This window comes from Magnolia sinica, chromosome 18 (genome assembly GCF_029962835.1).
Source record: "Magnolia sinica isolate HGM2019 chromosome 18, MsV1, whole genome shotgun sequence".
NCBI lineage: Eukaryota > Viridiplantae > Streptophyta > Magnoliopsida > Magnoliales > Magnoliaceae > Magnolia > Magnolia sinica.
The window spans coordinates 5,653,592-5,704,121 of record NC_080590.1 but is presented as its reverse complement, the minus strand read 5'-3'; the positions used below and the strand labels follow the sequence as shown (position 1 = coordinate 5,704,121).

Sequence of the window (50,530 nt, the reverse complement as noted above, 5' to 3'; positions counted from 1 at the left end):
CTTGCTGGGAAATAGTTCAATCTGAACCCTTGTTTTACGCTCCGAGAGTGTCCTACCACCGTCTATCACTTGATCACGCACTGCTGCTGATGACCCGAGAATGTGGTAGTGATGGCCATGTGCTGATCTGAGCAGTCATCACCTTGTGTTTTCCGCCGGTAGGGTGGCAAGGAGTTATTATACGGTGCTCGGGCCAAGGACTGTACAGTATGTATACGCGGGGGTTTTAAGTTGGTACAAGTGGGTCCATGGTTCAGTGATCCAAAACGTTGATAGTGTGGGGCTCACCATGTTCTTTCTTAACCGTATGTTTGTCGGGTGTTTCTTGAAAAATGGGCCCCACCTGGTGTGGACCAAAACATCAACAGTTTGGATAATTGAACAATGGGCCCCACCTGTACAACTTGGAGACACAACAATGCGGTTCAATCTATTAAATGCAAATGGGCTGGGCTGGGCTGGTCTTGGTTGTGCAAAATCAAGCTTTTGAAAGACCAGGTCAAACCATGGTTTTAAGACTCGACTGGTCCAGTACAACTTGTCTGAATCTTCTCGGATTCGGTAACGCCCAATCCGGCCCTGACTCGGGAAAGGCAGCCCAATTCAGCCCCTCGCTCGCCTAAAAATAAACCCGAGGACACAGCGCAGTCCAGGATAGAGGCTGCAGTGAAACAGGGGCTATAAAGTTCGAAGGCATCAGAACTCAGAAAGTGCCCCAATCGCACCATTCCGTACAACTGGGACCCCATACTTTAATGATACAAACTAAATATCCGGGACATCTATAATCTCTGTCCCTTATTTTTCTTTCCATCGTCTATTTGCATACCATTCATCAAAAAGTTAGATACCTCTTAACCTGGTGAGAGAATTTTTGGGGAATTCTTCATCCTTGGTAGGACTCACCAATAGAATAATAGACGGTATGGATTACAAAACCATGGGCCACATTTGTATTGTAGAAACTGTTGTGTCGTGATCCACAAACGTTCTGATGCATCACAACCCTATAATCCCGAGACTTTTAAAAAAAAAACTCAGGATTAGGCAGCAACCCCTCAGTTCAGTACTGGTCGGCGCTTTGGGCTCCACACAGTGATGTATGCTTTCATTTTGCCAGCTCAATTTAAGGCATAAGCCCAAAAATGAGATACACTAAATATTAGGTGGATGGCATCACAGGAAACAATGGTGATTGAATTGAATGCCTATTATTAAAAGCTTCTTGGGAGCCACAAGGGATCTGTATCAAGCTGATATTCATGTTTTCCCTTCAATCCAGGTCCGTGTGACCTAATCAACAGGTTGAAAGGCAAATCAACATTAGTGGGCCTTAGGAAGTTTTTAATGGTGGGCATTACGAGCTCCCCGTGTGACCTAATCAACAGGTTCTGCCACAATTTCTAGCTCATGCCTAAAATTAGCTAGAAAATGGATGGATAGCAAGGATAAAACACATACATCATGGTGGGGCCCACAACACCAACCGGTATTGAGGGTGAGGTAGTGGAGGGGTCAACTACCAAATCCAAGTCCGCTTTATGATTGGGCCCACCATGTTCAAGAGGAAGCCAGGATCCTAAAAAAATTTCAAAATTATTTACTTTTCATTAAAAAAAGAAAAATTTCCACCAAAAAGGCCTTTGAATAGTGTTATGAAGAAAATTGAACGTCTCATAAGCCATCTAACTAAAAAAGATGTGCCTTCAAGTTAGGATAGCCAAAGGTCCAGGCAGAAGGACCATCAGTGGGTCTCCGAGCCAAGCTGTTAGAGCATAGGGATCAGAGATAGGGAGATAGGACGAGTAGTAGTTGAGACGAGTTACAAATCCGAACCATTTGAGGAAAAAGCTCAGTGGGAGAGGACTCGCCTTACCTAAAATGTTTAAAAAATGAGTAAAAAACCCATGATGAAAGGAGCTCCAGACTTAACACCATGGGCTAACCTGATTGACCACCGCTAGAGCAGTACGAGTAACTTGGAAGGGATTACACCCCACATCCGGAAGAGGAAGGTTTGACTTGAACTCGGCCGAAGATTACACCGACTGAGGCCGGCTTGACGGTATTTTCAAGAGCAGATTCTCATTAGAATAGAGACTCTTCAACGTATCTCATTAAGACACGACGGTTCCAAAATTGCCCAAGTTCCTTGTAAATTCAACTGCCTTAAACGAATAGAGGTAAGCTCTAAAACCTAAACTCTAGCCTTTGATTAGAATTTACTAGCCTAACTTAAGCATCTGAGAGCCACTGGCACCCTCCATTGTCCACATCTCCATTGTGCTTTCGAGGTTTATCAATGGGCATACTTCCACGATTAATTGCATCTGTTAGCCAAAATCCAACGACAACAAACAACATACTCCGTTATCAGTTCTGACAAGGGCCATGGCTCATAATCCAAAGGGTTTATTTTGTCCAAACCATGCCCTAAAATTCTGCAAAATGATAAATCCTAGCAACCAACCTTCGGCCTTTTCTCAGTTAAATGTGGACCGGGTATTTCTCTTTCCAATTATCCACTTCTGTCGGATTTCCCTATCCAGGATCTCTCTCGAGTATAATCCATCCATTGTGGGGCACGGCAACATTGGTCTGAATTGCAGAACCTTGGCCCGACTTTTCTCTTTTTAGTATGAAAAACACCATATCATAGACAATGTAATTTCTCCGCATTCAATTCTAGCTCCCCACTTAGTTGGGAAAAGGCTTAGATGATAATGATGATGATTCAATTCTATCTTAAAATTCACAATGAGGTAGATTAGCCCAAGAAACAGGCCAATCTGCACATTAGGTGGGCCGCATATGTATTTTGACCACTGTTCCTCATTCATCCGTTCATCACCACCGCGGTGAAGGGTTGGTATAGGTTCATTGTTTCTGAGCCCATGTTGGATGCAACAGCATGGCAAGAACTACTACCTCGTTTAGCATCCCTGTCTGTTTGAGAAGCAAAATCAAGGATTTCAGTTGCAGCAGATCAAGATGGAGATTGAGCAGTGTCCAAGTGAGTACAAAGTTGACATTTATTCTCTTATGGTATTAGACCTTTGCACCGATGAATGTGGAAGTCCGAGAAGTCCGACCTAGCTAGTCAAAGAGAAAAAGATAAAAGGTGCAGAACCCCTGGCTCGGGTTTAGTGGTCCATCCATGCACATATTCATAAAGAATGAGTTGGGGATTCATAGACCACATTGGATGGGGGCATTGTAGGCCAATCATATGAAGCTCAAGTTGAGACCGCCGGTGAAGCATATGCTGTAGGAGCAGCCACCCTATGTAGCAAACAACCATCCTGGCAAGCATTTTTGCCAGCTCCGACGCTAGCGTTCCTTCCTTTTTGAGATCCCATCCATTACCTAGTATTAGTTTTCACTCCTGTTTGAGATGCTCTGGGGACAAATTAACCTCCATAGCCCATAACTTCTCTTGGTCCCATATACAGATCTATAGCGTGTTAAATCAAGACAAGAACACTTAAAACCTTTGATAAATACCTTTAATAAAGAAGGTTGAACCTCTCTGTAGCCACTGATAAATCGAGTTGGAGAAAGGGTGATGGACACAGAAATAGAGAAAGCATACAACAGATTGAAAAACGAATGCTAATTCCCGATGCTCCAACTTCAGGCACCAAACATAAACACATGACATTGCCCAACGCAATGAATGTGTGAATTATCTGAGTCATTCATTGGGTAGTCCTCATATCCTAAAAACCAGGCAGGTTTAATCATCAGGCAAGAAAACCCATGCATATTGAATGGAGACTGCTGGCTGGTTGTTCATTCTGCTAACCCACCATTTCTTCATAGACATGTAGACGACCTGATGAATGGATCCACCAGATTTCTTGCTAAGAAACATTAATCTGGGGATGACCCTATGAACATCCTGGATTTGGCACGTGCAGTGCATTCGCATGTAGCACTTGAAGATGGGATTGTAATGAGCATTCCTCTTGTGGAAGATACCAATGTCACTCTCAGTAGGGAGTGTAAAATGTGGAGATTAGGCTAGGGTTCTATAAATTGATAGGCTGAGATTAGCATTGTTTCTCAAAAACCCTTACAACGTATGGGCCTTTGCCTTGGTAGATATAGATAAGTAAGATAACAAAAACATCATACCAAAGATGTTCCAAGATCCAAAAGAAAGGCATTCCTGGAAAAAAAAAAAAAAACCATATCTGTCTGTGATGGGTACCTCCTATAACCAAATTACATTCTCTTCGACTGGACATCAGTACTGGTATGTAACTGACATGAAATGTCAAAAATGGGTAAGATGCAGTGATATAAGAGGACACAAAGCACTTGTAGTTCTGCATGGTGAGAAACTCCAGATGGGACATGTTAGATGACGTCTAATAAAAAGAAATATTATAATTCCATTTCATGAATGACAGAATTGATGGGTATTTTTGTAAGGTTTCAGTAGACTCCACAAAAAATATTATGATGTCCAAATGGATTCCTGATTGCCCTCTTCTAAGTAGTTTTGGAAGGAATTGAAAAGGGACTTGTTGGACTTCATTTCAAATTCTACGTAATAGGAATGCTATCCAAAGAAAAATGGAGATTTTTTTCATTGTACTCATCCCTAAGAAAGATGGTACAGAAAGTGCCTGAGAGATTTTAGAACTATTAGCTCAATCAGAAGCCTGTATAAAATTTTGGCCAAAAACCTAGTTGGAGAGTGCTTGGAAGGATAATATCGAAATGACGCATTTCCTTTTAAAAGATGAATTATTGATGGAGCTCTTATAGTGCATGAATGCATCAATTCCAGATACAAAGGGCAAACCAAGCCTAATATGCAAGTGGAAAAGCTAATGACATTGTGAATTGTGACTTTCAATACATGTTACATGAGTAGTGTTTTGGGGCAAGAAAGTTGATATCTGATTGTGTTTGTTCAGCTCAGTATTTGATCCTAATTAATAGAGTCCAAAAGGCTTCTTTTGTTGGACAAGAGGCATTTGGCAGGGGATCCACTCTTTCTATTTTTGTTTCTAGTGATGGCAAAGCAATTGAAAAGGCCTTGAAGGAAGGCTTGATCACTGGCTATAAGGTGAGTGGAAACATTTTTTCGAGTAAAAGATTTTCAGTTTGCAGACGATCCACTGCTGTTGTGCAACCCGACGCTTGGTTAGATGGCTAATTTGATGAGGGTTGTTCAAGAAGCTCCTGACCAAAACATAAATGAACCCCCCCCAAAAAAAAGAAGCAAAATGTTGAGTGTTCGGATGGGAGAGCAGGGGTGCAGCCCCGGCTAAGGAATCTAGCAGTAAGATGGACTAATTTCCTTTGTCATATCTCTGGCTGCCTTTAAGCATGGACGATCCAACTAAAAGCACATAGGATACAGTGGTATGGAGATAAACTTACTGACCCGGAAAAATAGATAGTCTCTGAAAGGCCAAATCACATTAACAAGTAGTCATTTTACATATGTTCATCTTTATCATGTCTCTCTTTCGATGTCCAATTACTGCTGTACATCGTATGTGAAGGTTATAGAGAGACTTTCTATGAAAAGGAATGAAAGAGAAAACACAAGTTCCATGAGTTTGAGATTTAATGGGAAGCTGGTCTAGTTTTGAGGATGATAACCTCTAGAAGCAACTGACATCTAGTAAATATGTTGGGAGAGAGTGAAGATGGTGGATCCTTTGATCTTCTCAGTATAAGGCATTGGGAATTTGGAAGTAAGTCAAGGTTTTTGGAAAAAAAAATAAGGTTGCCGTACTAAATGGAGATGGTACCTAATCAGGTTTTACTAGGTCATATTAGGTAGAAAGATAAATAATACTAAAATAATATGACTAATGGATGCAGTCTGTGAATCATCTCCTTATGATCACCATGATTTTGCGTTTGAGACTTGGAGGAAGATCTTACATCTCTTCAACATGAAATGGATTAATGCTGGGATCCATTGAAATTTTAGTCCAAGCAACAAAAGAAGGCTCTGTGGCATTTGTCCTTGGCTTTTTTGTATGGTCTTTGTGGAAAGAACATAACCACAGATAAGCATGAACGCTCACGGAACATGCGATGAGGATGTGTTCGCCCCAAGAATGGAATTTGCACGTTGTCCTAGGGCTCATCAGTGGGCCCCACATGTTGAGTTGTGCTTGAAGATTTTTAATTGGATCTTTTGTGTGGTTTTACCTTGATTTTTTGAGATCTTTATTTGATAAAGATGTTAAAGGACCTTTTAATGGATATCAAGTCATTAGTGGTTAGTGGTTATAAAAAAACATTAATATCTTAGGGAGAGGAGGAAGGATCTCCACAGTCTATACTGGTTTAGAAAAAACATACAACAAAGTTCTTAAGAAGTTAATCTGGTGGATGCTGAGAAAGGAGTTTCAAGAGGATAGATTAACATGATTAAGGAAATGCATGAACAGAGATGATAAAAATGAAGACTTCTAGTAGAAATAAAAGGGGAATTTTATGTGCTGGCTGTAGACAACTCCCATCCAGGCGAATTTTCAAGATATTCATTTGTTTTGATATGGCCCATCTGAGATGTGAAATGACTTGGTTTTTATGTCAGAAGATCAAAACAGTGCAGCTCACATGTGAGACATTGTGACACATTAGCCTGCGTGTGGATGTGTATGGGCTCTCAGGTTGTCTATGATAATCAGACATCTTCTTCCTAAAGAGTAAAATGACACCAACAACTAGGGCTGTCAACGGGCTGGATCTGAGGTTGGCTTCCGCCTAGATTTTGAACTGATCGAGCCCGGCATACTCAAAAGTGATTTTGCCCAGACCGAGCCCAGCCAACTGTTAGACCCAACGACGTGGTGTGTTACGCCTGCAATGGGCCCGGCCCAGCTTGGATGTTGAACTGGTGGGGCTGGGTCTTCAGACTGGCCCTATTCAAAATTTTGATTTTGCTGGGTCTAGACCTAGACCATTGACAGCCTTATGAGGAGTGCAACATACATGGATTTGGACCATCCTCTTATCATTTCCTTCTTAATAATAGTGAGAGTTGTATGATGAGATATGATGACGTTTTTGTTGGGGATTAACATAGGTGTATCTACCTCGGTCAACACAGGGATGGCAAAGGCGAGCCCAGGCGGGGTTAATGATTAATGGCTCAGCCCAGCTTGGCCTCGCCCGTTGCCCTGATCCAATCATCAAGTGGACTATAAGGCTAGGGCAGATCCACACAAATAATTTCAAACAACTTATCATTTCACTCTTTTTCATGTCTAGCTAGTGCTATAGGACCAGGGCCACCGCCAAGGCCTTTCCAGCACTATAAGACTAGGGCAATGGCTTAAGGAATTTCACTGATCCCCCCACCTGGGTTTTCACTCTTTCAATTAATGTGAGGCTCAGGCACCTGCCTTTCTATCAATCTGTTTGTGGGTAACAGTGGGGACAAAATCATCTAGATCATCCACCTGTATGATCAGATGAACGGTCCCAATCAAAAGGGTGGCCCATTGTGCGCCTCCTGCGAGCTACAATTTTGGGTACTCCATGGAGTTATATTCTGTTGTAGCATAACTGGCAAGTGTGTTATATTGGCACGTGTGCGTGAATAGATTTCTCATTCCTACTTTTAAATGCTGCGTATTTATACCACAGTAATCGTGGGGTCCTGATGCATTCGGACGTGACCCATTTCAGTTCTTTTTTTTTAAATTTATTTTAAAGCCATGTAAGTTGGAAGCATGTTTCAATGTTGACCAACATGGGACCCAATGCAAATGAAAATAGCTATTCCTCTTCAAGATTGGAAGATCCTAGCCATTAATCTTTGGCCTTCTTTTGGACTGTTGCTTTAGCCACTGACCAATGGTATTTTAAGTAATCCCACATCCGCACTAAGGACCACAAGATCAAAGGTCTGGATGACCTAAACGTGGCACCCTTTTGTATATAAAGGGCCATCTCGACATTAATCACATTTTAATGCATAAGGACACCGTTCAGTGTTCAGACCCGAAAACATGACAATTTGCCTAGATTCTGAGTTTGTAGGTGGGCCATATTTCAATAATCCAAACAATAGATATGATTACCCGCAACGCGGATGACCTGCCTAAGGATTAATCCTAACACATTAGTTGAGGACAAAAACAAAGTTAGCAACGGTCCTGATATAGAACATGTCAAAGATATATTGCTATCATGGTTGGACCAAAAAGGTGGAATTTGAACTGATCATAACTTTTGATCTAGGTATTGCTATGATGCATCAGACTGAGTATTAGGAACCGCATCAACATAAGAAGTTGATGATGAGTTCTTTTGAAGTGAATAGGACTTAGGTAGAGTGGATCGCAGACACTTTCAAGTACAAGACGGACCAGAGAAGACCCAATCGGAGGTGGAAGTCATCAAGACCATTAGAACTTTAAAACAAACATATCTCGCAAACTGAAATAAGTTACTGGACGTACCATATATGATTTTGGGATAGGATGAGGTACTTTAGCCCATGCCGAATTTGCGAGATTTCATCATACAAATGGTCGAATTTCATATTTATTTCCGTTTTTACTAGTTTTACTAAATTTTAGTTTGATTATAACTCTTCGGACTTTAAGAGTTTTGTCCAATGTGAAAAGTGCTTAGAATAGTCAAGAGAATAACGTGGTCAAGTCATAGAGGACACTTACTATAAAAAGTAAATTTAATATTTATAGTAAGTTAACAAATTTTAGAGAGTATTAGTTGTTATTTAATTCCGAAATTTCTTCCAATGCTTGTTATCCATATTTAAAGGATTGTAGGCTCATTGATTTCATCAATCAATCAAATTATGAATTTTATAGAATTTATTTCTATTTTTGCTTAGTTTTTTTCTCGTGGATTTGAGAAGTCTATGTGAGGAGTTCGGAGAAGCTCCGTGGATTCGGAATAGTTATTCTTGAGAAAGACAGTGATCGACCTCATCACGATCATCCCTGTGTCAGGTCCACATTCAAACAAGAAAGACCAAAGATTCCACGGCTACGGTCTTCCAATCCGGTATTTTTTGTGTCCAGTGGACGGTTTGGGACCATCATTTCAATGGTTTGGATCACTGAACCCTGGAACCCACTTTCATAAACTAAAAACCTGTGAAAATTCTACACTTTCCCTGGTGGAGCAACACCACTAAACGAGTACTGATGTACTGGGCTGAGTGGATGAGATCCTTCCCGTGCACATGGTTGCATCTGGAGGCATTGGCATCCAAATCAGCTATCTGGACCGTTCACTAGCTCCAGTCTACTAATCATAAGCTTCGTTGAAAAAATCATACTAATCACATGATCTAAACTATCCGGTCAGGTGCATGCCAAAACGGACGGACAAGATAGTTCATAGAAGGTAGGTCCAGCCATCTATGTTTAGGACCGTCCAATTGCTGAGATGTTTTGCATCTGAGCGGAAGAAGTGCGGGGTGACCTAATGGATGGTCCAGATAAGTGATGTGAATGCTAGGCAAACAAATCGCTTGTTTGGTGTCGCCCATTCATCACTCCCATTCTTTCCCTTTCAATCTATAAATCATCATTCTCTTATCTCCTATCTCCAGACATACATTTCTCTCCATCTCTTATCCCTTTAGCCAAAGAGACATGGCCTCCACACGTGTCACTCTTGCTCTAAGCGTGTGTATCTCTCTCATGGCAACATGCACGGCACAGGCGCCGGGCTCAGCGCCCACTTCCATCGCAATGCCACCCACAACCGCAAAAAACCCGCCGACCACCATGTCACCTCCTCCGACGGCTTCTCCTCCTGTTGCAACTCCCCCAGTATCCATGACCCCGCCAATGGTCTCACCGTCGCCTTCCATAGCCTCACCGCCTTCCCCAACTACTGCGTCCGTGCCTATGCCTTCTACTTCAATATCGACGCCTCCGGCGACACCACCATCTGACAACACGGCTTCGCCGACGACCATGACAATGTCACCCTCTGGTTCGCCGCCGATGGTGTCCACACCCGGCAACAACGGTTCAGGTGCGTTAATGACGGGAGCTTATGTGGCATTGCTAACATTGTTTGGAGGGGTTGCAGTACTTGCACTCATGTGAAACAATGGACATTTATGCATTCATTTCATTTCGATCTTTCTTCTGGTGTTTGGAGCGTTATTTTGTGGGTTGGATATTGGACGGATAGGATGTTACTGCTCCATTGTAACATTTTGACTTTGACCAATAAAAATTCACTATTTTTGTTTGTGGTGTACCCTTTTGTTTTCTAATTGCTTTGATGATCAAGTTATTTTGTAACGGCAACGGTGGTCATAGTAGCCACCATTATAGCCACTATTGTTATCTATATGATGTGGCCGGCTGTTCCTCTATTTTTCTTTCTTTTCCTTCTATCGGAAAAAATTCAAAAAACTTATATTGCCCATAATATGGGCTATTATGACCTTTACTAAGGATGTAATAGGCCATTACAGGAGCTGTAACGGGCCGTTACAGGGCTGTAACCATTCTAGAACGGCCGTTATAACCTTTAAGACTCATAACACATAACAATTGTCCCCATCATTTTTACATAATGGCCTTTACGCCCTGTAACAGCCTTGATGGTACACCATGTTACTGATAGAAGCCGTTTCTCCTGCAACGCTTCTAGAAGAAGCTTATACCAAAACGGGGGCACTGTAATGTAAGGCCCATATCCAATCCGTCGATAAGGTGTGCTAATTAAAACGGGGGCCACCGTAATGTAAGGCCCATACTCAGTCCGTCGATAAGGTGCGCTATTCAATTTCTTAATTTATAATTTATGCGTTAAAACCTTTTAGATACTGTATCCACTGTAGCTTTTTTCTAGTTCATCCAATCTATTCATAAGATGTGCCCCACTGGGATGAATAGAAAATACAAAAATCATGGAATCCAAAAACTCAGGTGTGACACACCATGCTATTTTAGTAGTTTTAGGCATGAATTCACATGGTGTCGTTCACCTGAGTCTTAGACCGGCTTGATTTTGTGTAAGACTGAATACACGAATGTTCTCTCGCATGATGGACGGATTGGATGACATGAAAACATTATAAAGAACCTCACACACAGCATGTAGAGTCAACTTATCGAGCTTCAAGGGAACCGACCTACGGTTGTAACTTGGGGAGTGGATTAGCCGCGGCCTCGGCCTCACCGAAGACGGTGAGAACTTTACCGTGGGGGCCCACCTTGATGTATGTATTCTATATCCACGCCGCGCCATCCATTTTTCTAGATCATTAAGGGCATGAGCCCTAAGATGACGCAAATCCAATATCAGGTGGACCATGCCATAGGAAAAAGTGGTGATGGTTGCAGATGTGGATCATGTGGCACATAGCTCTAGTTAGAGGTGGGCATCGGTCCGGATCGGAACGGATTGGGTTTAACCTGATCAGATCCGAAATGACAATGGTTTGACCCGAACTCGATCAGATCCGGAATCAAATCCGGGTCACCTGAACCGAACAAATCCGATACATGATTCGCCTTATCCGAACCGGGTCCGACTCGGTTAGAGAAACCGAGTAGGATCGATTTGAGTACGATTCAGATATGTGTAAATTTAATTTAACTTTTCATATAACGTGGTCCACTTCAACCTTTAATATATGCTATTTTTTTAATCAAGGCCTAAATTGATATGTTAAAATGGATGAACGACTTAGATAAAACATATACATCAAGATGGGCCCCACATGGTTCTGAAAGAGCTTTTCACCTTCATACTCGTGTTTTTACTGGACATTAATTACTTTACCGGCAAGGAAGTTCAAGACTTGCTTTTCAAGTACATGCATAGTTTTGATTTTGTATATATATTAGTGAGTTGTGTGGTTTTAATCATGGGGTATGTGTTATATCCAAACCGTCCATTCATTTGGTGACCTCGTATTAAGGCTTGAGACAAAAAATAAGACAGATCTAACCACACGAATTGTTTAAGGGCGAAAATCATTCTATGCTGCTATTTGTGGTGTGGTCAAGATGATCTTTTGATATTATTCATTTTTTTAGATAATGTCCTTTAACGATCTCTAAAAGTATATGAACAGTATAGATATAATAAATACATCACTGTGGGGCCATGTAACTTTGACATCCTTTGAACTGTTCATACGACTGGGAGCTTGAGGAGCGTCAGGCCGCCAGTACTCGTCAGTCGTCTCCTCACGGAAATTAGATTGCTTACTGAGTTACTCAGTATGCTCTTATCGTACTGAGTAAACTCAGTTAGGCCCACCCCGAATGTATGTGGTTCATTCACGCCGTCCATTCGTTTTTACATATCATTTTATGGGTTCAACCCAAAATTGATTCATATATAAACCATAAGTGGACCATACCACCGGAAAAAGTGGAAGTATTGATTTCAACAGTTGAAAACTTTCTAAGGCCCCTAGTGATGTTTATTTGTCATCCAACCTGTTCATAATATCAGAAAGACATGGATGAAGGGAAAACACAAATATCAGCTTGATCTAAAACTTCTGTTGTCCCCAAAAATATTTCAACGGCAAATGTTCAATTCACATTGTTTCCAGTGGTGTGGTCCATTTGAGGTTTGTATATACTCCATTTTTGGGATGAAGCCTTAAAATTATGTTTTAAAAGAGATGGACGAAGTGGATATAATGCATGAATGACACTGGGGCCCACGGAGTTTACTCAGTACGCTTACCGTACTGAGTTACTCGGTACGCAATCCGCTTCCTTTCTCACGACACGTAACTACAGCAGCTCAGACATCAATGTATTATGTATACCTGACGTCGTTTCGGGTCGGGTCTGTTCGGGTCGGGTCGGACCCATTTGGTCTGGGTTATCGGACAGGATCTGTCCGGATACAGTGTTATCTGAACCTGACTCGAAATAATATTGGATCTAAATGTCAGAATCGATTAGGCCCAATCAAACCGTCGGTTCTGTTCGGAATGGTACCGAGTCGGGTCTGGTCGGGTCGGATCCACCGAATTGGGCCCAAGTTGCCCACCTGTAGCTCTAGTATCTGTGTAGGTTAGAAACTGAGGGAAGCGGATTGGCTGATGTACCTCACACCAGTTATATAGCTGCTGTATTGATGTCAACAAATTTTATGGGTTTGATCATGAGATTTGTGTTATATCCAAACCGTTCATCCATTTGACGAGCTCGTCTTAAGCCTTGAGATGAAAAATAAGATAGATATAACTATCAAGTGGACCACACTTCAAAAAGCAGTGGGGGATTGAACGTCTACCATTGAAACCTTTTATGAAATTTGTTTTTCCTCTTCATTCAGGTCTCTGTGACCTTATGAACAGATTGGATGGAAACTAAACGTTATAGTGGGCCCTACAAATTTTTTAACCGTGAAAGTCATTATCTCTGCAGCTATTTGTGGTGTGGTCCAGGTGATTTTTGGATATGATTCATTTTTTGGATAATGCTCTAAAATGATCTCTAAAAATAGATGAACGGTATAGATATAATAAGTACATCACTGTGGGGCCATGTAATTTTGGTCTCCTTTGAACCGTTCGTACAACTCGGAGCTCGAGGAGCGTCAGTGCTCGTCCTCGCACGACGCGTACCTACAGCAGCTATATAGCTGGTGTGGGGTACACCAGCCAATCCGCTTACGAAACTGAGAATGAAGGGACGAGGGAAGGTTAGGTGCTAGCTGGAAGTTGGAATCACGTGGAAGAAGCTAGAAAGGATTTCTGGCGGATGGTGCGGTTTTGCTTTTGGAAATGTCAGGGTGGCTTTTGGTTTTCGTATGTGGGAAAAGCTAAAAGAGTAGAATAGTTTAGTGGGGGGTGAAGCATATGGACAGCATGATTGATCGTAGGTGGGCCACCTCAGATATCAAAGAGGCACGCGTGACTATGAAAGCGAAAGCTCATGGTTCCGCCATACAGCTATACGACACAATAAAAACAGGGGAGCCATTTTATACCGGTTTTGCATGGCACTCGATATGCGGACACTCAGAAATTGCTGATGTGGCATGCATTAGTTCCAATTAAACAAGCTAAATAGTGGAACCCAATGTAAATAATTCAAGATTCCTGGAATCAGATTGGTCGGACAATCCTAACCTCTTATTTCGGATGCTTGTTGAAATAAGAACAGCAGATATTTTACATTTTAACTGTCCATTAAATGTTTACAAATTCAATGGTCAGAATCAAACATGCTCAATCTTTGGTTCATGAAACATTTAAACAAGATTTATAATTTAGACAGTTTAATTTAAATTAATGTGTCATGTATGTAATTTTTAAGGAATTGTTTGGTTATTAATTTTTTTTAATAAAAAAAAATAAAATTGGACAGCCTTATTCAGGTTCATGATTTGTTAGCAACCAAATCAAACGCATCATTGTCTGAAACAGTGTATCATGTAATGATTAGACAATTCAAATGCAAAACTAAGTTTATCCCATATTTTCCATCAAGGGAAAGATACTACGAGGTTACCTCAGCTTTCCATGAGGTCGGGCTATGTGGGCCCATTGTGACTCGTGATGAACATTCATCCTTTCAACCAGATGTGCACTTCCCTGGTGAGCTATGGGCTTAAAAATAGGTCAATTCATGACATAGGTAGGCCACACCACAAGCAACAATTGAGAGTGGACTCTCTCCTATTGAAACCTTTCTAATTGTATATAGAGGCTGTAAAATATGGTTTAGACATCCAACTCATCTATTGCATGTCCCACTTTCAAAACTTATGTGAGCTTTGCTAAGTGCTTTTAGATGCTTTACCCATGATTTTTCATGGTTTCAAATGATATGACTTACTTAAGTTTCTAATAGAGCTGATTTTTTTGCGCGGCTCATAATCTAGAGGGGCCCTACTAAATGCACGGCGTGGATGCCTATTACACATGATGGTAGATTCTGCAGAGCTCTCATGAAGTTGACCTCACATATATACCATTTCCCTTCCATAAAATATATAAAAGAGTAGTGACTGCTGATGCAAAAATCTGGTTCGCCCTCGCTAAGTTGCCGGACCTTTAGACATCTACACAAAGAGAGGATAAATGAGACCCTGGCTAGAGCAGGGACCCCCTGATGCCAAAGTTAGGCCAAGAATTTGGGTCTAGTAGTAGAGTTTTTGGGTGGGAGATTCTGCTTACCTTTTCATATAGATGGACCTCCTATTTATAGTGTAGGTAGACGAGAGTTGGTTCTTAATCTTACGTGTGACCTTCGCATAATTTTCTCAACCATCACGCGAGATTTATGCAAGTGATAAGGGCTGACGCAGTTGGCCTTGAAATTACGCAGTGAATGGTCGAGGCCGACCTAGGCTAGATCCTTTAATCGATCAGGATGAGGTCGAGCTGAGCTGAATCCTTGATTGATCGAGCATATAAGCTTGGTCGGAGCTTGAACAAATAAGCTTGGTTGAAGCTTGGATAGATGAGCTTGGTCAGAGCTTGAACAAATAAACTTGATTGGAGTTTGGACAGATGAGCTTGGTCGGATCTTGAACAGATAAGCTTAGTCGAAGTTCCGGAAGTGTGTGGCATACTAAGAGGTACAAAATGTTTACCCTTCATCAAAAAGATTTGTTGGTGATTGTTCATGAATTCTTCGGCCCAGAAGCACATGCTTGTAAGTCCGAGCTGACCTCATGAGTGGTCAAGCCATTTTTACCCACAGCAGTGCCCGTGAGCCACACATGCATAGGTGCATATTCAATTGCCTCATGCCCACATTCAACTTTCAAATGCACCACATATAGCACATGTGCCAATGTTAATATGTACATGCACCATATGTACCATATCTGACACCATGCATGTTCAGGGTCTAACATTAATCTACAAGTGCACCATATCCACCCATGGCAGTGTGCATGATGTGCCAGACATGCATGATCATGTACAAAGTTATTTCTAAAATATATAGAATCTTTGCTCCCATGGAATTGCTGCCTCTACCATTGTAGATAGATGCCACGTATCAGGGACATCTTCAAGATGTAGGGCTACCATGTGTTGTATTTTATTTCAAAATAAACATTAAAATTTGATTTTTAAAATTTTCGATTTCCTTCCATATTTGAAAATTTGTTGCTTTTAGATTGTGGGTTTTGTTTCACATCGGATTTACCAAAGGAAAACATCTTGTATATAATACAAACTTTTTATCTTGGGGCTTGAGCCTCATTAAGGGGGCATGTGAATTTGGTCCCGAGGCCAATAGCTCTAATATATGCCATTGACCACACATGCGCGCGCCTAGCCGAGTCTGAGTCTATGTGTGAGTGCGCGACGGGCTGGGCTGGGCTAGGCATGGGTGCTGGTGCGAGTGTACTCACGTGGGTGTGTGTGTATGGGTACTCGCATGACTTTATTTGCGAGAGTGTATTCGTACTTGCGCCTTTTCGTTTTCAAACAAAGAGATATATTCGTTCCGGTTGGTCGCACCTGTTGGGTTTCAACCCAACGGACCTAATCCTTTTAAAAGGATGCTTATACACCACTTCGGAGTCTATATATAGACTTCTGATTTTTATTTGAACATACAAAAAATCTTTTCTCCTCTCCTCTTATAAAATTCTCTCTATTTTGGTTTAAGAATTTTGCTAAGTTTGTTGCCGAGTCAACTCAGTACTTTCGGATTAAACTGCAAGTGGTTCGAGCCCACGTACAATGAGTGCACCATCGGGACCGGGTCATAGTCGTTGTATCCTGAGGGCAATTGCTCTGGAAGCCTGTTGCACTTGGGACCCTGTCTAAGGGGAGCAAATTCAATTTCAAGCCAAGTGACTCATGTCACGCCTCAACTCAATTTAATAAGTCATCTTTCTTAAGTTTTATTTTCTGTTTTGGTTCTCGATTTTAATAGTCTATTTAATTTAACCAAATATTCTAACACTATAAACATGCCCTTACCCAAAAATGATGTTTCACTCGTCCCAAAAATGCCCTTGCCACATATGTATGTTGGATATAGACCACCCGTCAACCTCTTCTATTGTCAATATCTTTTTTATTTTGGAACATGTGATCCGACTGATCAGCAGACCATTAAGAACATTGAGCCAAGGAATCCATACAGCCTAAACACCTGACAAGTGGCTTGGATCTATCTCATTTGGGCCCTGCTGTCAAAATCTCCTGCTCAATTTCAATTAGCATTAGTCTTAAACTGCAATTTACATTTATTGTCGTGGAATGATCTGGTTTGTAAATGCACGTCAAAAGGTCAGGGTTCATGAATCTTGTAACTGTAATGCGATACTGTATTAAAATATGACAGAATCAGATCAATAATATACTTGAAGGCATGTGGCATATTTGATATCTTTAAGACATAAGCTAAATATAGGAAGAACATATCACATTTTTAAAAGAATCTTGTAATTTAAGATATCTTAAGATAAAAGACGAGTAAATATTAAGGTCATGTCAATATTATAGCATGTTCTGAGTGTTCAACAAAAACAAAACCATGATTAAAAAGAAGAACGTATGCATACACTATATATTCAGTGCATAATAGGACGATCCAATGGCCCACCAGCGACATAGACGGTGGGGCCCACTTTGACTATCAAACATCTCTATAGTATATAGGCTGGTGGACTTAATTATCTTATTTTAATAACTCCACATACAGACAGACAGACAGAAGGTCCCCTCTTTTTTTATCAAGCAGCATCAGCATCGTCCATTGTTTTTGTTCTGCACCATTTTCAGCGTCTCAATGTATCTCCTTCCCTTCATCACATCATTGGCGGACAGGAATTTCAAGAAATCACCGAAGCTACTCTCAGTGTAAGCCGTTGGGTGTTGTTTATCCACGAGCTCCGCTGCTGGGCCCACCTTCTTATATATGGCCAGGCTATGAAGGCTGGCTATGGAGAGCCTCCTCTTCTCCGAATTCACAACAGCCCTACGTATCACACTCTTGTATCTCCCATTGCTCGTGACCTCCAAGTGGTCGCCCACATGGACTAACAGCGCACCGTTGATCGCCGGGACCGGCATCCATTTCTCTTCCTTGTCCATCACCTCTAGCGCCTGGCAATTCTGCAGTAAGATGGTTAGGCAACCGTAATCCGAGTGTGGTGGCATGCCGAGCGTGAGCTCTGGCTCTGGACATGCAGGGTAGCAATTCACAGCCATCACTTGCATGCTTTCTTCCATCTCTTCTTTTAAGTACGCGGGCTTTAATCCTAGGCTCTCAAAAATCGCTTCCATTAGCTCAATTGCTAGATTTTGCACTGCTTCGGCGTATGCTCCCATCTTCTCCCTACAAAAAAAAAAAAAAAACCAATCTTTTATTAGTATAATGAGTAGTCATCCATCCTAAAAGGGTGCTGCCATCACTAAGAGTGAATGTAGATATCTGACCCTTTGGCAGAGACGACCGCAGATAATAAAAAATTACAAGATGAATGGTAGGAATTACTTGTATTGGGGCGGATTGGAGGGCCATGAATGGATCCATTTGGAGAGTGGGTGGGAGTAGTGCTTGAGGAAGTCCCTCCAACAATGGATTTCTTCTCTCACGTAGTTGAGACTCGTGCCGTACCTCACCGGCTCGGTGACATCGTCTGACACTAGCTGCATCTTTTCGTGGATCGGCAAGTTGAAGAAATTGGATGCGGAATCCAAGGCACCTTCCATTACCAAAGGAGAAATTCCATGATTGATGACCTGCATTACAGCGGCAATGAAACTTCTCTTAACTCGAGAAAATTGCAATTAGAGAGCCCTAATAAGTTTCAATTACATGAATCGTGGATTTCTTTTTTCCTGCGCTACAACATTTATGGGTCACATGATAGGGTTGTGTGTGCTCAAAATATGTATTTTTAATATTACCCGCTTTCCACTTTTATGATACCGTGTCGTAAAGAAAGGGATCCGGGGAAATTGTTAAATTGGGGAGTCATGGCTTGCTTACCCAAAAATGAGGCAGATCCAAATCTCAGGTGGACCACACTATAGGAAAACATTGGTAATTGAACACCACCATTAAAAACCTCCTAGGCCTCACTGTAATATTTATTTGCCGTCCAACTCATTGACAAGGTCACACGGACCTAAATGAAGGAAAAGTAAAACTATAAATATCAGCTTGATCCAAAACTTTTGTGCCTCTAGAAGTTTTTAATGGTGGCATTCAATCACCAATGTTTTCTTGTTGTGTGATCCACCTGAAATTTGGACCTGCCTCATTTTAGGGCTCATGCCCTAATGGATGGATGACATGGATAAAACACATACATCATGGTGGGGTCCAAAGAGCAGCAACCAGTAGGAAGCTGGGTGATGTGAGGGTGAGGTCAGTATGCCATCTGCGTCCCTAGTAGAAAAGATGCACATGTCTCCACGGATAAATCAACAAAAGCAATAAAGTTCACATTAAAAGAAGTGTAACTCTGAGGTGCATGTTAGCATATTGGGTGGTACCCAAAAATGGCCCACTTATTACCTCTCCACAAAATGATTACCTGGAAGAAGCCCATCTTCCTACAAGCGGCACGTATCTCATCGATGACTTTGGGCCTTTGAGACTTGTGGTGTAAAGAGGCCAAATCTACAATGGGCAGGGTGTTGGTGAGGTGTAGGTTAAGGTTAGGAGTGGAGCGTTGTGATTGGGGAACAATGTAACAAGTTGGGATATGTGACATGCCGGTGTCTTTGAGACTCATGGGACTAATGAAAGAGGCCGAGTGACCATTCTCTCCTTCCATTCTTCAAGTGTTTGGATGCTTTTCCAAGTGTTTGGATATGTTGGGTTTGGGCAAAGTAGGCTATTTATAATGTAGGGAAATGAGCCACCTGTACTTCTCTTCCTTTTGGCATATTAATTGTAAGATAGTTACAATGTATGGGCTTGATATGAAGGAATACAAGGGTTTTATTTAGGAACTTTGGTATTTGAGAATTTGTAGGAATTAATGGGGAAGCATGTCATATGTGACCTAAGAATATTGGGTTCTAGACTTTAATTGTTCACCACCGTTTTTGCACCTCCATGTTGTCTCTGCATGAGGGGAATGTATGGATGAGATTGAAACCTGTACCAAAACAAAAATGTTTGGATAATCCCGTTTTTTAATTGATGGGATACAAATGAAAACAAATAGCAAAAATAAAATAAAATAATAATAATAATTTTTGGTCATGGGTCGAGGTAGGCAGGAGTTCTCAAGATGGATGGATTGTTAGGATCATCATACACATGTGCCACGTGTATAGTACACTACCTCCGGGCATGGAAGTTTGATGTGGATGGAGGCAATGGGATTTGGAGTTGAATTTGGACCATAGACTACAACACTTTTAACCGTTGATTTGGAGCCAATGGGATGGTTGTATCAGTGTACTAATTTGAGCTATTCTCCGTCCACTATAATTTCGATGGGTTGGGCAGCCGTACATGTGGGATTCACCACCAAATAGAAAATGGGGGTGAACTTCCACAAGTGTAGTTGTCCCAGATTAGTTAACTAGTTACACCGAATATGGATGAAAAAAGGGAGGACTTTTGTAGACGATTGACATCTGGTGTTTTGGGGGTGTATTTTGGATACAAGGTGGTGAAGGGGGATGATATGTGTAAAGCTGCTGACGAAGAGTTGAAACTGTTTTCCTTGTTTTTTTGAAGTCCGTCATCTGCTTTAAAATGTCTCCCTTTGTAAATGTCGTTTCAGCTTCAAATTGTGGGCTGGTTTTGATAGAATCCGGGACTGGTTTTCATAAAATGCGAGCCTTGCCTCGTAGCTACCATTTGCGCTTTATTCCAACCGTTGGATGGCACATGTGCCTCTGATTTTGACCATTCATTAGGGGTAGCGCGTACTCGGAACATGTCCACTGACGGGATGGTGATTGTAAACTGACACTAATCCGTGAACTCCACCATGATATATGTGTTTTTATGCATGCTGTCCATCCATTATTCCAACTTATTTTAGTGCATGAGCCCAAAAATAAGGAGCATCCAAAACTCAGGTGGACCACACCACAGGAAACAGTGGTGATTGAATGCCTACCATTAAAAACGTCTTGAGGACCACAGAAGTTTTGGATCAGGCTGATATTTGTATTTTCCTCTTCATCCAAGTCTATGTGGCCTAATCAATAGGTTGGATGGAAAATAAACATTACAGTGAGCCCTAAGAAGTTTTTAGTGGTGGTCGTTTAATTTCCACTGTTATCACGTGGCGTGGTTCCTCTAAGATTTGGATCTACTTCATTACTAGGCCCATGTCCTAAAACAATGACTTAAAATGGATGGAGGGAATGGATAAGGCACATGCATCATGGTGGGACCTACAGAGAACCATTGGGTAGCAAACTCTCTGCTCGCAGTGACTGCATGCAAATTAAATGTCTCGGGTGATATGAACTATTCTGAGACTATGGAATGTTCAAAGTATAGACCATTACAAGGGAACAGCCAGATTGATCACACGTGCCATCCAATGGCCGAAAAATAGATGGGCCCTCAGATCCATATAAAGCTTTGTATTAACATTTTTAAGCTTAAATGTACACCTCTAAAGTGCATAATCACGACATATTCTTCTAGGGATTCGAACACGGTACCTTGTGAAATAACCACTCTATGTAGTTAAAGCTGTTAAAAAGGTATATGGAAAAGATGTATTGCATTAGATGGAATTATTACCATTATTATATGATGATTACATGTCTGCAAATATCATGGTATTTTAACCAACCGATCCCATATTTGGCATTGATTTCTTCTTTAAAAAAAATAAAAATTGTATTCCATGAATCCAATGTTTCTGGAACATGGGATTAGGGGGGATGGAATTGCATTTGGTCCCAAGTTTGAAAATGACAGGAAAGGTTGAATTAATCCATCTATGGTATCATCCCGTTCCAAAAGTAGACATTATGGGATTTATAGTGGATTTCAAAATCCACTAGCCCCACATTGAAGCATGTGTTTTATCCATGCCACACACACACACACACTCACACCATATGGTGGGATTTCACCACAATTAGTGCTATCAAAGAGCCAAGCATGGGTAGGCCCCAGCCCAAATTTTGAACTGTTTTAGCATACATTTTCTGATTTTGTTTGGCCCGAGCTCACCTGTTGACACTAACCACAATGGATACTCTTGACCTCATGTTGAAAATCTTGTGAGTCTACCATTGAGGCATGAGTGCTGGTGTATAACACCAATTATGAAATCAGGTCCATTGATTGCAAATCCATGGTTCATTAAACACAAGTTTCACTTCATATCATGTTTTTCTTTAAGGAAGAATTTGATCCCTAACGTAGGATTGGATGATCAAAATGCCTTGATATTTTCAAACATGCAATCATTGTGCAATGATAGTTGTTAATTCCAACTATTGCAATTTTATACAATTTAAACTCGCGTTCTAAACAAGCCCTAAAATTGTAATTAATGGGCTGGATTTCACAGCTATGCCCGTCACTTATATTCAAATTAATGTATCTCAATTATCACATGTAAAAGGTACATATGAATAGACAGTGTAGATAAAACACATGCATCAATGTGGCGCCCTCATAATAATGAATGTTGAAATCTATTGGAAATTCTGCAGCATCTCCTAATGGGATTGGAATGTCAAATGCCTAAATTAAACCAATCATTCCCCTTGATTCGAAGCACCGGATGGAATTAACATCCCAACAAATGAAATTCAATACTACCTGTTATGGAATAAAATGGATCGACATATGTTAAAAGGTTAGGTTGAAACCTTACACGTCGACAGAACAAGTGACGGCAAGAAGCTCAATCCCCATGAAGGCCCGCTCTCTACTCAGTTCGTGATCAAGGAGCGTTCCTGCAAGAGCACCTCCTTCAATGATTCTAAGATCTCCAGAGTTCCTCAGAACTCTTGTTCCCTTGTTCAATTAAGGAAGCAGGTTGGCACGTCCTAAGTCGGTATGACTCAAAGTGAGTAGGTTGACACGCTCTGGGTCGGCATAGCTCAAAGTGGCACACCACTCTTAGGTCAGGTTGACCAAGGCCACCTTGGCCTCCCACTGCATATTTCCGACAGTTCCGGGTAATCAAGCCTCATCCAAGGGAAATCCGCTCGAGGTCTTCTCCGAAGATCTCGGAGGATACCCACGACACGCTCGGGATCCCAGGATTTTTGCCTAGAATTTAGGAACAGCCTCCTACTAATCCAAGGTCTGAATCCTACTACAATTCATCCCTACAAACTAGGAATATTTCTCTTACGCCACTGCCTCTCCTTACTTATAAATAATAACACCCCTAAGGATAGAAGGTACGTACAATCTTTAGCTTTAAAACTTCAATACTCAAGCTCTAAAACTTCAATACTTAATTAGACTCGGATCTCTTTCCTGACTTAGTCATCGGAAGGTTCCTGCTCTTAGCTAGGATCTTTCTTGTTTGTCTTTTATGTGTTCACGGGTCTAGAAAGAGACAACCAGATTTCTGCATCAACACTACCTAATCCCCATTTCCAAACAGGCCCTTACATGGTTTTAGGTGGGATGGAATTGCACTTGGTCTAATGTAAAGTCATGCATTTAAAAAAGATAGAAAGAAGCGGATTGCTAGAAGTATCATATCATTCCGTCACAGCAGGAGATATGGTGGGATTTCTAGTTTTAAATTCACTAAATCTATGAGCCCCATGTTGATGCATGTATGTTCTATCCAGGCGATCCATCCATATGTGTCCTTTACTTGCGATAAGTGGCATGTGGATGCAAATAAACTCAAATGCTAGTAACAGAAGGATGTCATTTCACAAAAAATCCCAACGTTTAAGGTATGAACGAACGCTGGTAACAAGTACCAAAGAAATCTCTCCCACCAGATATGCTAATCGCACCCTGCACGTATTCACACTTATTGCACTTGCACTTGATTCACGCATGGAAGTGAGTCAAAGCGTGTGAGATCTGAGTGGCTCGTCATCTAGAACCACGTGCATCAAATCGTCAGATGGGTCACACTTATAAACGGAATTTGAACCGTTGGTTAATTTCCTTGAATATTCATTTATTTGGGACGGGTATGTACTACCTTATAATCATGTAGGTATGGTTTTTAGATTTGGAATCTACGTTGTTGTGATCGTTTGAGCGGCTTCGATCTCACGCACGTGTACCTTGTTTCACACAGTGAGGGACTAATTTCAGAGCCATTCATTAGGTCCATCCTCTCTTCTTATGCTATTGCGCTAAAAATCACAGTAAGCCAATGGTCCCGGACACTCATTATATGTGGGACCTATATTCTGAGAACAATCCAAGCCAACCATCTCTGTTTTCCACTGGCTAGATGGCTTGTGATGTAGAGCGGGTCACAGACACTTTCATGGCAAAGATGATCCTGAGAAAGCTCGATTGGAAGTAGAAATGATCCGGACGATTATAGCCTTAAATCAGTCCTATCTCACAAATTGGAATGAGTTTTTCGACATATTATATATAATTTTGGGGTAGGATAACCTACTTAAGCCTAGTAAACCTGCTATGCTGAGTTTCCCATGCTGGATTTACAAGACTTCATCAAATTGACGGCTGAAAGTCATGTTTAATTTCGGTTTTACTATAAATAGTAAGTCTTAGTTCAAGTATAATTTTTAATCATTTTAATTGTAAAAGTCATGCCCAAAATGAAAAGTACTAAGAAAAGTTGGGAAAATGTGGTTGGTCCAAATTGAACACTTATTATATTTGGCCAAAAACTATAAAGTGTAGTAGGAAAAGAGGTCCTTTATAAATAGTAAGTTTATAATTTATAACAAGTTATGTTATTAAGTTGTTTGAGTTGGAGTTTTAAGTCTAAAACTCTATCCTAAGTTTGATTTCGTTATTTAAAGAGTTATAATTTCATTTTTTTAATCATCAATCAAGTCATTTCAAATTTATTAGGAATTATTCACGCTTTTATCTTGCTTCGATTCAAGGAAACTCAGGATGAGTTCAGATAGCTTTCTGGATTCGGAGTAGATATTTCCTAAGGAAGACGGTGATTAACCTCATCAAGTCCCTCCCTGCATCAGCCTAGACCATCTGATTGGTGAGATTCTTTACAGGCAACCTATAAAAAGTGAACTGAACCTAATGAACAGTCCAGATGGTGATGTGGAAGAAAAATCGATTACATTATATAACAAAGGAAAACAATATTCATACTCATACATCGGAAAATGACATGTACACCCACCAAGTTCGATTTATAGACCCCTTTTTTCTACTATTTTCGATGAAAAGGTGTATCTAACAAAAAAGGGTGGGTGCAAATACTGGGCCCCTTAAGTATTACCATACTCAAATAATCACCGTCCATAAAAGGGTCCCAAAGATACAAGACCAAGCAAAAAGTAGAGAGTCCCTTGCACTATACGAAAATCCAAGAGAAGGGGTGGTAGGCAATGTTTTGTTGATATCCGTAGAAGGGGCCGGAACTGGGTCGGGCGACTTTGGAGGCAGGGGTGCACCAGCTGGGCTTGTTTCCTGGGCTCCTGCATTCACACTCACTTGCAGTTTCATCCCACCCAAGCAGTGGGAAAGGGTCCCACAGATGAAGTACTTGTTGCCAGCTGTCGTTAGTGGAATGGACGTGTTCCCACCACTGTTGCTCTGTAGTGCACCGGTGGCGTTGCAATTGTCGTAATTGTCTTTAGTCACCACATCCACGGTGTGCAATGATGAATATTGGAACACTGCATTGGATGAAAGGCATTTTCATCAGTTTCTGAAGTTAAGGTAGTATGAGTTGGAAACTTGGAATTAGCAAGTTAAGCTGGGTTTGGCTTGACCCTCAACCTAACCCAACCCTCTCCCAAGTTGCACCCTTATTGTAAAATGGCTCGGCTGTCAATTTCCTGGGCCAAGCTTACCAGGGGCTAGGCTTGTGATCATGTGGACTCAGCACAGGCCTTTCATGGGCTAGAAAAATAAATGGGATTGGACCAGGTTTATTAATATTTATTTTTTTCAAGTCTGACTCAAGCCCAAATAGAAGCCTGTTCACATCCCCCACTGACCAGAATTGGGTCTTTCTTTCAGGCCCGCAGACACATTCTAAGTCCTTGCCCATTCATCTTTGGATTACCACATGGGACCTCTTTTTTTCAATCTGGGCCTAGCTGAAGAATGTTCAGATACAGTCGACTAGCTAAGAACCAAAGTCCAAGCCCAGATCAGCCTTTGGGCGAAGGAACTGGGCTCGGCATTTGTTTAACATTCAGGCCAAGGTCCATGTCAGCGGCTGCGAGACTCAACCCAAAGGTCTGTGCTGAGCCCACCAGACGATCTGGATTGACCAATTGCATATCACATGTAAGCTGGAATATGGGATTGATTTGCATGCATTCATTTCCAATTTGGCTCAAATGCAACAATCTAAAAATGAAATAAGATAACTTCACCAAGAGATTATTAGAAGGATTACTTACGAAGAACATCGCCAACTTTAAAATTCTTGCCCTTGGCCCATGAATCAAAGTCCGTGCTTATCTCCCAACCAGCCGTATCTCCGACAGGGTACACCGTAGCAGTGCACGTTAGCACAAGGCCCAGGCCAATGAGGAAAGAGAGAAGGAGCTTACCCATTTGGTGAGAGATTGATAGAGAGGACGAATGGATGCTGTTTGGGGTTCGTTTTATTTATGTGGGATTTGTTTATAAGTAGATAACCTAACTCCATAACTAACACTACCATTTCTTTTCCTTTCTTTCTTAGGATTTTTTTTGGAAAAGAAAAAAAGAAAAAAAGAAAAACAGATTACTTAAAGAACTTGAATTTATGAAAGAAGGCCATGACTATTTTGATTTTACAAAGGGATACTGATGGAGGGAAATTTGGTGAGAGATCTAAGGAGATATCACCTACTTCTTTATAAAAATGGAATATCGAAGACGTGGGCTTTGCATTAAAAGTGGGCCCCACACACTGTTGAAGACTAATCTTGTTCTACAAACGTTGATCTAGGTCCATCTTGACCCACTATCGTATGGATGCCCGGTATCAGGCCCATCTTGGCCCACTATCCTATGGACCGGTATAGGTCAGTTAGTTGAGCTGGGTCAACTTAAAGCCCAAAAAGTTGGTTGAGGCGGGCTTGTTTTCACCCACATTCGGGTGAGTCCACCACGCAATTACATTTGGATTTCGTTTGCGTGTAGAATGGCTCTTTAAAAATAAAATAAAATAAAATTATACGGTTGTTGGAGTTGTTAGGGACGGAAGCTCCTTAGTAGGGCAGTTAACCAGTTCCAACTTCAATACTGGTTGAAAAGGGCATAAGGGACTACCATAGAAGAGATGCTCCAATCTATTGATCTAGGTTGTTTATTAGGTTCAATGTCATTTCATGGGCCGCCATGCAAACATCTGTAGATCTAACAATCTTAACCATCTAATCAATAACATTTAATATTGATGGTCAAGATTATTTATTTGATCTATGTTTTGGTTAGGACCCACCGTGGATTGCTTTCGCTAGGCAATCCTAATAACCATCACATCCATGGCGTAGAAAAAGATTGGCTATGAAAAATAAGGCCAAAGTAAAGGATGGAAGGGATCATCTATTGAATCTGATTTTCACATGGTAGCTCATGAATTATGTTCTACAGATGATGGATGGTTCAGATCTATCTGACTGCAGTGTCCAGATGATCCAATGCAACTAGGAGCACTATAACTTGTAGTGCTCTAAGAGCATTGGATATCCACATGATGTCCAGCTTGTATCTTGCACATGTACGCATTGCTATGTTCCCCTAGGGCCCACTTCATGTATAGGGTCTGGATCTAGTCCACATGCAAGTAAGCTTTTTGAAGGGTCCTTTTTATAGGTTGCACATGTTATCGTATGGAGCATTGGTCTCTTCGCGGTGCGGTCATGCTGTGAACAGAAATATGGCGAAAGATGTTAGGTTTTGGACTTCGAAATTACATAGAGATGGATATACAATAACAATTCAAGGGCACCAAGCAAACACCAGGTAACATAAAGATTTAATGGATCCTTGCGCTTGCTCGGGTGGTAGACTCTCGGGAGTTTCAACACCCGGTCAAGGGTTCGAGTATCCAGAGGTGATGAAAGCCCACTATGGCATGAGTGTGGGGGGTGTGTGTGCGTGTGTAAAAAAAAAAAAAAAAAAAAATGTTTAAAACCCCTTTGGAAAAAAACCACCACATAAAGTGACAAATTTTCATTTTGAAAGCAGAAATTACAAAGAGAAAGTACTTACCAAATTCGAGCAATCCTTGAATCTTTTCCTTACTCCACCTTTTTAGAAATCCTAAACCCATTTTAGAAAGCCTTAAAATCCCTCTCATTTACATGAAAAATCTGGGCAGAATCTAATTAAATTTAAGATATTAAATACAACAAAAGATTGTGTGTCTGGTGTGCATCGAGAATCGATGCTCAGTGGACGCATATCTCCAATCTGCTCTCAAAATCATCCGTGGGTGGGAAAGGATTAAGAGGTGTTTGGCGCATGGTACGGGGAAGGATTAGGTGAGATGGATTCAAAATAATGTAATTATTACATATGACAGGGTTATCTCCTGTTACAACCCATAAGCGTAATTCCATGCTATGCTATGCTATACTTGTAATATACTGGGAATCACTCTTTAATTTGTTTTCCATTGAATAAATATACTTAACTTTATTTGAAGCTATTAAGAATAATACGTGTTATATTTAAATTGTTTATCTGTTTTGTTATCTCATTTTATGGCATGAGCGTATAAATGAGTCAATTCAAAAACTCGTGTTGCCCTAAAGTAGTTTTCAACGGTAGGTATTCAATGCCCACTGCTTTCTATGGTGGGGTCCACTTGAGCTTTAGATCTAACTGATTTTTTGGCCCATTCTCTAAAATGATCTTGAAAAATGGGTGGATGGTGTGGATATAGCCCACACATCATGGTAGGACCTACACAACTTGCTAACATTGAGTGGAATAGACACGGACCAAATGCAATTCCATTTAACCTATAACCTAAACCTAAACCTAAAACCTAAGGGCCCGTTTGGACGGGTGGATTCGAACGGTAACGGACGGCCTAGGATGGATTGCGGAGTCAAATCCCGCCCCATACGAAAGACGACGCGTTTGGGATCGCGATAGGATAGGAATGCAGCCACAGGCGAGGGATTCTTCGTGGGATTAGGTAATCCCTTCGGATTGGCGACTCCGGAGGTGGATTGCGTCTCGAGGCCATCCCAATCCCTCCGCATGCAGTCGGTCGTTGGGACTATGGGATGGGATTGGAGAGCCAGGGCGGGAGTAATGGCGGGAGATAGGGCGGGAGGTGATTTTTCGCGGCCAAACGGGGCTATAAATTCAGGTATAGTGTGGATCGCGATGGCCATGAGTTCCTCCATCATCGTTGCCATCGCTGTCTGACGGTTGGGCTGAGGGCAGAGGTACAACTTCTTCCTCCCTCTCGAAACCCTCATGTATGTCAAACCCTCATGTGCAGCCCGTAAGATAGCCCTTCGAGATGCATGGCTATTGTCTGCTTTCTGCCATGGCTTCCGGTTAGGGGATTTTTATTGTGCATGTTTGATTTCAGCTAGGGATCTGATAAATACACTATTATATTTACTCTTTTTCTCCTTTAATCTTCCTTTGGTCACTGAATAAATTGGATTATCTCAAATTTCGCTGCTAATATGACTGGATTTTGGGGGTTTTTAACATGTTGCTTTCTCAATCCATTTACTCCCCCAAAAAATGGGGTTGTTGGGTAATTTGCAATCGTTTTCCTGTGTTTACACCGATTCTGCGTTAATCCTGCTATGGTTAGCGCAGAATTTTTGGAAATTTCATTTTGACGCTGCTCATGGCTTAGGGATTTTGGGGGTTTTGGACTATCGATGTCTCAAACCATGAATTACCATGAAAATGGGGGTATTTGGATTTTGGGAGTCTTGTGTTATTTTTTATGTAAAACTTATAGATTTCAACTGAAGCATGGGTAAAGATGATCAACTTCGGATTGCACAGATTTTTCAGTCCATGGAGTCTACGTTATCCTCCATGTCCATCAATGAATTTATCTATAGCCTGTAGTGTTTTCAGTTCTTCAATACTATTGGATTCCAACTACATATACACAGTTGGATTCATTCAACTACATAGTGTCTTTCGACGCCTTATGTTTTGAGTTTTTTTTTATAAATTTGTTGCTAACTTGCAGCCTAGTTTTACTGAATAGAAGGTCATTGATCTCGAACCTTGCATTTGATAAGGATCTCTGGTATGTTCCTTTCAACTATCTTACTTTATTTCTGTCCGATTAATTGCATTTGCTATTCATGTCTGATTCTGTCAATGGATGTTAATGTAATGGTATTGAGCTGAGCTTTCTCTTTAATTTCATTCTGGACTTGTTTGCAATAGTTGGGCTTTGCATATATGTTGGCTATGATCATATATTACCGGTAAAGCCTGTTTTAAATTCTTGAGTAAAGATTCTTCTCTTACATCATGAAATCCACTGTTACCTGTGGTAAGAAGTGAAGGACCAATGAAATAGGCCACCGTGTCTTTTACTAGAAGAAATGATGAATTTCAAGGGATCAATTTACTTGAACAATATGGTTGCAGTCCTTGAATATCATATTTACTTGAACAATCCAGGGATCAAATTCAAGGACCACTTCCATCACGCACCCTAGAATCATGCTCAAGTGTGTGTGACATTGACGGGGTGGTGGAAACAACCGCTTATAAGAAATTTATGAGAAAGACTTACTGATTTGCTTGTTTACAATGGGATATAGGTGCCTGCCATGAATAATTTTGATTTTATTTACTTGTACAAACCAAGGATCTAGTTGAGGACCACTTCCATCATGCACCCTAGAACCATGCTCAAGTGTGTATGTCACAAACAATTTAACAAGCAACATTTGGAAACTTATTATTTCATGGATGGTTGTGTGGAGTTTCATTGACAGTTAATGTACGTAGCAGATATTACACAGAAATCTTCCAAGTAAAAAAGCAGATAAATCTTGTATGCAAACCATGCATTTTAGGTTTGCAGATGGGTTCCACACTTGGTACTGTTTGGGTTCCTTGTATGTGGCAAAATCCTATCCATGATCTGGTAAGCTTCTTCACGCAACAAAAAGCAGCTTGGTAATGTGGATTTTTGATGAACGAATGGGGTTTGGGTCTGTTTGGATGCTTGGAATTTGTTGTTCATCCCATCAATGTTAATTTGAATGGGGGCTTCTAATCACGCGGAGAGAATCTGCATGACCATTGATTTGTTCAGATACAGATTATAGCTATACACAGATGGCCAATAATTGAAGAGTTTGGATGACAATCTCATTTTATTAGGACTGCTCTAGCATAGCTCAATACAATATATTGGGCTAAAATATAGATTAAGTTATTCCTATTTTTAATATAATATACCAGAATTAATCTAAAACAATACAATATATCATAACTATTAGAATTCAAAACTCAAACCTCACTGGAAAGTCTGTCGAATTGAGTCAATTCGAGTAAACTTGGCTGAGTTTTTCCAAGTCATGAACACTATAACTGGTAATATTTAATCTTAGAAAATGGAGAATCATCCCTAAAAAGTACCTAACCTTTTTTTCATTTGTTCATAGCCTGTATCCTTGCCTGATCTAGATGCTTGAAGTCTAAAAATGCTTTCAGAAGCCCCAAATTGAGCACCCATGCAGTCATGAAGAAACATTCACAAATAAATGGGTACTTATTCTTTACACCACAACTAGAAAGTGGCTTGGCTTTAGAAAGAACAGAACTTGTACTATTGCCAGAGCTTGTAGCTTCTTGAGACTGTAATAATCGATTCTCTTCATCACTTCTATGACTAAGTCCATCAATTTTCTCACAATTATCTTTGCCAATCCATGCTGCAACCTCCTCGGATGATGCATGGAGAGCTGTCAACCCTCTAATATACATACATATACATATGAACACTAATCAGGAGGATGCGAAACTAATAATACCAAGGAGAAATGTGAATAGAATATGAACAAAATTGGCAAAAACCTATTTCAGCTAAGAACGCTCACCTTAAATCCAACCGGCTATTATAAAACACATACTTTGGGTCAATTTTGTCTCTTTTTGTTAGATTTGCATCTAGAAAGGGCTCACACAGCTGAAGCATGACTGCACTAAAATTGAAAAACATGCCAGAACTTGCACAAGATAGTGGATCCACCTGTGAATTACATCCTAATCCAAGGTTAAAAAAGCTTGAAAACTTTTATTTCCCACAGAAAAAAAGATTTTGTGCAATATAAAATGTTCATTGCAGTGTATATGGATTTTAACTTGAAAATAGCAAGCTCTGAAAGCAGTCACCTGTATATTAGACCTCGATGCATTCCTCTTAATCAACTCTGCAAGATACTCAAGAACACTTTCTCGGGTATCTGTATTTTTCAGAAGAGCAAGCAGGACTTCCCTAAGGCCATCATATAAGTTGTTCATCACAGTCCTTGTATGTGGCAAAATCCTATCCATGATCTGGTAAGCTTCTTCACGCAACAAAAAGCAGCTTGGTAATGTGGATTTTTGATGAACGAATGGGGTTTGGGTCTGTTTGGATGCTTGGAATTTGTTGTTCATCCCATCAATGTTAATTTGAATGGGGGCTTCTAATCACGCGGAGAGAATCTGCATGACCATTGATTTGTTCAGATACAGATTATAGCTATACACAGATGGCCAATAATTGAAGAGTTTGGATGACAATCTCATTTTATTAGGACTGCTCTAGCATAGCTCACATGTGGAAAAATGCAGGCATGCCAACTAATGTGAATGAGATCCACACTGTCCATCAGGTACACTGCCTCATGCTCACCCTGGAACTCAAAAATTAGGTTGGCCAAAAACTTAGGTATGCCACACCATAGGGAAGGATTCAGATGTGGATGCCCACCAATCAATCTCATCTCTTTGCAGGGTTCTCATCATTGATGGATACTTTGCTACTGCACATGATACCTTTGTAGATATTGATTGATCTCTAACTGGTTTTGGGCCTTCTTTCCAACATGTAGATATTGAACCTTGTTGATGTTCCGTGTCATTCTGGAAGTCTACTTGTTAATTCATGTTGTCTCACATAAAAGCTAGTTTTAAGTGACGGTTTTTCTATTGACAGGCTGAGAACCCAACTTCAGAACATCAAAAGAAAGGAAAATAAATAAATAAATAAATAATAATATTAAAAGAAAAGAAAAAGAAAGAAAAAGAAGCGGAAAGAAAGAAGAGAAAGGAAACCATCTGTCCTCAATTCTCATCAAACTTTCAAGGAACACTGAAACAAATTCTCATCGTGTACAACTCAATTGCCAAAAACTTTGTCTATGGTTGGGAATTATAATTTCTGAAGTTTCTTGCATGGTTGATTAGGCAGAAAGAGTGCTTTTGACTTTTAATTTTCTTTTTGGTTTTGGTTTGCTTTGCTTTTTGGTTGTTTGAATTCTCTTTCACAGGCACAAATTCATCAACTCAATATTTGCCAATGCATTCATTTTTTTTTCTTTTGATAGTAGTATGACCAATTAATTAGCAGATCTTGGTTTACATGACTATAACAATGATGTAACCGTTCTATCTATCTAGCTACCTATCTACCTAACTTCAGCAGCAAAACTATTTATGATGACTGCTATTAATGAAATTAGAACTATCTCCTTCATGACACACAAGTCAGGATTTTTCTCATGTTATGGTATTTGTTCCCATAACTATCATCCAAAACTATTTGCTAAGGCTGCATGTGCCTCTGTATGTGGCCATACATACCACCTGGCCTATGGGATATATGAGCTGTTGATCAGGTGAGCTTCACCATGCAGTTGATCGGGCCCATAAATCAGGATAGTCCAGTCATCTGGAGAGCCACATGTGTGCATTCAATGTGGGTCTTTGGCAATTTTCACTAAACCATCCATTGTGTTCCAGCATGTGTGGCCTGCCTGATTTTCAAACCAAATCATCTGAAGGGTAGAACCCTCTTGCATGGCTGAGTTGAGAATGCATTTTCAGATAGAATGTAATTAGTTTTCATGATATCTCTGTTGGTCAATACAGAGTAAATACATCACTAAAATGTTGCTACTTAGTGGGAGAGGTTGTCACATGTATGTGGCTGTTCTATCCTACATGTCTGTAAGTTGCCACTCATGTTTTACTTTAGGAGAACTTCACGGCTGTTGAATTACTCATGCTGTAGCATGTTAAGCTCTATTGAATTCTATTCATATTTTCATGTAAATGTAGGAAAAAAATATGAGATATGCTGACCTGGCATGCAGCATTAAGGTGATTCATGATGTACATGCACACACAACCAGTTGGCAGGTCTGATTTTTGGGCTAGGACTGCTACTGAACGTGATTCATGATGTACATGCACACACACATGTAGGGTTTCAGAACATCATAAAAATCTGTTTACATCTTGGGATGAATACTTGACAGGAGAAATGATCACCTACAACCAGTTACTGCTATCCACCATTTTCTCCTTATTCGAACAGTACTGCAATGCAAGCAGACTTAGTACAAATTTATAAATAAGGCAGGTAATGATCACACACTGAAAGGGAAGAAATGGAGATGGGTATAAAAGTAAAATGGGTGTAGGTGAAGTGGGGGCAGTGGTCTCAAGTTTTTATTTTTGGCCTGTTGGTTTCATTGTTTTTATTTTCATTTGCTATAGTCCTCACTTATCCTATAACAATATTTCTCATGTCCTTTTACTTTGATTAACACCAATCTCATGTCCTTTTATATTGCATATTTTAATCATCTCATGCTCTTTTATATTGCATATTTTTATAATCTTCAATAACTATGGTAGATGGTTAGCATCACAAGCTAGAGCGCTTCTTTGACATCATAAGCAATCCATGATGGGGCCTATGGTAGATGTTTCAGATAATGATTGGACCTGTTCCCACTTTGTTTCTCCATCAATCTTGACTCTTCATTTTCAAACCATTGATCTGATGATTAGGATCATTCCTGTATTTGTATACTTGAATGGATGGTCCAAATTGACGATTGGCCATCCCATATATCAGTTTAATGTTTTGGGGGCATTGCTAATGTCCCTGTGAAGGTGGGGATGCTAGCATTCCTATGTATATATATGGGAAATACCAATGTCCCCAGTTTGGCCAGTTGTCAATCCAGAACATCAAAATGTGGGTCAGCCATTCTGCTCTGGTTGGCATTTTGTTACAAATGTCCATTTTTTATGAGCAATATACATACATACAAATAGTGGGAGGGGTTTGCTAGGCCCACACACCTGTATAGTGTTGCTCATCATCTACACGCTACAAGTAGGTGCAACATGGTACTGTACCAGATCTGAGCTTTTCATCAGAAGTGACCTTTATGTATTTCCATGGAAATCACATATGCTAAAACAAAAAGGTTATTTATGATTCTTTTCCACAAATTTGCTCCAACGTGACATTTTTCTTTCCAGATCTACTTTTTGGGATTCCTTCCACTAGTCCAAACAGACTTGACATTTTGAGAACCACCATTACCCATCTTATGCTATGTGCATGTAAGTTCCAAATATTAGTTGTATGATCCTTGTAACTAGGTGGCACTTCCACTCCAAATCATGCTTTAGACTCATGCCCCATTCCTGCTTTCTAACTGTTGATACTTGCTAACATTTTTAAACAGATGTTTCCTCACCTCCAAACCTAAATCTGCACGGACACATATATATAGGAACGGACACCTTGATACTAAATCGCATCGAGCTGGGGATCTTCTTGGAAATGGGAAGATCTAGGATAGGCAGCTGGCTGCTTTGAATTGTGCTTCGTACAATTGCATTCCAAACATATTGGAATTCTCCCTACAAAATATAGGCATCAAACATATGGATTCTTCAGATGAGGATGAGATGAAGAGGGTAATTATGTCTCAAGCGGTGTCAGCTTATGTACAGGCTGTTGGGGAATATTGTCACTACTACATGTTCAAACAACCGGCGCGTCATGGGGATGATGAGCGAGCGAAGTTCATCAATTCTATTATTTGGGCTAGCGATGGAGATTGTTTAGATCAACTTAGGATGAATCGAGATTCATTTTTTGAACTATGTACGCTGATACGCGAGAAGACAAGACTCCGTGATACTCGTGATGTTAGTCTTGAAGAACAAGTAGTTATTTTTCTACACACATTGGGACACAATGTTCGCAACCGGGTTTTAGGTCACAGATTTATTCGATCAGAAGAGACTGTCAGTCGGCACTTTCACCGTGTTCTAACGGCAATTGTATCACTATACCCCGATTTAGTTAAATCAGCCGGAACAGAGACGCCGTTGGAGATCCAAGCAAATCTAAATTGGTCTGCTTACTTTCAGGTAATTTTCCAATAGGTCTGTCATCCAAGTTAGTAATTTTCACTTCAATTCAATGTGTGGTCCTTTCATGATAATTGGTTCGCATGGTTTAGGATTGCCTTGGTGCAATTGATGGAACACACATTCCTGCACATGTTCTAGCGGTTGACCAGGCGAGTTTTCGCAATCGTAAAGGGGTCCTCTCCCAGAATGTCCTGGCAGCGTGTTCATTCGATATGAAATTTACATATGTATTGGCCGGTTGGGAGGGTTCTGCTTCGGATGCGAGGGTGCTACACAACGCAATGACTCGATCAGATGATCCCTTGATTGTCCCAAACGGTACTGCTTATATATTAAAACAGTGTCACGCTAATTTATAACTATGATTGTATCCGATTTTTCACTTAAGGGAACTATGATTCGAATGTGTAGGAAAATATTACGTTGTCGACGCTGGATACGCTCATTCACCTGGTTTCATGGCTCCATACCGGGGCGTTCGATATCACTTACAGAAGTATCGAACCGGGAGAGCGCCTGCAAACATAAAGGAGCTGTTTAATTATCGACATGCACAATTGCGCAATGCAATCGAGCGTTGTTTTGGTGTTTTGAAAGACAGATTTCCCATATTGAAGAGCGCTATGCAGTATGAATTTCAAACACAAGTCCAAATTGTGATAGCATGTTGTGTCCTACACAATTATATACGTACCGAAAATGAGTCTCGACTAGACAGCGATTTCGTTGGTATATCTGCAGCCGATGGGGTGGCTATCCCGACACCTGTAGAGGTATCAACTAATGATAGCGTCAATGGTCCATTCGAGTAACTCGGCGTGAAAAAGATGCTTGGAATCAAGTATGCGATGACATTGCAGCTAGAATGTGGGCAGATGCTCAGCACAATAGTAGGAGTTGATAGTCGATACTTCATGTGTCATTTACATTACATTAGTTGGATGATAGTATATTTCAAGTTTACTTAACTTTAAATTTTCTCTAATATAATCACCCAGTTACATTAGTTGGATGATAGTATATCGATAATGATCAATGAATTTATCCCTTTTTGGCGTATATGTTAATAGATGTTGTTTTGACGATTATGATTGACATTGGTAAAATATCATACATACTCCGTATTCAGGTGAAATGACAGACTCCTTTAATGTTACATCAACACCGACCCAATCACCCATAAGAACACCGCCGGTTCCCACTCGAAGTTCTCCGCGTGGGAAGACGGTGAAATCTCTAGCGGAGCCTTTATCTAGAGCCGCAAAGATCAAATGGACTACTGCTATGGATCAGATTCTGTTCGACACATTTATCGAACAGGTTGCATTAGGGCGTAGAGCTGATAATGGTTTCAAGCGGGAGGCATACCAAATTGCGGCTGAAGAAGTTACGAAGCATACTGACGTAGCCGTCCAGTGGCAAAACGTGTCGAATCGGTTGAGATATTATAAAAGAGAGTATAATGCAGTGAAAGACATGCTAGCAGCGAGTGGGTTTGGTTGGGACAATGAGAGGATGGTGGTCACGGCTCCAGATGAAGTCTGGGAGGAGTATCTTAGGGTAAGTTTTACTGATTTTTAAAATCCCATCATACATCTCTACGTAGTTTTAGCCCTTAATTACAACTGACTTATTCATATGGCAGTCTCACCCACGTGCCGAACGACTCCGAGGGAAACGCATCGAAAGGATGGATGACCTTGCAGTAATTTGCGGATCTGACCAGGCCACCGGACGCTATGTGCAAGGCAGTAGGAGTATGGCTGCATCAGCATCATCTTCTCGTCTTCAGCGAGATCTTAATGAAGCATGGAGAGAGGTTGATGATATGGATGATACTATTGACCTATCAGAGGATTATGTAACAGACTCCACAGGGACTATTCCATTACCATCAGACAGTCCTGTGATGGGACATCATGACTCCCGCAGTACTCCCACTCACACTTCTGATTCTGATGTTAACCGAGGAGGGACAGGTACACGGAAACGTTCACGCCCTCCTCGTCCCTGTGATGTATTGGGGACCTCTCTGCAGACCGTAGCCGACTCGATGATGAAATTTGGCCTTGGTGAAGAGGTCAATCACACAAGCAAGGTTCTTGATGTGCTAGAAGAGGTGAAAGGCCTGACCAGCTCTGAATTTCTTGAAGTTGGTCGGATCCTAAGTAAGGACAAGTCACTTGCGTCATTCTTTGTCAGTCTCCGACCCGAGCGCCGAATGGAGTGGTTAAAGAAAACACTCCGTGATCACTTTGGTGATGGAGGTGTTGGACCTGTCTGACATTGAATGAATGGTTGTCTTAATCTGTTTTTAAAACTGGGCATGTAATAACTTTCTACTGTTGGTGTGTTTGGTTTGGTTTTTTTTTTTTTTTTTTTGAGTGACTTATTTTTTTTTTTTTAACTGCTACTTTGGACTTTGATGTGCTAATTTTCTGGGATTATCATTACTACTATGAATTTTGTGATTATGACTATATCAGATTATTTGTTACTTGTCTTTTCGTATATCTACCAAAATGCATGCATTATGCACGTTAAGCCGAAACGGAGCACACACTTGATTTACTGGAGGATGGTACGTATAACGACCTTTTCAATTCTTGTTCAGGGTAAATAATTCGTATTTGGATTTCTTATGTTTCTCCATAGCATCAAGTTGCTACCATAATCAACAATTTGAAACATTTGTCATCACTAACCCTCACATTTCAATGCAGATGGGTAAAGAGAAGTATTATGTTGTCCTCGTTGGACATCATCCTGGTATATACGTCACATGGGACGATGCACGAGTAGAAGTGGAGGGATTCGGTGGGGGCAGACACAGGGCCTTCAAGAATTGGAAAGAGGCTGTGGCATGCTGGGAAAGTTATTTCGGAAAGGCTAGGGAACCGTCTAGACCTGTTATAGATTATCCTATTCATCAGGTTGCTGCTTCATCTGCTGAGGTGGACATCCCTCACACGACCACCTCCTCTATTCGACAGACGACACAACCAACCATGGTTGTGGTGGAGAGGGCAACATTGACTGACGATCTTGGGCTATCGGACAGCGAGAAACTCGTGGCCCTTTTGGTTGGCGTGTTGGTTGTTTTCTTTTCGTTGCTTATAATTTTCAAATTTTAGAAATTATTGGTGTTGTACTATTAAGTATCGCACTTTATGGATTTTTTAGGTTCTACTGGATTTTTTTTAGCATACTGACTTACTCAGTATGCTACCGTACTGAGTTAACTCTGTTTAGACTTACCACCAAATTTTTTGCATCTTATTTTTTGGATGGAAACCATCAAATAGGCAAATCGATGGAATAATGATTTGCACCACTGAAATTTTGATCATGTGGACCATAACTTAGTCCGCAACACAGAATAATGATCTCCACCGTTGAAACCATTAATCAGGACTATTCTGATAATTATTTTACTGCCAAATGGTCGTAGGATAAAATTACCATGGATAAAGGAAAAAAAATTAATATAATCCTTCATATCTTACTTCTACAAAAACAGTGGTAATTGACCGTTAAAAACTCTGTGGGCCACGATGCACAAAAGAAAAATGGATGGGGTTGATACATCCAGGTTTGTATGAACTTAGCAACAGTTTGGATGACAAATAAACACTATACTAAATGCTAGTGGTTGCCTTGCAATGACTATTTCCTGTGGTGTGGTGCGCCAGAGATTTGGAGTTGCTTCACTTTTGGACCCATGCTATAAAATGATCTGGCAAAACTGATGGACAACGGAGATATATAATCCGTACATGGAGGTTGGCCCCAGGGTAATGGTTTTTCAGCAAATGATTTCTTCCAAAAACCCGAAATGAACTACTACAAAGGATGGACGGAGTGGATAAAATGCATGCATCCTGGTGGACCCCACAGTGGGGAGGATTGTTGCAATCCCTGGATTACCCTGACCGTCCAAACACGCACAGGTGGATGGATTGTTGCAATCCCTGGATTACCCTGACCGTCCAAACACGCACAGGTGGATGGATTGTTGCAATCCCTGGATTACCCTGACCGTCCATACACGCACAGGTAATGAGCGTAGGATCAAGGAAGTCAATGGGATTAGGGACAATCCACTGCTAAGCATTAAAGAGCCTTGGTAAATGTGCAATCCATCCAAATACAAGACAATCCCTTTCAATCCACCCGTCCAAACGGGCCCTAAGGCAATTACTCAAAATCTCCGATTCTAGGCCAACAAAAGAAACTAAATATGAGAACACCTTTAGAACTTTTGTGCTCAAAATTCTACACTTTGAAGGACTCGGATTAGCATCAACGTCCATGCTGTGTGCAACTGTAAAAGCTATATGGGCCCAACGTGATTTATGTATTTTATCAATGTCGGCCAGCTAATTTTAGGGCATGTTCTAAAAAACGAGACAAATTCAAATCTTAAGTGCACCACACTAAAGAAAACGGTGGTGATTGAACATCCACCATTAAAAACTTCCAGGGGCTCATTGTAATGTTTATTTGCCATCCAAATTGTTAATTAGGTAACGTTGATGTGTATAAAGGAAAACACACATTTGAGCTTGATCCAAAACTTTTTTAATGGTGGGCATTCAATCACCACTGTTTTCTATGGTGTGGTCCATTGAGATTTTGATCACCACTGTTTTTTATGGTGTGGTCCATTGAGATTTTAATCTGCCTTATTTTTGGGTTTATGCCCTAAAATGAGCTGGAAAAATGGATGGATGGTGTAGATAGAACACATACATCACGGGCCCATGATGTATGGTCATTGGAATATAAATCTGAAAAATCAGGGCAACAGCAAAAGCAACGTTTCGTGATGTCAATTGCGTTGCCTATAGATATATGAGTTCCAAATCGGTGCATGGTCAGATGATCCAATGGATGATAATTCACACTGATGGAACAATCTGAAGCATCCATAAATGAGCATTCTTCTCAATAATTAGACCGTTGAGCATGTTTGTTTGTGAGCCATTGCACTGAGGGCCGTCCATCTAGCTGATGGACAACATACTCATCTTGTGGTTTTGGTCTCACATGTGCCCTTTTATGGAGGAGCCTATCAATGGACCACGAGGACCATTCTCCCAAAACGCTTTAAAGAAAAAGAAAATTACAAACAAAGATGATTTCATTACAAGGCAACGAGGCATGCGGCAGCATTTCCTCTCAAGAGAGAGGCTACAACGGTGCTCTCCGAGAAGTTATGTATGGGATGCGGATTGCCCGACCTCGGTGGTGAAATCGGATTGGGTACTCGGTAAACTCTGTGGGGCCCACCATAAGCTGTGTTCTATACACCATGTCCATTCGTTTTAGGGGTATGAGCCCAAAATTGAAGCATATCCAACGCTAAGTAGACCACACGACCGGACACTGTGAATTGAACACCTATCATTGATATATTAGCTGGGCAAGAAAGGTTTTAGATCTAGCTGATATTTGTATTTTCCTTTCATTCATGTCTTTGTGACTTTATGAACAGGTTGGATGACAAATAAATATCATTATGAGCCTTAGGAAGGTTGTGGACATCATTATCCTCATTGCTTCTATGGTGGGATCTACTTGAGCTTTGGATATGCTTCAATTTTGGGTCACCCCTGAAATGATCTGAACAAAAGGATGGACAGCATGGATAAGCCACATACATTCATGATATGCCAAAATAGTTTACTCGGTACAACTTGGTAAGATAAAGTATAGTGGGTTACTCATAATGTAATCTTATTTCCTCCATACATGATGTATGTGTTATATCTACACTGTTCATTTAGTTTGAGAGATCATTTTAGGGCATGAGCTCAAAAATAAGGCAGATCCAAATCTCAAGTGGACAACACCGCAAAAGCAGTGGAGATTGAATTCTTACCATTAAAAACTTATTGTTGGCCACAGAAGTTTTGGATCAAGCTGATATTTGTGTTTTCCCTTCATCCAGGTGTGTGTGACCTTATAAACAGGTTGGATGGCAAATAAACATTATGGTGGACCTAGGAACGTTACAAGGATGGGTGTGTCCCCACTACTTTATGTGTTGTGGCCCATTTAAACTTTGGATCTATCTCATTTTTTTTTGGCTCATTTCCTAAAATGATATGCAAAATGGATAGACAGTATGGATATAACACGCGCATTATAGTGTGGTCGGCAGAAAACTCCACCCAATCCGGGTCCTTATGTGTTAGAGATTATTTTAAATCTAGTGGGGCCCATGTGGGTACATTTGCTAAGGAGTATTTAGGCTCAGGAAGTTTTAGGGTAGACCCAGGTGAGCCGTTGTGAGGTAAACACTACTTGGGACTTATTACGTAAAAACACTTGACAGGTTCCTTTCCTTCTTTCTTTTTAACTTCTCTCACAATGCCACATGGAATACATTGACAGACATTAGGACTTATTACGGTTCGGTCAGGCGTCCTTTATCATTTCCTTTTAAGCGTATCATTTTGTTTGATATTTTGTTTTGTATGTTTTTATATCTCGGATTTTAATGGAAAAATAGATTTTAACTTCTTTTACACAAGGGGTTTAATCTGGAGTTCAGAGTCTAATATTACTATTCATTTTTCAGTAATGAAAAGCCTTCTTTTTAATAAAATAACTCGTTTCTCTTTGATCTTTTCTAGGAGCTAATTTGATTAACCATTTACCACAGTAAATGCTAAGTAGATGGGTAATAATTATTAACCATAAATCGAGGAGAAGAAATACAAGAGACACCTAAAATTTATTAGGCCCACTTTAATGCATGTGTCTGATCAACACTGCGCATTTGTTTTATCTGCTCATTTTAGGGCATGGCCCATAAACGAAACAAATCCAAAGTACATGTGGACCACACCACAGACTACACACCTACTGTTGAAAACTTTTTCAAGACTGCAAAAGTTTTGGATCTTGTGTTTTTAGTTCATCAGTGACTTACGCATTATCCTTTCTATTTCCCGTGGTGTGGTCCACTTGATCATAAACTCTCCCTCATTTTTAGGATCATGCCTTAAAATGAGCAAGTAAAATGGATAGACGGTGTGGATCAGAAACATACATCATAGTGGGGCTCACGGATTTTACAAAGGTAATTCCGTCCAATACAATTCCGGTTTTTAGGTAGAATTACCTCTGAATTTTCCCTCCAATCGAAATAAATATTTAAAAAATCAGTATGAATTGTCTCCCTTTTCCTGTGTCCAGTGAGAATTGACTTCTTTGTCTCTTGTGGTGAGCGATTGGCTGTGCAAACGATTCTTTATAGGACTCATCTCATGTGTTGTGGCGTTCTTTCCGCATGCCTTCTTGTGATGATTACGTACCCTTGCGTGGCTCGTTGGGTTTGGCGTATTAATTGGGTAAAGTTGGCACGCAAAAGCTTTAGGTGTCATCATTGTCTTAGATATGCCATCCAGGAAGACTCTGGGACTCACCTACTACAATTTCTAACATCTGTAAACTGTGACGTGTCACATGTTTGGTCGATATTTCACAGGATGTGACCTGAACGCCACCAAAAGATACCATATCCATGGCAAATGCAAATGACCATTTCGGGCAATTTCCTGCAAAAGCCTTTCACAATAGGTTCTTACATAGTAATGCTTGTGACAAATCCACCATATGTCTATTTTGGGAGCTCATCGTAAGGGTATGAATAAAAAATGAGTGGTATATAAAACTTAATTTAGCTACACGATAGGAAACAGTAGGGATTAGACAACCCCTGATGAAACATTTGTATGATTACAAAAGTTTTATATCAAGCTTAGTTTTTTGTGTTTTCAGTTAATCCCAGTAGGAATGGCCTCTTTTTTCTTTTTTTTCTTTTTTTTTCGTTAGCTTGTTAGTACACCCCACTGTCAGTTCACACTTCCCTGTTAGCCACCCCTGCTAAGTAATCGATACCAAGACATCAGTGATGAAACGAGTTATCTTTCACTTAATCTACCCTAATGGGAATGGCCTTATAAATGATTTAAATGTCCTGCAAACAACAAGGTAGAGCTGAGAAAAATTTCAATGGTGAGGCATTTCTTTACTCAGTTTTTCCTCTCACGTGGCTCACTTGAGGGTTGGATTTGGCTCATTTTTGGTAACATGTCCTAAAATGAGATTGCAAAATGGATAAATGGAGTGGATTTCTCACGAACATTACAGTGGCCCCACCTAGGTTCCAGCGCCAGAACTTCTTAGGAAAGGGTTTTGGTAGGAAAACTCTAGCCATTCATGATGTGTCTTGCCGCTCAATAGCCATACATACACGAGAGGTGCGTCCTCTTGCATTTCAATTGATTTGCTTGGGTGCATTGTAAAATCACTGCACAGAAATTCTAACCAGTACAAACCATTAAAATAAGTGAAAAATCATATAAAATTATTTTCAAAACATCTCTCTAATACAACTAAATTTCAACAAACAGCTACTCCAGTTACTACAAATAACAGACCAAATGACGACATCTCAATCATATAATACTATCAAAAGATTATAACAAGCACTGCCTCTTCCCTAACCCATGACCATGATCAAAGGTGCCAAAACCATCAAAACTCCAAGCCCCATAGCATTCATGTGACCAATCTTGGCCGTTGCTCCACTGGGTCTCGTCGAGGTACTCGGCGTGCCCGGCGTGGTTGATGGTGTACCGCCTGGTGTGGGGGAGCCCGAAGCAGAGACCGTGACCGCTAGTTTCATCCCCTGACTACAGTGGCCTATTGCGGGACACAAGAAGTAATGTGCACCCGCCTTACTTAGTGCAATGCTAGTATTTCCATCGTTAAAGCTGTTAATGGCATTGCTCGAGCTGCAACTGTCATAGTCGGATTTGCTCACCTCATCCACCGAATGCAATCCACCGTAGGTAAACACTGTTGTTCACAGAAAATTAAAATGGTACGTTAATTTATAGACCGTTGGATCATAGACTGAATATGCGACTGACTAAAGATCCTAACAATTCCCATTGATGGCCCACCAATCCAACCGTTTGAATTTGGATGTCCACCCATTGGAAGTAGGGAGGGGTGTATCAGCTGAATTTATGTCCAACGGATAGGACTGACTTGATGCTATGTGAGCCATGATACGGTGCATATTCTTTCAAACTTGTAATGGTGAGGACATATATATCTGGGAACCATGTGGGCCCACCTGTGACTAACGAAGACCATCAGATAGGAGATTCCCGTAGATTGGATCATCACAGCCTTAATTTAAGGCCCTTATTTCAACAGCTGTGATCATGCTATCAGGGAGATTTTGGGTTCATTTGCAATTCTTCATACCTCAGATCATGTGCCACAGTTATTGCAGACGTGTGGCAGACATACACCACCAACTAGCACATCTTGCAAACATTTATTATTTTTGTATAGCTGATTAGGTAAGCTACCGTTGCGGCCCACCAATGGGGCGGCGCCAACGCAACAAGTTGCCAGCTTAGAAATTTCATGTACCAAAAACAAGATTTTATCTCTACCCTGAATGACGAGAGCAGCCATGGACAATTTACCCTTGAAATTGGTTCTTGAACTTTGGATTTCAAAAGGACATGAGAGGGAATTTAAGATAAAATTGAGGGTAATTAGGTACATTTAAAGGTGTGGAGAGTATATACATGATTTTTTAATTAGTTGGTAATCTCACTTAAACCACCAGTCCTATCTTCCTTTTGAAAAATCGAGTTTTCTTTCAAAAGAATGAAACATGGTCGCTTCACATTGGCCAGTTCGGTTGACATGTACAGATCATTCGAATAGTAATTAGGTGGGGCTTAGGTCTGGTTCATTGATCCGTTGGATTTGGTTGGTCCAGTTGGGCTGGTTGTAGTGATTATCTATCTGAGTTGTGTATCTGTATTATCGCATGCATACGACTAACATGCATGTCAAAATTAAGGTGTTCCAAAACAGTAATGGTGGCATAATGGCCATCACCGTTACTGTTATGAATCGGGTGTAACAGCTCCATATTGGTTGTTACAGTTTTTTTTTTTCTAAAAAAAAAATGTTAAAGAATTGTTACAGGGTCAATATGGTCCGTTACGGAACCGCTATAGAGCCTTTACAACCTATTTTTTCTGTAATAGTTGTTACAGTCGTTTCGACCCCGTATCGCATAACGGTTATGGCTGTTACTGTTACCGTTATGCAACGGAGCTAGTTCTGGCTTAGCAAAAATTTAATCAGGCTGGGTTTGGCTGATCCTGACCCATGCATGGACATTCCATGACCGAAGTTAATTCAGGCCATCCACTCATTAAGTGGGCCATGATTTAAAATTATTGACCGACACATATTGTGTATTTGTCTTCACTAACAATAAAAAGATACCAAACATAATGTATTGCTTAAAAAAAAAAATTGTATATTTTTCCATTTTCTTAAGACCCTGATAGGTCTGATTCTGGACTCTGGGTTGGGATTTGGGACCAAATTCAAAAATATGGGTCGAGCCACATCTAGATAAAAGAGGATGCAAACCTGACTCATTTATCTATTAATCAGGTCTAATTTAAGTTGCCTTACTATCTAATTCCATAATTAATATTAGCTTTTTCTTAAGTACCTAACTAGTGTTTTCTTTAAGTAGGGTTTTAGGTTTTTATTCAATTGCATTAGTTACCTTAACTAAGGAACCTTTTAAGGGTCAAGATGGTCTTTGGGTTGGGCCTGCCTCAATTCCATTTTTAGGCGCCCCGAAGCCAATCACAGCAGTCCCAAGCTATGCCAGACCTGCTGAAAATGATGAAATTCCTATTTTCCACTTAAAATTTTCCTAATTCATCCATTGATCAAGTGGGCCACACGTGCACACAGAAATAAACATTAGATGAATGAAACCAATGGTCTACATTCAAAATGCATGTGTTGCTGAATTGAGAAATGGGATGACATATTTATTGAATATGTGAGTTGAATGGGGTCAATTTTGAGATAGGCTCTAGACCCGACCTATAGATGGCAGTATGTTGGACCCTGACCTGATTCAATGGGTCCAGTTTCAGGTCGGGTTGGGTCCAATGACCATCTGGTCAACCCCATGCATTTAAACACCGTTCCTTGAATATGGTCCGCTGGTGATATTTCTCCAAGAGTCCAACTTGTAGCCCACTTGATGACCTGACCATCTTGTTTTGTGGGGCAGGAATATCATCTGTAGTCCCCACCTAATGAATGGCTCGTATCATAGAGTGAAAAAAAAAAAATGAGAGAGAGAGAGAGAGAGAGAGAGAGAGAGAGAGAGAGTTCCATGAATCTGTCAAAACATCTCTCGTATGCGTAGCACAATCCAGTTTGTTAGCATCGTTTATTTGGTGGACCATCACGTTGACGAAACCGTCCACAGAGACAACAGCAAAACACAAAAGAAGATGAGATAGTCAACAATTTTCGAGCGTTAGAATTTCGAGGAAACTCTAATGCATTCATCTTGTGCACAATCTCTCATGTCGATTTCTAGAATGCAAGCTAGACGGTAAACTTACAGAGTGTATCACCAACAGCAAACTTCTTCCCGGACGCCCACGTGGAGTAATCCACACCGGTACTCCATCCGGACGAATCACCCACAGTGTAATCGGCAGCGTAGGCGGCCGGAATAGCGAAAAGGATGAAGAGGAGAGCAGGTGGTGTGGCCATGGCTCCTATGGCACGAAAAGAATAATGGAAGAAATGTAGCAACTAAGGAAAATGTACGAGAAGATGCAAAGGACGAAAGCTTGTTATATAGCCAGTTAACTTGGGAAATAGTTTATTGGAAGAGTAAGAACATGTCACTTTCTCATGTCCGTCGCTGCTGTCCTTTTGTATTTCATACGCATGCACAATAACATTTCTTTCTACGTTTACCTAATCTTATATTGGAAGTTTTGCCACGACCGGTGATGTAATTAGTTTCTGGGCCCCAGTCTACGGCTCAGCCCACTTGTGAGCCGTGGTCTCTAACCGTGCCTCTTGCTTTTGGTGCCAGGTTGTAGTGCTATTAGCGTTTTTTTTTTTTTTTTAAATAAAAATAAAAAATAAATTAATTAATTAATTAAACTAAGGGATACTGGTGTGACTCGTTCACTACCGAAATCGAGTCAACTCAACCTAGTACTTAGACGAGTTGTCAGACCATGGTAGTGTTGGCTTCAAGCATACCTTAGTTAGTACTTAGAGCACCCATATCCAGGCTAGACGGGTTGGGGTCATGCCACGCCTGGGTCCCTTCAGGTCTGGATCTGGTTCTTGAACCTAGATCCAATCGAGTTGGATCTAGGTTTTGAGTTGAGTTCCCGAGAGAGAGAGAGAGAGAGAGAGAGAGAGAGAGAGAGAGAGAGAGAGAGAGAGAGAGAGAGAGAGAGCATTTACATGGCTGGGCGTATGGATTAGATTACACATACACGTAGCAATGTTGTGTGTGTATGATGTATAAATGAGCTTTCTTACATGTGTGTGTGTATGTGTGTGGATTAGAAAACCTTCTTATTTTTTCTAAATCATCAATACATATTTAGCTGCAAATAATTCCACTCAACTTTAAGGTCTATATGATGGACCTAACTTGACCCGATTTTTAGCCAGGTCCAAAAAGTGAGACCTATACCTAATCCATATCTAAAAGGGTTTAAAAGATGGGATCCATACTCATTAAAGTGGAGTCGGATCTGTTGATATGGTGCCTTGAATCTATTGCTAAAACAGGGTTTATATTACAATTGATAGTCTTGTTAATTCAATCAAGAAAATTAAAAAAATATAAGATTATTATTTGGACACTTTCAATTCTATTGACAATAGATGTCCATGCGATCAACAATTAGTGCAACTTTTGTGTAAGCGGCTTTGCTTTTAATTCTATACAAGGTTATATAAACCAGGTTAATATGGGATTAGGGTTAAATTATGATAAATTTGAGAGAGCAAAACTTGAAAGCTTGCATGTCAAGAATTTTAAGAGGGAGAAAGCTAGAGTTTTCATATCTGTAAGTTGTTGTATCTCTTGTAACTTTCTATTCATACTAAATTGTTTGTCGCTTAGTGTTGATGTTTTTTTTACTTAAAATTTATGTATTATCTGTAATTGCTTGAATTTTGTTTCCTACTACATCTGTAAGTCTGTGTAAGGTTGCTTCCACGCCGAATAAGTCATGACTTGTTGCGTCCCAATAGGATCCGATCTCTCGTTCAGGAAGTTCTTGAGAGATTTTTAAATTTCAGGTCTTTATAAGAATATTATGAAATACATACTCGCCAAAAGAAAATTTTGTAAAAAAATTTATTGTAAATTAATAAATTAATTAAAATTTCAAATATTTATTTATATAACAATCATGAAGGTTTTTACTTATTTTTCGAGTTAAGATTGCGATAATATCGCGGTCATAAGCGGATGTTTTAAAATCGGCTGATATTTTGAAATAACGAGATAACGTCGTTCAGTTCATTTCTCGCGATATTGTCACCGGATTTTCAAATTCTCGAAGATACTTGTCATATTGATTGGGACGAGTTTGGCCCTTGCTTCAGTGATCCATGCTGTAAAACTTATCTGAGCTAGCCGAGCCAATCAAGCCAGCGGATGGAAGCTGGAGCTGTTTGGTTGTAGTTGGTAATAGACGGAAAGAGGATACTTCACCCAATTGAACGGTGACCAGAATGTTGGACTTCTAGATGCATGCCACGTCATCGAGCATCGGTTTCAACCTTTCATCAGATTTATATATCACGGGTTATTGCGCTCGAGTGAGATACGCATGCAAGATGCAATCCCCTCATCAGACAGGCCCCACCATCTACATACCAATCTCTCAAAAAGAGTTATTTCTGAGAACGATGCCGGCCACAAGTGTGTATTGAATTTCGACCGTTCGTCCATTTTTCTTGACTGTTTGTTTACGTCTATCCCACTTTATAGTCGGATTGTTCTGATCTTTTGCATGAAGATTTTATACAGTGATACTCGCACGATAAATGGTTTAGATCTCCCGCACGTGTGGCACCCTAGCATACGCAGCTGCAGCTGCGCGTCCCTACCTAGAGTGAAAGAAGCGGGTTGATGTCACCGTCAGGAGAGTGGATTAGGTGAGGCAGGGCTATGAGCTAAG

General features: G+C 40.5%; 6 protein-coding genes across 8 annotated transcripts; 2 read left to right on the top strand and 4 right to left on the bottom strand.

The window, feature by feature from the left end:
- Window positions 1–7,065: 7,065 nt before the first annotated feature.
- On the bottom strand, window positions 7,066–26,647 carry LOC131233462 (stellacyanin-like). Of its 2 annotated transcripts, XM_058230175.1 has the most exons (3): window positions 26,441–26,647; window positions 25,265–25,705; window positions 7,066–7,076 (listed from the first exon to the last, which is right to left on the bottom strand). In XM_058230175.1, exons 1-2 carry the CDS (start codon window positions 26,595–26,597, stop codon window positions 25,311–25,313), a joined length of 552 nt encoding a protein of 183 aa, XP_058086158.1. In that variant the 5' UTR covers window positions 26,598–26,647; the 3' UTR covers window positions 7,066–7,076; window positions 25,265–25,310. The 2 variants fall into 2 exon arrangements, with proteins under 2 accessions (XP_058086158.1, XP_058086157.1); XM_058230174.1 differs by lacking the exon at window positions 7,066–7,076 and having other exon boundaries at window positions 25,126–25,705; window positions 26,441–26,646.
- LOC131233461 (flavanone 3-dioxygenase 3-like) lies at window positions 17,499–19,812 on the bottom strand. Its single transcript, XM_058230173.1, has 3 exons — window positions 19,477–19,812; window positions 18,429–18,676; window positions 17,499–18,269 (listed from the first exon to the last, which is right to left on the bottom strand). The coding sequence occupies exons 1-3, from the start codon at window positions 19,717–19,719 to the stop codon at window positions 17,675–17,677; spliced, it is 1,086 nt and encodes a 361-aa protein (XP_058086156.1). The 5' UTR covers window positions 19,720–19,812; the 3' UTR covers window positions 17,499–17,674.
- Window positions 26,648–29,338: 2,691 nt separating the features above from the next.
- Window positions 29,339–38,806, top strand: LOC131233687 (uncharacterized protein At2g29880-like). 2 transcript variants are annotated; one of them, XM_058230477.1, is made up of 3 exons: window positions 29,339–29,434; window positions 37,564–37,994; window positions 38,080–38,806. In XM_058230477.1, the coding sequence occupies exons 2-3, from the start codon at window positions 37,569–37,571 to the stop codon at window positions 38,716–38,718; spliced, it is 1,065 nt and encodes a 354-aa protein (XP_058086460.1). In that variant the 5' UTR covers window positions 29,339–29,434; window positions 37,564–37,568; the 3' UTR covers window positions 38,719–38,806. The 2 variants fall into 2 exon arrangements, with proteins under 2 accessions (XP_058086460.1, XP_058086459.1); XM_058230476.1 differs by lacking the exon at window positions 29,339–29,434 and having other exon boundaries at window positions 37,465–37,994.
- LOC131233727 (probable ubiquitin conjugation factor E4) lies at window positions 31,635–32,507 on the bottom strand. The gene is made up of 3 exons (XM_058230513.1): window positions 32,379–32,507; window positions 32,084–32,277; window positions 31,635–31,959 (listed from the first exon to the last, which is right to left on the bottom strand). The coding sequence occupies exons 1-3, from the start codon at window positions 32,505–32,507 to the stop codon at window positions 31,635–31,637; spliced, it is 648 nt and encodes a 215-aa protein (XP_058086496.1).
- Window positions 35,940–37,246, top strand: LOC131233726 (protein ALP1-like). The gene is made up of 3 exons (XM_058230512.1): window positions 35,940–36,431; window positions 36,524–36,752; window positions 36,846–37,246. Exons 1-3 carry the CDS (start codon window positions 35,940–35,942, stop codon window positions 37,244–37,246), a joined length of 1,122 nt encoding a protein of 373 aa, XP_058086495.1.
- A 5,981-nt stretch (window positions 38,807–44,787) lies between the features above and the next one.
- Window positions 44,788–48,146, bottom strand: LOC131233516 (uclacyanin-3-like). Its single transcript, XM_058230255.1, has 2 exons — window positions 47,927–48,146; window positions 44,788–45,308 (listed from the first exon to the last, which is right to left on the bottom strand). The coding sequence occupies exons 1-2, from the start codon at window positions 48,078–48,080 to the stop codon at window positions 44,950–44,952; spliced, it is 513 nt and encodes a 170-aa protein (XP_058086238.1). The 5' UTR covers window positions 48,081–48,146; the 3' UTR covers window positions 44,788–44,949.
- Window positions 48,147–50,530: the final 2,384 nt, after the last annotated feature.

What these genes read in the sequence shown, in the direction of transcription:
- LOC131233461 (XM_058230173.1), bottom strand. Translation starts at nt 19,719, where the DNA reads ATGGAAGGAGAGAATGGTCACTCGGCCTCTTTCATTAGTCCCATGAGT. An exon ending in GGAAGATGGGCTTCTTCCAG is followed by an intron (nt 18,677 to 19,476) that starts GTAATCATTTTG and finishes GCTGTAATGCAG; the next exon opens with GTCATCAATCATGGAATTTC. An exon ending in TCCAATCCGCCCCAATACAA is followed by an intron (nt 18,270 to 18,428) that starts GTAATTCCTACC and finishes TTTTTTTTGTAG; the next exon opens with GGAGAAGATGGGAGCATACG.
- LOC131233462 (XM_058230175.1), bottom strand. Translation starts at nt 26,597, where the DNA reads ATGGGTAAGCTCCTTCTCTCTTTCCTCATTGGCCTGGGCCTTGTGCTA. An exon ending in TAAAGTTGGCGATGTTCTTC is followed by an intron (nt 25,706 to 26,440) that starts GTAAGTAATCCT and finishes CATCCAATGCAG; the next exon opens with TGTTCCAATATTCATCATTG.
- LOC131233727 (XM_058230513.1), bottom strand. Translation starts at nt 32,507, where the DNA reads ATGAACAACTTATATGATGGCCTTAGGGAAGTCCTGCTTGCTCTTCTG. An exon ending in CATCGAGGTCTAATATACAG is followed by an intron (nt 32,278 to 32,378) that starts GTGACTGCTTTC and finishes GGGAAATAAAAG; the next exon opens with TTTTCAAGCTTTTTTAACCT. An exon ending in AATAGCCGGTTGGATTTAAG is followed by an intron (nt 31,960 to 32,083) that starts GTGAGCGTTCTT and finishes TATGTATATTAG; the next exon opens with AGGGTTGACAGCTCTCCATG.
- LOC131233726 (XM_058230512.1), top strand. Translation starts at nt 35,940, where the DNA reads ATGGATTCTTCAGATGAGGATGAGATGAAGAGGGTAATTATGTCTCAA. An exon ending in ATTGGTCTGCTTACTTTCAG is followed by an intron (nt 36,432 to 36,523) that starts GTAATTTTCCAA and finishes CGCATGGTTTAG; the next exon opens with GATTGCCTTGGTGCAATTGA. An exon ending in TCCCTTGATTGTCCCAAACG is followed by an intron (nt 36,753 to 36,845) that starts GTACTGCTTATA and finishes TCGAATGTGTAG; the next exon opens with GAAAATATTACGTTGTCGAC.
- LOC131233687 (XM_058230477.1), top strand. Translation starts at nt 37,569, where the DNA reads ATGACAGACTCCTTTAATGTTACATCAACACCGACCCAATCACCCATA. An exon ending in TCTGGGAGGAGTATCTTAGG is followed by an intron (nt 37,995 to 38,079) that starts GTAAGTTTTACT and finishes TTCATATGGCAG; the next exon opens with TCTCACCCACGTGCCGAACG.
- LOC131233516 (XM_058230255.1), bottom strand. Translation starts at nt 48,080, where the DNA reads ATGGCCACACCACCTGCTCTCCTCTTCATCCTTTTCGCTATTCCGGCC. An exon ending in TGCTGTTGGTGATACACTCT is followed by an intron (nt 45,309 to 47,926) that starts GTAAGTTTACCG and finishes TGTGAACAACAG; the next exon opens with TGTTTACCTACGGTGGATTG.